Source organism: Triticum aestivum, chromosome 1B, assembly GCF_018294505.1.
Source record: "Triticum aestivum cultivar Chinese Spring chromosome 1B, IWGSC CS RefSeq v2.1, whole genome shotgun sequence".
Taxonomy (NCBI): Eukaryota; Viridiplantae; Streptophyta; class Magnoliopsida; order Poales; family Poaceae; genus Triticum; species Triticum aestivum.
The window spans coordinates 686,304,106-686,376,194 of NC_057795.1; the positions used below are offsets into that span (position 1 = coordinate 686,304,106).

The 72,089-nt window shown below is 44.8% G+C and overlaps 1 protein-coding gene across 1 annotated transcript; it reads left to right on the top strand.

The window, feature by feature from the left end:
* The first annotated feature begins 35,004 nt into the window (after positions 1 to 35,004).
* Positions 35,005 to 36,236, top strand: LOC123101085 (protein GOS9). The gene is made up of 3 exons (XM_044522716.1): positions 35,005 to 35,165; positions 35,330 to 35,560; positions 35,658 to 36,236. The coding sequence occupies exons 1-3, from the start codon at positions 35,163 to 35,165 to the stop codon at positions 35,883 to 35,885; spliced, it is 462 nt and encodes a 153-aa protein (XP_044378651.1). The 5' UTR covers positions 35,005 to 35,162; the 3' UTR covers positions 35,886 to 36,236.
* Positions 36,237 to 72,089: the final 35,853 nt, after the last annotated feature.

A 72,089-nucleotide genomic window follows, 5' to 3' on the forward strand; every position in this document is an offset into this window, starting at 1 on the left:
AGCTCAACATGTACATGGGGACATGAATTATATTTATAAATTTTTGTCTCGCTTCGGTGAAAGCACGAACCAAACTTGGCGGAGGCTTATATCCTTGATACTTAAATGCCCTACTCCTTGGCTTTCCAAAGAGATGATTGTTAAAAACTTCTATGCGCGACTTTCTCGATATGATAAAGAAACACTTGATATGTCTTTTGGAGGCTGCTTTAGTGAGAAGAATACTGGTGATAAATGTTGAGAACATCTCGTAACACTAAATATTTGGAGATCCCCAAAGTTAAGGAGTCAGTTATAAATTATAAATGTTAAGTCTTTTTCTGGAACTTTTAAATTTCACAAGCCTTGTTCTATGTATGGACTTGATTTTGATACAATTGTTACTCTGTGTAAATATTTTGCTGCTCATATTAATGTTCCTAAAGAAAAATTGGAGAAATATCATGATCATGTTAGTGATATTGAATGATCAGCAAACAGTCCTAAAATAGATCATGAGGAGCAAGGCATCTTCTTCTAGGGTCATCACATCGTTGTCTGATGCTCACAATGAGCGAACTAAGTGGTACGGTTGTATCTGCCTCGACCTGCCCACATACTTAGATGTAATTCTAGTGTGGCACATCACAACCACCCACTGCAAGATGACGCTTTCTTGAGCTGGCGATGCTGATTTTTTCAAACATGGATTAATGGGCTCCTTCTCGCCGTACTCTAGAAATTAATGCTAATCAAAACCATATCTTGTGGATGTGGATGACAAGATGAAAGGAAATAAGAAAGTGAATGAGCAGTTGTCTGTTAAGCTCCGGGAAAAGTATATCTCCACAAATAGTATTGTGCATATGTGCTAGTTTCAAAGGTTGACCCCTGCTCCCTGATAGCTTTTACATACCCAAGATGGTCTTACAAGGTATCGTGACATCCGGTCCTGATGATATTCTTGAAATCTATGACTCTTTATAGAGCAAGTATGACAAACTAATGGAAGAAGCAGAGAAGTCCATCCAAGATGCAACAATATCATGTAGAAGGATGATATTGTGCAACTATGTGCAAATTAAGCTGGCAACGAACTAATTGATCAAGAGAGTTAAGAAGAATGTTTGGATATCATGTCAGGTTTATGCGCAGATTTTGTAGTGCACATTGCCCCCACTTGGAACGCAGAGGCGCATAGGCAGTGCCTTGTGTCAGGAGCGGAATCATAACTTATATCTGGGCATGGTTGTGGCACTGTGGAATCAGAAATATCAAATAATGGCTAGTGTAAGATGTGTGTGTGGAAATGAAGCCCCTGGACCATCACTTTAGGTTAACAATGTTTGGATAATACTGTTTACCATGCAAAGAAAACTTGTGCAGTAGGAACAAAGGAGGAAAAAAAGAAGAGGACATACTGAGATCAGAGATATAGAAAGTTGATGCAGAGGAGAGGAATGGGTGTATTGAAATGGTAAGCGTAGATATAGTTGATCATTAGAATGGACAACGTGGCAATGTGGTGGTCAGGGGGATGAAGAATGGTGGGAACACATGTTACTTTAGTGAAGTGTTACAAAGTCTTCTTCCACCTGATAAGCTACGTGCAAGGATGTTAGGACCGGATACTCTAACAGGGAGCCTTGGTCACACTAGTAGAAAAGGGGGCAATGGTCCAGGCCGGTCCAGCCCATTAGTCCCGGTTCAATCCAGAACCGGGACCAATGGGGGCATTGGACCCGGTTCTTGAGCCCCGGGGGCCGGCCGGGCCACGTGGGCCATTGGTCCCGGTTCGTCTGGACCTTTTGGTCCCGGTTGGTGGGTCGAACCGGGACCAATGGGCCTCGCTCCTGGCCCACAACCATTGGTCCCGGTTGGTGGCACGAACCGGGACCAAAGGCAACCCTTTAGTCCCGGTTCACGCGACCAACCGGGACCAATGGTGGTGCCTATATATACCCCCCGCTCGCGAGCAGAGCACTCCCAGTGCTCTGTTTTTCGTGGCCGGCGAGGGGAGAGCTTTGTGGTGCTCTAGCTCACCTCCTATGCACACGAGGTGTTCGATGGAATGCCCGAGCCACACTACTTAAGCTTTCTCCCCTCCAAGCTCGACCGCCAAGCTCCATTTTCCTCAATATTTGTCTAGGTTTAGCGGTCCGTCACGCCCCGTCCCCGTCTTCACCGTCATCGATCACCCGCGCCGATCTCATCGCCGGCACCACCGTTGTGAGCCTCTTGTTCTTATCTTCTTTCTGAAAGGAAAAATATTCTTACTTGTATGTTTAGATAGATACTTGTATTATTTTCTTACTTTTATTATTGCATCTTATATAGTGCGATGGTTTTGGTATCCGCCCCCGTCGGCCCTCGTCCTGTCTATGATTCAGATGTGGTATATATTATCTTTTCATAACTATTGGTTCATTTATTGTTTATAACAATTATGATCGCATTTGTTTTCACATTGAAATGTTTTACATAGTTTCAGTGTATGATTTAATTAATTTAGATGCTCTGCAGAGCTTTATGTTGTTAGATGAGAACTATGTATGTACTTTGGTTTTAATGTGATGATGAACTTCTATTAATTTGGTCACTTCATTATATAATGCACGCAGATGAACCGGCAATGGATGTACGGTTCAAGACACACCTCCGAGTACATTAAGGGCGTACATGATTTTCTCGAAGTGGCCGAGGCAAACAAGCAGAATGGTTTTATGTGTTGTCCATGCCCTATATGTGGGAATACGAACTCTTACTCTGACCGGAAAATCCTCCACACCCACCTGCTTTACAAGGGTTTCATGCCACACTATAATGTTTGGACGAGGCACGGAGAAATAGGGGTTATGATGGAAGACGGCGAAGAAGAAGAGTACGATGACAACTATGTGCCCCCTGAATACGGTGATGCTCCTGAAGATCAAGAGGAACCAGACGATCTGCATGATGATGATGCAACGGGCGAAGCTGCTGAAGATCAAGAGGAACCAGACGATGTGCCCGATGATGATGATCTTCGCCGGGTCATTGTCGATGCAAGGACGCAATGCGAAAGTTAAAAGGAGAAGCTGAAGTTCGATCGCATGCTAGAGGACCAGAAAAAAGGGTTGTACCCCAATTGCGAAGATGGCAACACAAAGCTCGGTACCGTACTGGAATTGCTGCAGTGGAAGGCAGAGAATGCTGTGCCTGACAAAGGATTTGAGAAGCTACTGAAAATATTGAAGAAGAAGCTTCCAAAGGATAACGAATTGCCCGACAGTACATACGCAGCAAAGAAGGTCGTATGCCCTCTAGGATTGGAGGTGCAGAAGATACATGCATGCCCTAATGACTGCATCCTCTACCGCGGTGCGTACAAGGATCTGAACGCATGGCCGGTATGCGGTGCATTACGGTATAAGATCAGACGAGATGACCCTGGTGATGTTGACGGCGAGCCCCCCCCAGGAAGAGGGTTCCTGCGAAGGTGATGTGGTATGCTCCTATAATACCACGGTTGAAACGTCTGTTCAGAAACGGAGAGCATGCCAAGTTGATGCGATGGCACAGTGAGGACCATAAGAAAGACGGGAAGTTGAGAGCACCCGCTGACGGGTCGCAGTGGAGAAAAATCGAGAGAAAGTACTGGGATGAGTTTGCAAGTGAGCCAAGGAACGTATGGTTTGCTTTAAGCGCGGATGGCATTAATCCTTTCGGGGAGCAGAGCAGCAATCACAGCACCTGGCCCGTGACTCTATGTATGTATAACCTTCCTCCTTGGATGTGCATGAAGCGGAAGTTCATTATGATACAGTTGTGGAATGGAAACGGTGTACATACGTGGGATGAGCACAAACAGGAGGAATTTAACCTAAAGGCGTTGCTGTTCGTGACCATCAACGATTGGCCCGCTCTCAGTAACCTTTCAGGACAGACCAACAAGGGATACCACGCATGCACGCACTGTTTACTTGACACCGATAGTATATACCTGGCAAGCTGCAGGAAGAATGTGTACCTGGGCCATCGTCGATTTCTTCCGACCAACCATCAATGTCGAAAGAAAGGCAAGCATTTCAAAGGCGAGGAAGATAACCGGAAGAAGCCCGCCATGCGTACCGGTGATCACGTACTTGCTATGGTCAATGATTTACACGTAATCTTTGGAAAGGGTCCCGGCGGACTAGTTGTTCCGAGTAACGCTGGGGGACACACACCCATGTGGAAGAAGAAATCTATATTTTGGGACCTACCCTACCGGAAAGACCTAGAGGTCCGCTCTTCGATCGACGTGATACACGTGATGAAGAACCTTTGCGTGAACCTGCTAGGCTTCTTTGGCGTGTATGGGAAGACAAAAGATACAACTGAGGCACGGGAGGACCTGCAACGTTTGCACGAAAAAGACGGCATGCCTCCAAAGCAGTATGAAGGTCCTGCCAGCTATGCTCTTACCAAAGAGAGAAGGAAATCTTCTTTGAATGCCTGCTTAGTATGAAGGTCCCGACTGGCTTCTCGTCGAATATAAAAGGAATAATAAATATGGCAGAGAAAAAGTTTCAGAACCTAAAGTCTCATGACTGCCACGTGATTATGACGCAACTGCTTCCGGTTGCATTGAGGGGGCTTCTACCGGAAAACGTCCGATTAGCCATTGTGAAGCTATTTGCATTCCTCAATGCAATCTCTCAGAAGGTGATCGATCCAGAAATCATACCAAGGCTAAGGAGTGATGTGGTGCAATGTCTTGTCAGTTTCGAGCTGGTGTTCCCACCATCCTTCTTCAATATCATGACGCACGTCCTAGTTCATCTAGTTGACAAGATTGTCATTCTGGGCCCCGTATTTCTACACAATATGTACCCCTTTGAGAGGTTCATGGGAGTCCTAAAGAAATATGTCCGTAACCGCGCTAGGCCAGAAGGAAGCATCTCCATGGGCCATCAAACAGAGGATGTCATCGGGTTTTGTGTTGACTTCATTCCTGGCCTTAAGAAGATAGGTCTCCCTAAATCGCGGTATGAGGGGAGACTGACTGGAAAAGGCACGCTTGGAAGGGACTCAATAATATGCAGGGACGGATATTCTTGGTCTCAAGCACACTACACAGTTCTACAGAACTCTACCTTGGTGACCCTGTATGTTGATGAACACAAGAACAGTCTGCGCTCCAAACACCCGGAGCAGTGCGACGACTGGATTACATGTGAACACATCAGGACTTTCAGCAGTTGGTTGGAAGCACGTATCAGAGGTGACAACACTGTTTGTGATGAGTTGTACTTGTTATCCAGGGGACCATCTTCGACTGTTACGATTTGGAAATGATACGAGATAAATGGGAATACATTTTACACGATTGACCAAGATCAAAAGATCACCAACCAAAACAGCGGTGTCCTCTTTGATGCAACAACCGAGAGGGGAAAGGACACATATTATGGTTACATAGTGGACATATGGGAACTTGACTACGAACATGATTTTAAGGTCCCTTTGTTTAAGTGCAAATGGGTCAATCTGTCAGGAGGCGGGGTACATGTAGACCCACAGTACGGAATGACAACAGTGGATCTGAAAAATCTTGGGTACACTGACGAACCGTTCGTCCTAGCCAATGATGTGGCACATGTTATCATTGTGAAGGACATGTCTACCAGACCGAGAAAGAGAAAAGATAAGGAAGCGAATACATCATACGATGAGCCAAAGCGCCACATAGTTCTTTCAGGAAAAAGGGACATCGTGGGAGTGGAGGACAAGACAGACATGTCTGAAGATTATGAAAAGTTTCATGAAATTCCTCCCTTTAAAGTCAAGGCTGACCCCAGCATCCTGATGAACGATGAAGATTATCCATGGTTACGGCGCAATAAGCAAATGACACAAGCGAAGAAAAAGTGAAGACTTTCTCCCGCAACTATTATGATGATACCATGCCACTTTTGTAACTGACGAGTATGATACCATTGTCCGTTTTGTACATGCACATGCTATGTGTGGGTCAATTTATGATACCATGCCAATTTTGAACTTTTTCAGAGTTCATTTGAAATGCTTTAATGTCTTATGGTTCGGCCCTCGTAATAATAAAAAATAGCAACAATAAGTATTTTGTTGTAAGTAGAAACAAAATAAAATAAATAAAGCAAGAAAAAAACAAAAAAAGTATTTTCAAATTTGAAAAGTAATGGCACTAACAGAAAGTTTATAATTTTCCTAAAACTAAAAGCAAAAAGAATTAAAAAATAAAGCAAAAAATAAAAGAAAATAAATAGTGCAGAAAACAAAACAAAAAAACAACAATAAGTATTTTGTTGTAAGTAGAAATAAAATAAAATAAATAAAGCAAGAAAGAAAACAAAAAAAAGTGTTTTCAAATTTGAAAAGTAATGGCACTAACAGAAAGTTTATAATTTTCCTAAAACTAAAAGCAAAAAGAATTAAAAATAAAGCAAAAAACAAAAGAAAATAAATAATACAGAAAACAAAACAAAAAAACTGGAAAAAAAATAAAAATAGCAACAATAAGTAAAGAAAACAAAAAAACAAAAAAAATGCCACCTACTGGGCCCACACGGCCTGAATACGACTTGAATCCCTACTTTGGGCCAGGATTCAGGCCCGCAGTAGGCCCAGAAGGCCCATCAGGCAAAGCAGTAGCTAGTAGGCCCGTAAGCCTGCAATGGAGAGGAGCTCGAGAGGGGTGCGTCAGTGGGGCTTATAAACCACTGCGCGCCCCTCTCAACTAGCAAGGTGGGACTAAACTTTGGCCCCGATGCGGGCAGCACATGGGCCTTTGGTCCCGGTTGGTGGCACCAACCGGCACTAAAGGGGGGGGGGCATTGGTCCCGGTTGGTGCCACCAACCGGGACTAAAGGTTGCAGCTTCCCGCCCTTTGGTCCCGGTTGGTGGCACCAACCGGGACTAAATGGGGCATTAGTCCCGGTTGGTGCCACCAACCGGGACCAATGCTCCTTGTATATAAGTAGCACTTCGCAGTTTTGCAGAGTTCATCGCCACCAGTTGCCCCCCGACGACACCGAGCACATCGTCGCCGCCAGGCTGCCCCGACGCCGCCCGCCGCCCCCGCCGTCGCCGTCGCCGTCGCCCGCGCCCGTCGTCGTCGCCGGCCTCCCCGAGCCCGCGCCGTTCTCCTCGAGCCCGCGCCCGCCGTCGTCGCCGCCAGGCCCTGCCCCGTCGCCGTCGCCCGCCCCCGCGCGCCGCCACCGCTGTGAGCCGCCGCGCCGCTCCGGCTCTGTTTTTTTTTCATTTTTATTAGTTTAATTTTTTTGTTCAATATATATATATATATATATGTGTATGTATGTGGCTATATATATAATGTATATGCGTATGTATGTGGCTATGTGTATGTAAATGTTCAAAAATTGTTCAGAGCATGTTTTTGTTCATATATATATTTTTTGTTCATATGTGTATTAATGTTTTCATATATGCAAAAGATAGATTTTTAGAAAAGTTAGGTTTTTTTTCTGTTCATAGATTTTTTTGGTGATATTAATTATTGTAGAATATGCAAATGTTTGTATATTCATATGAACAATGCATTAGGCAAAACCTTTGTTTTTTTTCGAAATTTTCTATTTGAACATTTTTTTTTAAAACAAGCAATACTAAAAGAATGAGAGGAAAAAGGAAAATAAGAAGAGGAAGAAAGGAGAAAAAGAGGAGAGGAAGAAAAGGAGAAATAAATAAGAAGAGGAAAAAAGAAGTAAAAGAAGACTTCTATTTTTTCTTCTTCTCCTCTATTCCTTTCTTCTTCTCCTCTTTTTTTTCTTCTTCTTCTTCCTTCTTCCTTCTTTCTCTTTTCTTCCTTTTCGTTAATTATTTTCCTTTCTCAAGGGAGAAGAAGAAAAAGAAGAGGAGAAGAAGAAAGATAGGAATAGAGGAGAAAGAAGAAACTTCAACACGAGCTAGGGGGTGGTACCGATACCCCCTCCCCGATAACTCTCGAGGACACCCAAACCCTAGAGAGAAAACGATGTTGGTCTCCTACCCCCTCCCGCCGCGCCCCTACCCGACAAATTAACTCTCTCGAGGCCACCCAAATTTATCAAGTTAAAAGAGCGTTGTCGTCGAGGCCACCCCAAACCATTGAAGCGTTGTGTCGAGGCGACCCCAAACCCTAGAGAAGCAGTGTCGAGGCCACTAACATGATTCCTTATTGTGATTAGCTAGCTAGTTTTACGTTTGGCACTAATATATATATATATATATATATATATATATATATATATATCCATCTGTACCATGTTTGAATAATAATTGACATGTTGTAAATATTTGCAGAAACTATGGAGCACTCCGGAGACGAAGAAACAGAAGCGATGTTGGGGGACATAATTGCAAATGGAAGTGATGATGTTGCGTCATTTCTCCTCGACACCGATGGTCAGATGGATGAAGAAGAGGGCTGTGTTTATGATGGCTTCGACCCATTAATGCCGGTACAAGAGGAGGACTATGTTCATGATTGCTCCAGTGACACAATGGACGTACAAGACGAAGGAGACCGTGCTGACTGCTCCAGTCACTGAACCGAGTCCGGCCAGGTATATATATATATTAGTTAAGCCCGTACTGACTAGTTAATTGATGCATCCATTGTTTTTGTATATGTACACATATTAATTACTGTCGTCTTTCTTCCTTATAATTTCTAGCCCTCTGGATCGAGCACAACTTCGGTAAGGAGACGAGGCCCGAAGAAAAAGTTGAGCTCGGATGAAAAGTTTGAGATCATAGAAATCGCGCCCGACGGCGAACCGATTGAACCCATCCGGACAAGGAAGGCATTTTCTGCTCAGTGTGGGGTTCTTGTTAGGGACAAGATCCCGATCAGCATCCAGCAATGGTATAAGCCTGCTAAGGATGAAGACCCCGAGGTGTCTTATGTCAATGATATGCATAAAGAAGATCTTTAGACTGAGCTGAAGGCAAATTTCACCCTACCGCCAGAAGAAGATGTTTAGAAATTGCAGGTGCATGCTGCAAATAAATTAGAACATATCCATATCATGCATGTTCTTACATATTGTAGATATCTATCCATGCAGTTAGCAATTTATACATGGCAATATGGGAAGACAAATGAATATCTTCACAGGACGTTGAGAAAAGAAAAATTGTACGCTGAAATTTTGCATGGCTACTTAGTAAGCACGTCCGGTGTACCACCCAGCTTCTGATCCATTGGGCTCCCCTGGCCGACGGCAGCGTGCAGATCGACTCGTCGTTCTGCTATCGGACATTTGTTGATGATCATTTTCACAAAGTTTTAGATTTTTTTTAAATGTTTTGTTATGTTTTCTTGCGTGGTGCACCAAGAAGGGGTTCAGCCACTACTTTCCCATCGGACAAAAAAATCAGCTGAGTTGATCAAGAAAATCAATCAGGTGTGGTTGTAGTACATGCATATGTTTACCTACCACAGTTAGAATAAAGGGAGAGATAGAGTGGATTGCAAAAAGAAAAAGGAGAGATAGAGTGCTTAAGACATCTTGGACTCTCCAACACGTATAGAAATAGAACACCTTTTTCTATCATCATATATTAACCGCAAGATTATGAACTAATGACTAATATTAGCAGTTTTCTAGGATTAACATTGCTGGCCAACTACCAATACATAGCTATTCTATTGCTCTACCCATATAACCTGCCCTACGCTAGTTTTCACTCTCTCTAGAAAAGGAAACATTTAACCAAATAAACAGTTTTGCATAAATATTAAATTACATAGAGTACTCTGTTTGAAGTAAAAATAATCCATATAGTGTGTGTAGATAGATTGCCTTAGCAGTAGGAAAAATGATATATTTTCCAGTAGATAGAAGGGTGGATCTGTGAGATGGATAAAGGTATAACGTACAAAAACTGTCATTCAGATGTGCCGAACTGTGCTTTGTATGTCTTGCCATTTGTTCATTCATAGGAAAGGCAATTAAGCCCCCAGCAGGGTGTAGAAGAAACATGTAAAAGAGATCCTCAATGTCAATTTTTGAAAACAGCAATGCCGATATATACACGTGGAAATATATTGCCTCACCCATAGGTGTTTCATGAGAGCAAAGAGCACGGGGAAGCATCACAAAATACGTAAGTAATTTGGTATTTGTACCGGAAACAAAATAATTTGGCATGGCGCACAGCTGAACATATCATCTTCAGTACATTTTGTTCTGCTTTAATTAGATCTGACAAAAACTGTGGATAGCCTATATGATAGCATAACTAAAAATATACAAATATCCTAAAAGGTTCCTAGTATAACTCATCAAGTGACTTATCTATAAAGATTGGAACTCGATCACATATATACTTAAGCTCCTGGAGGAAATAACCGAAAATATTAGTGTATTTTCCTCTATGGGCTCTATTCTAAAAGCATGATATAAGTATGTTAGGTAAAACATGAGAAAGTGGAACAGATCATAGAGTAACACAATAAACATTAGCAGTACCACCTATTCCTGATTGTCCTCAATGTCTAATACGACTATTTTCTGTTGAAGCCATAACATCAATGGAAGAACTGAAATCTGAAAGTTGTGAGCATAACATGAACGATTTGAGCAGGGTATTATAGGAAAATTATAAGAGTAAATATATTGTCAGGCAGATAATTAAGGACACATAGCTACGTCACTGATATCATGCTTTTAGAATTGAGCCCGTCATGGCTAGTCTACTGCAGTTCATTCCTTAGCAACGTCACTGATGGCAGCAGGCACCCAATATAAATCGAACAGCCATCGGTACACCTCCTCCATTGCATCTACCATCATGGATAAATTCATCAACTGAAGACGCTAGATTGATGCGTGGCCAGAACTTGGAAGGTGGAGAGATACAGAGTATGTAGAGCAACGGGATCAATCTAACATGTGCAAACACTGTTGCAGGGATTGTGTGCTGCTGCAGGAGGAGATGCAGACCACCCCTGGTGGTCGTCCTCGTTCCTTACAGTGCTCTAGATGGGCATCTACAGGTTCAATGTTTTTAATCATGTGTTTTGGATAAATAAGATTTATTGGGAGTTCGTGATTATAACGGGAGGTAGAGTACATCAGAGATTTAAAGATAATGGAGTACTTGCCTGCAGTGTACGGATAGGAGTGACCGGGGACAAACTCTAATAATGTAGGGTGGCGCCATCTCTCTGCTCATAGTTCCTCTACTTGATCTGAAGCTTCACCAACAATGGTGGATGTCCGATCTGATTCCAACTTGTTTGATGTGCCTCCTTCTGCATTACATCTTCCAAGTTTAATTGGAGTTTTCTTAGGTCTTGAAGTTGAGGGGATTGAACGCCTTCTCCTCAGCCAACATGGATTGCATCTTCGTTGCGGTGTTGGGGTAGTGACGGTCCAACATGGATGAAGATTGAAAAGAGATTGGTTGGAACACTTTAGATGATTGTTGCTAACCGGATAAGGAGGAGCAGCGCTAGGGCTCTGTTTCTCTCGCGGGCAGGATTGGCGAAGGAAGAAGTTCGCAAAGAGATTTTCTTTCTCCTAAAAGAATTTCACGTGAGACAACAACCTAGTTTTTTTTTCTAAAAGAGCTATACGTGGGACATCAGCCTAGGACTCCTAATTGCACGTGGGATAGCAGCCAATTTTTTCCCTAAAAGTGCTATACGTGGGACATTAATTAGCCTAGGACTCCTAAGTTACCTCATCCTTTTTTTCCTTAAAAGTGATATACGTGGGATATTAGCCTAGGACTCCTAAGTTACCTCATCCAACGGCTCTAGATGATTAACTTAGAGATCATACGGACAATTTGTTTAGTTTTGAGGATTAACATGGAGCCTCGTATGGTGCCTCCGAATATATATATATATATATATATATATATATATATATATATATATATATATATATATATATATATATATATATATATATATATAATGCAATACGACAACTATTCCACCAATTCTCTCTCTTCCTTCTAACATGGGATCTGCCTAATCTCGATCCAAACACTAGCCGCCGCTTCCGCTACGTGCCGCCTCCGGGGCTCTCGGTCTCCATGCAACCGGGGGCTGCGGGACCCGTACCTAGGGTTCGTCCATTGATCGTGTTTGATCGGCTGCTTTATAGTCTTTTTTTCCTGATCCTTTGATTCGGATTTTTCTCTCTTTGCCATTGCATTGATCGGTGTTATTTTTTGGTTTTCCGATCGACAGATCAGTTTGCGTCGCCCACTGCCCAGTCGATTTTGTGCGCAGCTACTCCAACTTTGACGGCGACTACATGTCCAGGCGCGGCCGTGGCTCCCGAGGGAAGTCTGCGTCTATCCGCGCGTCCCTCTCCACTGAGATCGCCTGCATCACGGTGTCTGCCGCGCAGCTGCGACGACCGACCGCTCGTGCTAGGCCGTCCTCCTGCGTCGCGTGGCCTCTGGTTGTGCGTCCCGTGGACTGTGGCCGCAGGCGTGGATTGTAGGCCGCCTTCCAGCGTGATTTGCTGCTTGGTGATCTACATCTACCGATCCAAGTCACTGTGTATAGGGTGGCTTGTACGTCCAATGCATGCAGAGCTTTGCTGCTTGTACCTGCTGCAAATTTCATCATCGCGTATAAGCGCACAACCATCGATCAAGCAACAGGCTGCTGCTGTGTCGCCCGTCAGGCCGCAGCGCCGCTGCCCTGTGGTTCTTCCTGTGGCTGCACCGATCCGCGCCGCCGATGCGTTGCTCCTTCGGGCCGTAGCACCGCGGCACGTGGTACCCGCCGTCTCCCTCAGGCCGTTCATATGGTTGCACCAACCCGCGCGCTGCCGCTGCGTCGCTCCTTCTGGATGTAGTGCCGCGGCCCGCGGTCAACCGTCACCCTGAGGCCTTCTACTCCAGGCTGTCCCCGAGGCTGCACCGACCCTCGCGTTGCCGCTGTGTTGCCCCGTCGGGCCGTAGCGAGCGTGGCACGCGGTCTCTGCAACCGGCCTGAGGTCTTCCTCGCCGTCGCCCCGACCCACGCGCTGCCGCTGCATCACCCATTCGGGCCGTAGCGTCGCGGCGCGCGGTCCATACCGCCGTCCCCGCGCGTCGACCTCGATGTGGTATGAGTCGCGCCGCCTCCCTAGGCGCGGGAACGCCACCGTCCGCGCCGGTCCTCGTCACGCTGTCGAGTTCTTCCTCGCCTACTTCGAGCACTGTCACTTTGCTTCTGACCTAGCCGCCGCCGCCGCCACCGCCTCGTCAGGTCGCTGCCGCCGCTCTTCTTCCCGGTCCACGACGACTACCTCGACACCGGCTACCCCGACTCGACATCGACCATGGCGTCCCTCACACGGCTACCTCAACAACGGCTACACCACCCTACGCTCTCGGCTACATCGACATCGGCACAAAGGGCTATCGCCTTGCTTGACAAACCTCGTCGGTTTTCACTCCAGCCACGACTTTCGCGATGCGTTGACCGTTACGACCGTGGGGGTTGTCCGTCGTCTTACATTCGGATTTTTCTCCAGTCTCACCGTCTGCATCGCTACTGTTGTGACTGCGGGGGTATGTCGAGTATCATGATTATTAGGAGAGCTAGGATAGCATCGGATATTATTCTACCTTGCCTTGTACTCCAAAATGACCATGTACACCTATATATACGCCCACGAGGCTCAAGCAATACAACAACTATTCCATCAATCCTCTCTCTCCCTTCCGACAGTTCTCAATACACACCAACTACAACGTAGATGCATAGTAACTGTACATAGTCCGGCCATCACTTTTGCCAGGTTCAAATTCCAAAGCGCCACGGTGAAGGATTTGCATTAGCCTTCTTATACCGAGAAGCGATGGAACTCCACGGTCCAATTATAAACCAGTAGCCAACCAGTAGAAGTTGTTTCATCTCCGCATACACTGAACGAAAGGCTAAAGCCATGTTGGTACGATGGGGTACGCCCTCCCTTCGGTCATGCACGATCGGTCAACTCTTACGAGGCCATTAGAAATAAAATACTACCCCCTCCAATCCAAAATAAATGTCACAGTTTTGAACTAGTGCCACGCTTATTTAAGATAGGAGGGAGTAGCAAATAATGATGCTCCACATATAATGCAAGTCAACTATCATGTAGCTTTCCATACACTTGTGTTTGTGTGGGGAATAGAATTTTTATCACCGGATAACCTATCTGATTATCCACACTTGTCATGATCGATACACTAATTTGATTTGCCAATGCTAAATCCTTTCTCAATTTTAGTGTTTTTGATGGGTTGTATCCCCCAACCGGCGTATTTTAAATTACACCGCCCGGTTGTTGACCAATCACACCGTATTATAGAGACCTTGAAAGCCCGGCCCCCGTGTTGGCGGTCATCGTTTATGGTTCCTCCTGGCTCTTTCACTTCGTACAACCAATCGTCGTTGTTATATAATATAGCTTCTTGGAAATCCGCCTTCTGTGATTGAAATTCCAACCATTCATCAACCTTGGGTGAGAACTTGTACTTGTACTTGCGCTTGTTCTCACCCGCAATTTGCGTATCCGTTTTCATTGAGTACTTTAGAAAGTACACATTCATCTTGTCACAGTTTTGAACTAGTGCCACACTTATTTAGGATCAGAGGGAGTAGCAAATAATGATGCTCCACATATAATGCAGGTCAACTATCATGTAGCTTTCCATACACTTGTGTTTGTGTGGGAAATAGAATTTTAATCACCGGATAACCTATCCGATTATCCACAATTGTCATGATTGATACACTTATTTGATTTGCCAATGCTAATTCATTTCTCAATTTTAGTGTTTTCGATGGGTTGTATCCCCCAACCGGCGTATTTTTAAATTACACCGCCCGGTTGTTGACCAATCACACCGTGTTATAGAGTCCTTGAAAGCTCGGCCCCCGTGTTGACGGTCAACGTTTGTGCTTCCTCCTGACTCTTTCACTTCGTACAACAAATCGTCGTTGTTATATAATATAGATTCCTGGAAATCCGCCTTCCGTGATTGAAATTCCAACCATTCATCAACCTTGGGTGAGAACTTGTACGTGTACTTGCGCTTGTTCTCACCCGCAATCTGCATATCGTTTTCATTGAGTACTTTAGAAAGTACACACTCATCTTGTCATAGTTTTGAACTAGTGCCACACTTATTTAGGATCAGAGGGAGTAGCAAATAATGATGCTCCACATATAACGCAAGTCAACTATCATGTAGCTTTCTATACACTTGTGTTTGTGTGGGGAATAGAATTTTAATCACCGGATAACCTATCCGATTATCCACAATTGTCATGATCGATACACTTATTTGATTTGCCAATGCTAATTCCTTTCTCAATTTTAGTGTTTTCGATGGTTTGTATCCCCCCGCCGGCCTATTTTTAAATTACATCGATTGTTGGCCAATAACTGGTTGCCGTTTCCAAAGGGAAGTGGACCTGGCGAACGAATTGTTCTCCATGGGGGGTTCAGTCCAGCAAACAATTTCCTTCGCTAGAAAACCACCTCGAGGGCGAACCAGGCCCTAGACAATTGAGCCCATGAATTGTACAAAAAAGCCACAACAGGTAAATTTCGTGTTAAATTGTACAACAAAAGCACATGAATTTGGCATGGTACAATTAAAGACACACACACAAATATCAATGTATTTTAAGTTACCAAAAATTGCATAATTTAGACATCAGAAAAAAAAGTATGTGTGTGAATACAAAAAACCGAGAATAGAAATGCCATGGCATGGCAATTTGTTGGAAATTTTTGTTGATCACATGGCAACTTGTTGGAAAAAGAATAACTTATCACAAGGGTAAAAAATTGTAATAATTATATTTGGAAAACAATTATCTACAAAGTTTGGCATGGGGACATATAAAAAACGTTCCTAGAAATTGACATATTAATAGACTAGTTGGATAAAGTATAACAAAAATGTATCAATTAAACCTATAAAATCAATCTCAAGTATATATGTAAAATTATTACAAAATTTTGGCATCACCTTTGCTAAAAAGGGACATGTTAAGTGCCAGAAATTGGACTAAATGTAAATGAATAAACATTTCTTCAAAACATTGACAAATCCAGATTACCATGCAAAAAAGAAACATATATAGCGCGAAACAACTGATGAGCAACACAATGCAATGTTGCCTCAGCAATTCGTGGGCAATACATACACATATAATGGGAGCAGCCATATCATCATATGTTGGGCCCATCTGCAAGAAACATTCACTTGTCAAAAGGAGGTACCGATAACTAGTGACAAATCATCGTCACCAAAAACGATCTTGGGTTAAAAATCAGTCAATCCCAGGTGACAATTTTGGCTCTTGCTGAAAAACGACTTCCATGAAAAAGTTGATATGTCACCTAAGATACGAAGTTAGGTGGCGAGAAACTGGAACTATCAAGATTTATGTTTTGTGACAGCGCTTAGTGACAGTGCGGCACACATTCAATGATGAAAATCAATTTTGCATGACACAGGTAAACTGTCACTAAAAACCTTCTGTTTTGTAGTGATTTATGGGGATAATATGGAACAAATGAGCTCCAACATTGCATATACAATCGATCTGTCAACCTCCCAAAGCTTAAACCATGCTTGTCCTCGAGTAAGAAAGTTGACTACCTACTCTCATTGTTCCTAACTTTAAAGCTTACAATGAAAACAAAAGTCAGTGGATCTAGATCTTTTGGGCAAGCTTTGCAAAAGTTAGCTAGCATGGGAGTAATACCTCTAATGCTCTTTGATCCATTTCCGCGGAAGTCACAAAGGACGAAACATTTTTGTGGTGTCCAAATTCCATTGCCAAAGGGTTAGAGAGAATGTCAAAATTATGTTAGGAAGGATCCAATGTCTATCAATGACAACATAAACTATGAATTAACGATTACTTCGAAAAGACAACCCAAGGTATACCAGGTAAAATACCAAGATCGACTGCCTGTTTTAGTCAACCGCTCAACTACCTGTGTGTAGAGCTGAGTGATTACTTTCTTTGGTGATCCGGAAATGGACCGGGAAGGATTCTCGCATTTTCCCCCAGAGGAGACTCTGAGTTACTGAACTCATGGGAGGATGATGCCCTCTAAGCTAGGGTCTCTAACAAGCTTTTACTAAAGTACTCCCTCTGTTCCACATTAGTTGTCATTGGGGCGAGTCTAATTCGTGCGAGATAGTTGGGATTCCTTGTTTGGAGGTCCCCAGTTCCTCTAAAAGATCTAGATGGATTCAATTAAATGAGAAATTATGGCGGCCCACCCCCTGAAATTTAGGGGTGTATTAGGTTCCTTTTTTTTAAGAAAATAACATTGCGTGAAATTTAATGAGATGTCGGGCCCACCTGTTGAGTTCAGGGAGGGGGCGATTATGGAAATACATGTTGAGGCCCACTGGTTGAATTCACGGGAAGGGAAGGAATTATGGGATCGATCTGTACTTCCCTTTTTTTACAGCTAGCGGGGATAGCTCTGGAGGGATCGCGTGCTGCAACATGCGGTCATGAAAGAGTGATTTCATTGTTATTTATATGGAATTAGAAGAACGTTCGTGTGTTGCAACGAGGCCACATTAACTTTAAGAGTTCAATATTACGACATTGGCGACCTTTTTTACCATCAAATCCTCACACACACACTCTCCCTCCTTCTTCCTCACTCTCTCTCCCCCTCTCCCTCTCTCTAACAGACACATATCCATCTTATTGGGTACGGGACCATAATCCATCTATTTCACACACACACGCTAGTGCATAACAATATGGATTATGTGTATTATATTTGCCACCAGAACTGAGGGAATTAATTTCATGTAAATCGGCCAGCCACAGCTCCAAGAATACGCGGAGAAGGTGGCCCGGGTCATCGTCGGTGCCGTCCGGCGCGAGCCACGGGCCCGCTTCCAAGTGCACGTGCAATGCACGTCTTCACAAATATTATAACCAGATGTGAGAAATCACATACTAACACGATCTTGCAATCAATTTGTAATTAAAGAAGCCAAAAGTATTTTTTCTTAAACCAAAATTCCTTATGCCGGAGTTTAAACAAACCCCACAAAAACATGATCAATTTTTTTGCTCTACTTATCACCTAATTAAGCAAATGCATGACTTATGAAGCGGATAAGAAATCATGTTAACTTGGAACTAAAATTCCAACAAAAGAGTGAGGAACAAACCTTTTTATCATTGCTCTGAAGTCTGAACCTCCCCCTATTATTTTTTTCCACGGTAGGCTAGCACCAAGGGACAAGGACAACAACCGCCTTCCCATCCAACCTACTAATTCTGCTGGCGCTACTTTCATACTAAGCCCATGAGTATCGCTAGTGTGTTGCCACGTACGGAGAAACTACGAACTGAAATTTTCATCCAAATCATGAAAAATGTTAATGTTCCTCTCCTCTCCCATCCCTCGTGTGAACATACCCAATTCGTGGTTGGCTCGCTACATTCAGCGTAGCTCTGATGTGCACTGCCCTCGCTCTTGATTAGTTGACGCAGTGCCACACATCTACGCCAACAAGCTGGGGAAACAAATGCAAATGTTACACCGAGTCAAAATCAACCATCGCACAATCGTAACAATAGAAAAGATAATAACCAAAATTTAACAGAAGAACTACTGCTTGGCTCCCAGATCCATCTCGATAGCCCTTGATCTGGCTGCTGAGCTTCTCCTAGCCGCCTGAACATCACGTCATTACCAAACATGTAGTGGATGCCTAGTGGGACAAGGATTAAGAAATAACATGAGGTGAAAAATATGATGGTTGTCAATTCCATAAGACGATCCAAGTAATTTGACAAAACAGATCGGAAGCATCTTGTATAATCTCAAAAAAGCAACTAAAAGTATGAGAAATGAATTGATGAAATAACCCCTGCTCTCATTCATGCTCGCTTTTGTAATGGGAGGCAAGGAATGGGGATACCGAGAGAAGAAAGAATCACATGGACGGCAAGCCTCCACCACTGGCAAGTGGGGTTGCTTCACATCCAATCTCCACGGCCACCGCCTCCATGGGGACGAACTCCCATGTTCACAACCGGGCTCCCAATCGGCCGCTGCCTCGCCGACCTTGACGACGAAGTGGTACCTCCCTTCGATCCCATTCGCAACGGAGGAAACACCCATCCCAGCGGACGGGTCCGCGGTGAGATCCCTACTGGATTGTGGTCGTGCCTCCCCAAACCTCACCACGGGACACATGAGAGGGCGCCATTGCCATGGTCAGGCTTGGATGGGGAAAGGAGGCGACATAGCAGCAATGGCGCCTTCGCCGAGATTGGTGGCGACGGCGGCGGCGAGCGAGCGGGAGGACGGCGGCGGCAAGAGAGTAGGAGGGTGGTGGCGGCAGTCCATCGGCCGCCGTGACGTGAGAGGAGGATGGGGATGGGGCCACGATCTGGACGTATGGAGCGGTCGAGAGGAGGGGAAGCAGGCGGCTGGGTTTTTCCATCGTGCGGGGTTTGGGGGTAGGTCAAACGAGAGGGTTTTTTTGTGCGGGAGGCAGAGCAACAAGGGCGGATGTAGGGAGACGGGACGCGGTCGGTTGGCAGGAAAAGGAAAGGTACGCATTTTTTTTGGCAGTATTGATGATTGATGATAAGAAAGGGAAAATCACATCAATATAAGGAAATATCCCATCAATACTTGATTGATTGCGATTTATTTTTTATATGGTAACTAATCTGATCATCAATACTTGATTGATTGCGATTTATTTTTATATGGTAACTAATCTGATGGGTTTATGTGGGTGGTGAAGCGAAAAGGCAGGTGGGAGGGAGACGAAATAAAACCAGCGAAAATGGTGAGGCGAAATAAAACCAGCAAAAAATAACCGGTGTACTATTCACAAACTGCTCCATTAGGAGTAGAGACTACTTAATTAGTGACAACTAATATAAAACAGAGGGAGTACTGTTGCTTATTTAGTACAACTTTGTACTAACTGAACGACAACTAATATGGAACGAATCAGTACTTTGTATGGCTTTACTGTTGAGTACCTTCTATTCAGAGTTGCTATGATGTATATACTATGTGGTAGTTAACTGTATTGAACATTCGCATGTGGTTTGTTTAGATTATGATCCAATGGTAGTAATTGCTAAATTTGACTCGTGTAGCCAAAATGTTACATGATAGAATTTTGATCCTGTTTTGCTGCCATGGCGGTATAAGGAGGCCTCCGATTCATAGTTGGTGCCATAGAAGGAAATTAGGTACAAAATCTTGCCAAACATAATAAAAGATTTTTTTAGGCAAGAGTTACCAGCAGCGCACAACAACAACGTCGTATCACTAGTTCAATCCACTAGTAGCCATATGCCAGTAAAACAACACGCCACTGGTCACGATATTATTGGCAGCGTGCGAGTCACACGCTGCTATTAGTTTAGTCACTAGTGGCGTGCAACAACATGAACGCCACTAGGATGATACTTATTAGCGGCATGCTGGACAAACAATGTGGATATGTTCGTTACTATAACGTCGTTCTAGTTGCACGCCGCTGGTAATAACCTACTAGCGGCGTGACACCTGAACGGTGCTAGTAGGCACTTTTGCATGCTGCTAATTAGGGCTTCCTGTTTTAGTGTGTAGCGTACTAGTTTTTATTAGTGTTGGTCGGTCATATAAGTGAATAAAGATTAGTCTGCATGAGATTTAGTGTACAGAGTGGAAACACAGGTATTATTGATCTCGTGACGGACAGGGTAGCCATTGCGTTGATTCACATTTCTTGTGTGCTGTTCATATAATAAACTACGTAAAAAATCATATTGACGTTGCCCATCTACTACATGCTTGACCATCTGCATTTAAAGGGCATGGCTGTTCAGTGTTCACACCATCTACGGCTATTAACAATGGTTGTTCATGGTAGGGAATCACAATCATTTTGTAGTTTAGCTACTTGTAAGTCGCCTGAAAATAATAGTTGAACCAGTCGATTTCTCATGAAGTAAGAAAACGCTGCAGGGAAAGAAGGAGCAGCATCAGGGTCACCGAAGAAGCCCTCTAGGTCTATCCTATGATGGTTGCCGCGCTGAGATTGCCCCGCCACCAACGACGCTCCTCGTTCATCGGCAGGCAGAGGCGGTCATACTCCCCCGCTCCCGCGATGCGTCGGCAAAGCTGCCGCCGGCGACTCCGCCCTCAGTCGCGCATTACTTTTCTCCGTTTCTATGTAACGAAAACGTAAACGTGACCTTTCTAAACTCTGTTAGCAGCAAGCCATGCCCATGCGTGTGTGTGTTGTGTTGGGTGCGCGCGTGTGTGTGCATGCGACGCCCCGCTGTAGGGATAGGCCGTTGGCGACCTGGTCCGGGTGCGCGTAGAGATCGTGGAGGGCTCGGTGCGATGCGTCGGCGTGCGTGCGCGGCGAGATCGCGGGCTGAGCGAGCCGATCGGGCGTGCGGATGAGTAGGAGGCGAGGGGATCGTGCCCCAGCGCCGGCCTGGTATAAAGCCCAAGTGCAGGTTGTTGTAACGGCTGTGGTCTAGGACATGATCGAGTTCGTGCTCGAGGAAAGGATAAAGCGTATGTGCGCTGGGAAAATCCCCGTGTCCACCATTTTCTGAACTTCTCTGAATCTCTTCTTCCTCCTCTTGTTGATCGAGCCACGGCAAGTCACAGCGAGCAGAGTGAGAGGGAGAGGAGAGCTCCGGCAAGAGGCGGGCGGCTAGCGGGGAGAAGGGTGGCGGCTAGCGACGACCTGGGAAGGAGATCGCGAGTGGGGCGGCGGCAGGGAAGGAGATCGCGAGTGGGGGAGGCTACGGTGGCGGCTAGAACTCGGTGACGCGGGCGTAGCTTGTGAAGCGGCGGCGGCTTGGAAGCAACGGCGACGCACTAGGGTAGGAGGGATCGGACTAAGGCTGATACCATGTAGAGAATTATGCAGCTCACGATATATTCATCGGGTGCAATATGCACGTATATACAGGTACATAGGAGGGCCACGTCCTCAACTATACAAGGAAGGAGGAGGGCTTGTTGTACAAGAAATACACATGCAATATCTATATCTCAACAGTGTGTCTTCCAGCACTAGTAGAAAAGGGGGCAATGGTCCAGGCCAGGTCATCCCATTAGTCCCGGTTCAATCCAGAACCGGGACCCATGGGGGCATTGGACCCGGTTCATGAGCCCCGGGGGACGGCCGGGCCACGTGGGCCGTTGGTCCCGGTTCGTCTGGACCTTTTGGTCCCGGTTGGTGGGACGAACCGGGACCAATGTGCCTCGCTCCTGGCCCACTACCATTGGTCCTGGTTGGTGGCTTGAACCGGGACCAAAGGCTGCCCTTTAGTTCCGGTTCGTGCCACCAACCGGGACCAATTAATTACCTATATATACCCCTCGCCCGCGAGCAGAGCACTCCCACTGCTCTGTTTTCCTGGCCGGCGAGGAGAGAGCTTTGTGGTGCTCTAGCTCACCTCCTATGCACACGAGGTGTTCGATGGAATGCCCGAGCCACACTACTTAAGTTTTCTCCTCTCCAAGCTCGACCTTCAAGCTCCATTTTCCTCAATATTTGTCTAGGTTTAGCGGTCCGTCACGTCCCGTCCCCATCTTCACCACCATCGATCGCCCGCGCCGATCTCGTCGCCAGCACCACCATGGTGAGCCTCTTGTTCTTATCTTCTTTCTGAAAGGAAAAAATTTCTTCCTTGTATGTTTATATAGATACTTGTATAATTTTCTTAATTTTATTATTACATCTTATATAGTGCGATGGTTTTGGTATCCGCCCCCGTCGGCCCTCGTCCTGTCTATGATTCGGATGTGGTATATATTATCTTTTCATAACTATTGGTTCATTTATTGTTTATGACAATTATGCCGACCAACGTGACATAGATTTTATTTATCTAGGAGGTTGTTGAATGGAAATTCCAACTGACCCTATTGTCGATAGGTTAAATTTAGTTGAAGAAGAAAACAATTCCTTGAAGGAAAAAATAAGAAAAATTGAGGAGGAGAAGATGATATTGGAGTTGCATGTTGCGGATGTCGTCGATGATCACAAGATCAAGATGGATGCAATGCGCTTGAAGATTAGAAAGATTAGAAAATATGCCATTCATACCGAGGCTTGGTATCATTATGCCGTTGGATCAGTTGTTACATTGGTTGTGATTATGATCGCATTTGTTTTCGCATTGAAATGTTTTACATAGCTTCAATGTATGGTTTAATTAATTTAGATGCTCTGCAGAGCTTTATGTTGTTAGATGAGAACTATGTATGTACTTTGGTTTTAATGTGATTATGAACTTCTATTAATTTGGTCCCTTAATTATCTATTCATGATGTTCTGTAATGATTTTTAACACACTTAATTATATATAATGCACGCAGATGAACCGGCAATGGATGTACGGTTCAAGACACACCTCCGAGTACATTAAGGGCGTGCATGATTTTCTCGAAGTGGCTGAGGCAAACAAGCAGAATGGTTTTATGTGTTGTCCATGCCCTATATGTGGGAATACGAAGTCTTACTCTGACCGGAAAATCCTTCACACCCACCTGCTTTACAAGGGTTTCATGCCACACTATAATGTTTGGACGAGGCACGGAGAAATAGGGGTTATGATGGAAGACGGCGAAGAAGAAGAGTACGATGACAACTATGTGCCCCCTGAATACGGTGATGCTACTGAACATCAAGAGGAACCAGACGATGTGCACGATGATGCTGCAACGGGTGAAGCTGCTGAAGATCAAGAGGAACCAGACGATGTGCCCGATGATGATGATCTCCGCCAGGTCATTGTCGATGCAAGGACGCAATGCGAAAGTCAAAAGGAGAAGCTGAAGTTCGATCGCATGTTGGAGGACCACAAAAAAGGGTTGTACCCCAATTGCGAAGATGGCAACACAAAGCTCGGTACCGTACTAGAATTGCTGCTGTGGAAGACAGAGAATGTTGTGCCTGACAAAGGATTTGAGAAGCTACTGAAAATATTGAAGAAGAAGATTCCAAGGGATAACGAATTGCCTAATAGTACATACGCAGCAAAGAAGGTCGTATGCCCTCTAGGATTGGAGGTGCAGAAGATACATGCATGCCCTAATGACTGCATCCTCTACCGCGGTGCGTACAAGGATCTGAACGCATGCCCGGTATACGGTGCATTACGGTACAAGATTAGACGAGATGATCCTGGTGATGTTGACGACGAGCCCCCAGGAAGAGGGTTCCTGCGAAGGTGATGTGGTATGCTCCTATAATACCACGGTTGAAACGTCTGTTCAGAAACAGAGAGCATGCCAAGTTGATGCGATGGCACAGTGAGGACCGTAAGAAATACGGGAAGTTGAGAGCACCCGCTGACGGGTCGCAGTGGAGAAAAATCGAGAGAAAGTACTGGGATGAGTTTGCAAGTGACCCAAGGAACGTATGGTTTGCTTTAAGCGTGGATGGCATTAATCCTTTCGGGGAGCAGAGCAGCAATCACAGCACCTGGACCATGACTCTATGTATGTATAACCTTCCTCCTTGGATGTGCATGAAGCAGAAGTTCATTATGATGCCAGTTCTCATCCAAGGCCCTAAGCAACCCGGCAACGACATTGATGTGTACCTAAGGCCATTAGTTGAAGAACTTTTACAACTGTGGAATGGAAACGGTGTACGTACGTGGGATGAGCACAAACAGGAGGAATTTGACCTAAAGGCGTTGTTGTTCGTGACCATCAACGATTGGCCCGCTCTTAGTAACCTTTCAGGACAGGCAAACAAGGGATACCACGCATGCACGCACTGTTTACTTGACACCGATAGTATATACCTGGGAAGCTGCAAGAAGAATGTGTACCTGGGCCATCGTCGATTTCTTCTGACCAACCATCAATGTCGAAAGAAAGGCAAGCATTTCAAAGGCGAGGCAGATCACCGGAAGAAGCTTCTTGGGCGTGTATGGGAAGACAAAAGATACAGCTGAGGCATGGGAGGACCTGCAACGTTTGCACGAAAAAGACGGCATGCCTCCAAAGCAGTATGAAGGTCCTGCCAGCTATGCTCTTACTAAAGAAGAGAAGGAAATCTTCTTTGAATGCCTGCTTAGTATGAAGGTCCTGACTGGCTTCTGGTCAAATATAAAGCGAATAATAAATATGGCAGAGAAAAAGTTTCAGAACCTAAAGTCTCATGACTGCCACGTGATTATGACACAACTGCTTCCGGTTGCATTGAGGGGGCTTCTATCGGAAAACGTCCGATTAGCCATTGTGAAGCTATATATGTGCATTCCTCAATGCAATCTCTCAGAAGGTGATCGATCCAGAAATCATACCAAGGCTAAGGAGTGATGTGGTGCAATGTCTTGTCAGTTTTGAGCTGGTGTTCCCACCATCCTTCTTCAATATCATGACGCACGTCCTAGTTCATCTAGTTGACAAGATTGTCATTCTGGGCCCCGTATTTCCACACAATATGTACCCCTTTGAGAGGTTCATGGGAGTCCTAAAGAAATATGTCCGTAACCGCGCTAGGCCAGAAGGAAGCATCTCCATGGGCCATCAAACAGAGGATGTCATCGGGTTTTGTGTTAACTTCATTCCTAGCCTTAAGAAGATAGGTCTCCCTAAATCACGGTATGAGGGGAGACTGACTGGAAAAGGCACGCCTGGAAGGGACTCAATAATATGCAGGGACGGATATTCTTGGTCTCAAGCACACTACACAGTTCTACAAAACTCTACCTTGGTGACCCCGTATGTCGATGAACACAAGAACAGTCTGGGCTCCAAACACCCGGAGCAGTGCGACGACTAGATTACATGTGAACACATCAGGACTTTCAGCAGTTGGTTGGAAACACGTCTCAGAGGTGACAACACTGTTTGTGATGAGCTGTACTTGTTGTCCAGGGGACCATCTTCGACTGTTACGATTTGGAAAGGATACGAGATAAATGGGAATACATTTTACACGATTGACCAAGATCAAAAGAGCACCAACCAAAAAAGCGGTGTCCGCTTTGATGCAACAACCGAGAGGGGAAAGGACACATATTATGGTTATATAGTGGACATATGGGAACTTGACTACGGACATGATTTTAAGGTCCCTTTGTTTAAGTGCAAATGGGTCAATCTGTCAGGAGGCGGGGTACAGGTAGACCCACAGTACGGAATGACAACAGTGGATCTGAAAAATCTTGGGTTCACTGACGAACCATTCGTCCTAGCCAATGATGTGGCACAAGGTTATCTATGTGAAGGACATGTCTACCAGAACCGAGAAAAAAGAAAAGATAAGGAAGCGAATACATCATACGATGAGCCAAGAACACTCTCAACAGAAAGTTTATAATTTTTCTAAAACTAATGGCACTAACAGAAAGTTTATAATTTTGCTGACCTAAAAACAAAGAATTAAAAAATAAAGCAAAAAACAAAAAAAATGCAGAAAAACAAAACAGAAAAAACTGAAACAAAATAAAAATAGCAACAGTAAGTATTTTATTGTAAGTAGAAACAAACAAAATAAATAAAGCAACAAAGAAAAAAAACAAAAAAAGTGTTTTCAAATTTGAAAACTAATGGCACTAACAGAAAGTTTATAATTTTTCTAAAACTAAAAGCAAAAAAGAATTAAAAAATAAAGCAAAAAACAAAAGAAAATAAATAATGCAGAAAACAAAACAAAAAAACTGAAAAAATAATAAAAATAGCAACAATAAGTATTTTGTTGTAAGAAGAAATAAAATAAAATAAATAAAGCAAGAAAGAAAATAAAAAATAAAAAAAGTGTTTTCAAATTTGAAAACTAATGGCACTAACAGAAAGTTTATAATTTTTCTAAAACTAAAAGAAAAAAGAATTAAAAATAAAGCAAAAAACAAAAGAAAATAAATAATGCAAAAAACAAAACAAAAAACTGGAAAAAAAACTGCCACCTATTGGGCCACCACGGCCTGAATACGACTAGAAACCCAACCTGGGCAAGGATTCAGGCCCGCAGAAGGCCCAATAGGCCCACAGCAGCAAAGTGTGAGATTAGGCCCGAAAGCTTGCAGTTGAAAGGAGCTCGAGTGGGTGGGCGCAACAGCGCTTATAAACCACTCTCGAGCCCTCTCAACTAGTGAGGTGGGACTAAACTTTGGCCGCGACGCGTGCAGCACAGGGGCCTTTGGTCCCGGTTGGTGGCACCAACCAGGACTAAAGGGGGGCATTGGTACCGGTTGGTGCCACGAACCGGTACCAATGCCCCACCTTTAGTCCCGGTTGGTGCCACCAACCGGGACAAAGACCGGTACCGAATGCCCCCCTTTGTCCTGGTTGGTGCACCAACCGGGACCAAAGGAGTCCCGGTTGGTGGCAGCAACCGGGACTAAAGGGGGCATTGGTCCCGGTTCGTGCCATGAACCAGGACCAATGGCTTTTGCTATATAAGCAAAGACTTGTGAAAAATTCTCAGTTTTCATCGCCAGTTGCCCCCATCCCCCGACGATGCCGAGCTCATCGACGGCGTCAGGCTGCTCCACCTCGCCGTCGCCGCCGCCGCCGCCAAGGCCGTCGCCTCCCCTCGAGCCCGCACCGTCCAAGTCCCCGGCCTCCCCGAGCCCGCGTTGTCCTCGTCGTCGGCCTCCCCGAGCCCGCGCCGTCCTCATCGCCGGCCTCCCCGAGCCCGCCATCCTCGTCCCCGTCGCCGCGTGCCCCCCCCGAGCCCATCCTCCTTGTCCATGTCGCCGTGTGCCGCCCGAGACCGCCGTCCCCATCACCGTGTGCCGCCCCGAGCCCCTGCCCCATCCCGCCCCCACGCGCCGGCGCCCTCGCCGCCCCCACCGTCGCCATCGTCATAGCTAGCCGCCCCCGCTGTGAGCCGTTGCGCCGCCCCGGCTCTGTTTTTTTTCATTTTTATTAGTTTAATTTTTTTGTTCATATATATATATATAATGTATATGTGTATGTATGTGGCTATGTGTATGTAGATGTTCAAAATGTATAAAAAAATTGTTCAGAGCATGTTTTTGTTCATATATGTATTTTTGTTCATATGTGTATTAATGTTTTCATATATGCAAAAGATAGATTTTTAGAAAAGTTAGGATTTTTTCTGTTCATAGATTTTTTTGGTGATATTAATTATTGTAGAATATGCAAATGTTTGTATATTCATATGAACAATGCATTAGGCAAAACCTTTGTTTTTTTTTGAAATTTTCTATTTGAACATTTTTTTAAACAAAGCAATACTAAAAGAATGAGAGGAAAAAGGAAAATAAGAAGAGGAAGAAAGGAGAAGAAGAGGAGAGGAAGAAGAGGAGAAATAAATAAGAAGAGGAAAAACAAGAAAAAGAAGAGGAGAAGAAGAAAGGAATAGAGGAGAAGAAGAAAAAATAGAAATTCTATTTTTTCTTCTTCTCCTCTATTCCTTTCTTCTTCTCCTCTTTTTTTTCTTCTTTTTTTTCTTCTTCTTCTTCCTTCTTCCTTCTTCCTTCTTCCTCTTTTCTTCCTTTTCCTTATTTTCCCATGTATATGTATGTCGTGTCGTTGTCGATATAACCCCCTCGAGATAACTTCGACATGAGGGGCGGTCGATATATATACCCCCTCTCGACCGTGATAACTTATACCACGGCAGCACCCCCCTCGACCCTCTCGCTCGACCAAAACTCTCGAGGACACCCAAACCCTAGAGAGAAAACGATGTTGGTCTCCTACCCCCTCCCGCCGCGCCCCTACCCGACAAATTAACTCTCTCGAGGCCACCCAAATTTACCAAGTTAAAAGAGTGTTGTCGTCGAGGCCACCCCAAACCATTGAAGCGTTGTGTCGAGGCCACCCCAAACCCTAGAGAAGCAGCGTCGAGGCCACTAACATGATTCCTTATTGTGATTAGCTAGCTAGTTCTACGTTTGCCACTAATATATATCCATCTGTACCATGTTTGAATAATAATTGACATGTTGTAAATATTTGCAGAAACTATGGAGCACTCCCGAGACGAAGCAACAGAAGCGATGTTGGGGGACATAATCGCACAAGGAAGTGATGTCGTTGCGTCATTTCTCAACGACACCGATGGTCAAGAAGGACTGGGTGAAGAAGAGGGCTATGTTCATGATGGCTCCGGCCCATTAATGCCGGTACAAGAAGAGGGCTATGTTCATGATGGCTCCGGTGACCCAATGGAGGTACAAGAAGGAGACCGTGCTGACTGCTTCGGTGACCGAACCGAGTCCGGCCAGGTATATATATATATTAGTTAAGCCCGTGCTGACTAGTTAATTGATGCATTCATTGTTTTGGTATATGTACACATATTAATTAACTCTCGTCTTTCTTCCTTTTTCTAGCCCTCCGGATCGAGCACAACTTCGGTAAGGAGACGAGGCCCGAAGAAAAAGTTGAGCTCAGATGAAAGGTTTGAGATCGTAGAAATCGCGCCCGACGGCGAACCGATTGAACCCATCCGGACAAAGAACGCATTTTCTGCTCAGTGCGGGGTTCTTGTTAGGGACAAGATCCCGATCAGCATCCAGCAATGGTATAAGCCTAAGGAGGAAGACCCTGAGGTGTCTTATGTCAATGATATGCAGAAAGAAGATCTTTGGACTCAGCTGAAGGCAAATTTCACCCTACCGCCAGAGGAGGATCCGGAGAAGCCAGTTAAAGAGCAATTAATCAAGTCTTGTGCTCTTAAGAAGATGGCAACCCTATTCAGGAGGTGGAGGAAAGAGCTGAACAAGTTTGTCGACAAAGAAGAGACACCAGAATTCATCGGCAAATATGAGAAGATCAAAGATCACTGGCCCGCATTTGTGGCCCACAAGACATCGGAAAAGAGTAAGAAGATGTCGGCGACAAACAAGCAAAATGCTGCGAAGAAGTAGTTTCACCATCGCACGGGGTCAGGTGGCTACCTCAAAGCCCGGCCTAAGTGGTCCAAGGCTGAGAATGATCTGCTTGAAAAAGGGATCGAACCAGAGACAATGAACTGGCTAGACCGTTGCCGGACTTGGTTCTTCGGGGCTGGCGGAACCTTGGACCCTGTATCAGGGAAGTGCCATTGGACGGACGCGCAACTGAAAATACCAGTCAAGAGGCTTCGGCACTATATCAATGCAGCGCAGCGAGGGGCGTTCGTTCCAGACAGGGAGAAGGACGAGCTCACAATGGCCCTCGGGAATCCTGAGCAGCCTGGACGGACACGAGGCACGCCAGGCTCCATTCCGTGGAAGGTTGGTTTTCCGGACGCAGGGGGTTACAAAACCCACGAGAGGAGGAAGAAACTGGAGCAGGGCCAACTGCAGGCGCTGCACGAAAGGGTAATGGGGCTAGAGGAACGAGAAGAGTAACGAGAAGCAGCAGATCATAGCAAACGACTTGCCGAAGCTTGCCCCGAAGCTACCCCGCCATCTCAGCGGAGAAGCAGCGTGGCTTCCACCGAGCTGCTTCAGCTGGAGCATGTCTTGGAGGCTCCTGCCAGCTATCCCGTGGATGCTATCACGGAGTCTCAAAATTGCCACATTATGACGCGATGGATGAATTTGAAGGTCAAGGCGGCTGTTGGCTCTGTTTATCCTACTGAACACGGCGCAACTTTTCACTGCCGGCCGATTCCAGAAGGATATGCTAGGGTGATGGTGGATGAAATAACGGAGGGATTTGAGGACCTCCAGCCTGACCACCCTACCGGTGAAGGGGAGACTAGGCTGGGTTCTGCTCTGAAGACTCCATGCCTATGGCGGAAGGAGCTCATCAACCTCCCGAACTGGACGCCTCCGCCTCCTCCTCCTCCTCCGGCGAGTCAGGGCACTCCGCCTCCTCCACCGCCTCCTCCTCCGGCGAGTGACGATCAGGGCACTGGGCCTCCTTCTCCGGCGCGTGGCGGCACTCCGCCTCCTTCTCCGCCTGCGCCGGCGCGCCCGAGCAGCCAGCAGCCTCCTCCTTCTCCGCCTCGCCAACAAGGGTGGAAGAGACCCGCCGCCGCCCAGGCTGCTCCAGCGCATTGTAGTCCTTCTCCTCCGCCTCGTAAGCAAGCACGAAAGAAGACAGACGCCGCAGCTGCTCCGTCTGCTCCGGCGTCTAGCAGCACAGCAAGAGGCGAGAGGCAATACAGATACGGTCCACCTCTCAAGCCTCTAGAGAAGTTACCATACGAGAGGACCGAGGAGGAAAATGCAACGATCGTGCGGACCCACGTGAAGGTGTTCTTTGAAGGGGTGAAAGCAAAGAGACACCCACCTCTGGAGGAGAAGGTAGATCCGGTGAAAGCAAAGCGCACTCTCGATGCCCCGAGGAAACCGGAAAAGTCTCCGCGGAGAACCAACTATGAGCGCATTACTGAACAGACATATCTCCAAGCGGAGCGGTCGGGAAGTACTGTCAGACATCAAAGGTCAAGAGAACGAGCAGCTGCGAAAAAAATTGACCAGCTCAGCGAACAAGCAAACCAATCGTGCCCCCCCCCCCGCTCAATGTGTCTAGCGGCAACATCGTTGCTAATGCTCCGGGGATGGTGGACGGTTATGGCAATCTACAAGATTACCTGCCTGACGATCAACTTCCTGATTTCAGGGAGATGGACGAACACAGATACGAGTACGGGAAGCCTCTCGTCAAAGATGAAAAATCTGTAACAATGATGATGCGAAGATTTCATAATTGGTACATGAAAACCTGCAGAGAGTCTGGGGGGACGAATAGTTTGTATCTGAACATTAAAGAAGAGCACGACCTCGTTGGAACTGATATGTTGTGTGTTCCATTTGAGGAGTTCTTCGCGTTCTTCAATCAAAAGGCCATCGATAAATTAACGGTCTTTTGCTACTGCCTGTAAGTACTATTTCTATCATTAAGTCTCTATATATAGCTCGGCTCTTTCATTGCATGTATTTATAATTAATTATCCTCAATATATTATGCAGATTGAAGATCGTCGAGTGCAGAAAACAAGAAATTTATGATTTTGGGATCATTAACACAAATATCATAGATGAATTTCTGGTTAAAAAGCACGCCGAAGAGGCCGAGGCCAACTTGCTACAATCGTTGATCAAAAATCAAAACAAAGATACCATACTCTTTCCTTACAACTTCAAGTGAGTGTTACTGTCGTGTGCATATTCGGTTTCCCTTATTACTCGAGCGAGGTTATAGTAATGTAATTGATGAGTCATGCATGCAAGCGCAGCTTCCACTATGTTCTTCTAGAGATTAAGCTTGAGTGGGGACTAGTAACCGTCTTAGACTCGAGACGAAAAGATCCCGAAACCTATGCGGACATGACTCAATTTCTCAACAAGTAAGTTCAATCGATCATTATCGCACCATATCGGCAACTTTTTGTTCATTTCCTGATATCTCAAGTAATAATTATTATTTTTTGTCTTGCAGGGTTTGGAAACAGTTCACCGCAGAAGCTCCGGGACTGCCGAAGGAGCTGCGATATACATACCCGAAAGTAAGTACTACTGGCTAGCTAGTTGCGCGCATCTCCCGTTGATTCTATAGCTATACTTTCATAAATGGCATTTATAATGCTTCATTATCAGTTTGATTGACCTCTATTTCTCGTAAAGTGCTTGTGGCGGGAACAAGGGAATGATTTATGTGGATACTACATGTTCGAGTTCATCTACAACGTGACTTTAAAAAATAAGCGGGGCTACTCTAAAAGACAATATGAAGTGCGTAAGCAATAATATTCACAATTTTATTTTGTTACACCATCATTTCTGTTGAGTTTAATTCATATATATGTATTAATTAACTCCCTTCTTCAAATTAGACGTGGGAGATGCGGAATGAACTCCTAGAACCAGATCGCATTAAAGCAATTCAAGAGGAATTGGCGGGATTCTTTCTTGACCACGTCATCAATAATGCCGAAGAATACCATGTGGAAGTTGATTTCAATTGCTAGGGGATTGTAATTAAGAGATCTTACATATTGTATATGTATGTAGCCAATAGCGTCGGATAGATAATACGAAAACTTGTTGTTCGACCAATCTCTTGGAGAAGGAGAGGTCGATCGATCACTTCTCTCGGTATGCATGACGAACTTCTGTACTTAATGGTTCCTTTCATTTTCTTACTAGCTAGTGCGTCGAGGGCCTCTCCATGTATAGTACGTAGTGTCGACCAAGCACAGACATAAGAGAGGACACTTCTCTCTATTAATTAGCTAGCTGACACAATATCTGAAACACCTAAATTAATCCCCCAAAACCCCCAACCCCCCCCCTCCATTTCAAAAAAAAAACTAAAACCCCAGCCACTGGAATGGTGACGCGTGGATGCCTTTTGGTCCCGGTTGGTGCCACCAACCGGTACCAAAGGCCCCCCTGCCTGGGCTTAGCGCACCGGCCACGTGGAGGACCATCTTTCCCGGTTCGTGTTAGAACCGGGACTAAAGGGGGGAGGTATGAGTAACGACCCATTAGTCCCGGTTCATGAACCGGGACTAAAGGCCCTTACGAACCGGGACAAATGCCCCCTTTTCTACTAGTGCAGCAAGATGCATAGAGCTAAGGGCATTTCTTACCGAGCCCCTATAAAATAGAGAAGCATCAGACCAAGTAAGCCTTAGTGGAGTATTTATACTCTACTATACTCCATTAAGTTTTTGTCGGTTCTAGCCAACCCCCTAAACTTAGCATAGTAAAACATAAATTTGCATTAATTCAACCGAGTTTCAACTGAAATTTGCATACATTTAAACATAAGTTCAACAAACATAGTCTTGACAACAGAACATTAAACATAAATTCAAACTTAAACTCCACTAAACTTAAACTACACTAGACTACTCATCTTTATGGGTCATAGTGGAGGTCAGGCCAATCTTTCTTCGACAGGCCACAACCTTACACCTTGTCGCCGGAGATGACGATGACCTCCCGCCATTTTCAGCGAATATCGCCCGCTCTGCCTCCACGAGCTCGGGGTGCTGGCGGCGGAGGTCCTCACTGTACGCCTCCTCAGTGGACTATGCCTCGAGGCGCTCCCTCGCCTCTCGGTCCTCCCGAGCCATCGTCGCGCTTACCACACCCGGTGCTGGCGGGATGAGGTGGACCGACGCAATCCCAAACGGGAAGTTCAGCCTCATGGCAGTGTCGTGGAACCAGACTTGCTACTATTCATACTCCATCACCGCGGGCTCCGCCGTGTGGTACGACCCGGCCCACTTCCTCTTGTGGGTCTCCCGGTCGGTGACCTCCACCACCCATGTCCCCCACGCGCGCTGCCGGACACTGATATATGTCCTTTGCGGCGGCCGCGACGGTGGTTGCTGGGGGAAGTCGGCAAACCGGGCGGCGGCGGGCGAATCGGGTGAGCGGTGGCGGCTCAAAGATGCGCCGCTAGAGGATGAACCGGGGGAGTAGCGGCGGATCCGCGGAGGGGACCATTGGCCACCAGGCGCGTCCGGCCATTGGGAGGAGAGGGGGCGGCAGGGAACGGCGCAGGAGGCTCCGACGGATGGGCGAGGGGAAGGAGGGTAAGGAGAGGAGGGAGGGAAGATATTTTTACTCAATCGCCGAGTGGTGGAGTAAATACAGGGAGATTCGCCGCGGCTGAGTATAATTTTTACTCCACTAACGCCGACTGGGGATCGGTTAGGTCGCGGTTTGTTTTACTCCTCTAACTGGTTATTGGGATTGGTTAGAAATGCCCTAACCTACTCTGCTCACATTAGAAAACAAGAGCAGATAACCTGCTCTGCTCTGCATGCAACTTGTTTTTGTTGACATGCATTTCCATCGGCCGGCAGCTTGTTTTTCCTTTAACATCTAGTTGGTGTGTTCTCCATCCCATGCTATTAGTGATCATTCCACTTCTCATTTTGGTAGGCATGTTTGTGCAAAATTTGCTTAATATATGTACAAAATAAATTTGAGAAATGATCTCAGGGATAATATTTTGGTTGGCAGTTGGCTACATCCGGATATTTTTCTTTTATCCATTGATGACAACAAACCAGCAACTACCAGTTGCGCTGTGCTGAAGAAAGGTATAGAAAATAGGAATAGTGCAGCATGACAAACAAAATTGTTGCCATCTATCATCGTGGTAGTACCATACGACTTGTAGGTGCTGAAAAGTTTCGCTATAAATAGGCGGGCATTTTGGTTCAAGGACGGCCACAAAGCAAGCAAGCAGCTAGCATTCCTTGCAAAGACTAGAACAGAAAGAGATCTCCAAGCACGCGACGATATGGTAGGAGTATCAGCCTACTGCCTATCTAGCTTTCTACTTCCTTTGTTTTGTAGACTAATATATGATGTTTTAGATCACTAGTGAAGATCAATTACTTTATTATTGTATAGGTAACCTAACAAAAGATATACTCCTCCATCGATTAACCGCGTCCGTGCATGCAGTCAACGCCGGCGATGAAGATCGGCCCGTATGGCGGCCAAGGAGGTAATCACTGGGACATTAATGCTCTCAATCCGCCCAAAAGGCTTGTGAGCATCCAGATTTGGAGCACTGATTCCTCCTGCGAAGGGGCCGGCGGGGTCATCAACGGCATCTCGTTCAGCTATCTTGACATGGCAGGGCAACTAATCCCCTCGGGTCCATGGGGCTCCCAGACCGGTAAACCCCACGTGGTACGTACGTGCATGTGATATTGGAAAGAGTACGTATATATTTGTTTAATTTTTACTTATATATCTTGTGATCTACCTGCATACTTATTTTATGCAGATTAACATTGGTGAAGACGAGCGCCTGATCACTGTCTACGGCACCAGCGATGGCAAGTTTGTCACCTCGCTTAAATTTGTCACTGACCGGGCTTCTGATCCGTATGGGCCATACGGGGCACCGTCTACCATAAGTACTTTCAGCTTCCAGGGCGGCTCCATCCTCGCCTTCTTGGGCCGCTCCTCAGAGAAACTCAATGCCATCGGCGCCTACAAACTTGGGGTTTGATCCATCTATCCATCATGGCTAGCATACGTGTCTGCTGACTTCCGTATGTTTGGCTTCGGTGGATACATGTGTTCGACCTATATCTACTGCTTGTATTTGCAGCTAAATAAAATGGGGATCCCTCGCTGCTGCATCCTATGGATGGATGGATCCCTGCCGTCCGTGCGTGTGTGCGCGTGCTCGCTCTTTGTTTCCATATATATTGTATCGTCCTAGCCTGTGTAACTATAAGATGAATAAAAGTCTCAGAAACTAAGTACTCCCTCCATAAAGAAATATAAGAGTAGTGATCTAGACGCTCTTATATTTCTTCGCGGAGGGAGGTATTTTCCTGAGAATTTATACTTCTTACTTGCCATGCATGTCGGAAAATATTTACGCGCCTCCGTAAGTCAGGGTGGACATGGCCTGGGCTCAGCCCGTGCCGCCCGCAAGCTCGTCGTTCCTCTGGCCGAGCTAGTTCGAGCTCTGTGCTCCGGCGAGCCCCCCAAAACAGCTTGACTTGGCCTCTGCTTTAGCTATGCACTATTGGAAATCGGTTTTTCCCCGACTACCAGGTACACTCAGCAAAGACTTCGCCGAGTGTTACAGCCGGCAAACCGCACTCGACATGCACCCTTCCACCGAAGCGTTGCCGAGTGTTTTTTACAGACACTCGACAACCAGGCACTCGGGGAAAGATTTGAGCTCGATAATTAAAAACTTAAGGGCCCGCCCAAAACGTCGGTACTGGTCGATTTCCCGGGTGCAAGAATCCTCGAGCAGAATAAAAAAAAAGGGAAGCGCGCCCACACCGAGCAACCTATCTTCGTCAATGCCTGGCAGGCTGGGGAGGCCACTAGCCGCATTCTCAAGAATACGATGTGCACAATGTTGTTCGGGTCAGATCTCCACTGTCCACGAGAGCAAGCGTCGTCGACCATCACTCTGAGAACCTCGCACGGGAACTTCCTCCTCCGCCCTCTGGCTGTCCAGTCGGTGGTGGCGGCAGTGACGGCGTACCATATGTGGTGGTGGGACGGAACGTCAAGAGCGATCCGGACAAAGACGTGGATGGGTCCAGGCGAATGGAGGAGCGATACGTCCATTTTAAATCACTATTTCTTATTACAGTTTCCTCTTCATTATCAATATTTTGCATATTATTGCCCAATTCTAATGTATTTTCCCCTTCAAAACACACAGAGAGGAAAATTCTTAGGAAATTACCGGACAACATGAAAAGTGGGTGAAAACGTACCAAAAGGAAAATCAATTATTCAGAGCTTAAAAAATTCCAAGAAAATACCGGAAATTATTTTGAAATAAAAGAAGCGGCCATAATTTCCACCGCACAACAAACAATCATAGCAATGAGCAGTAACTAAATGCGAGAACGCCTTGATCCCTAAAACTAAAACAATCTTTTCACCGCGCAACAAACAATCATAGCAATGAACAGGAACTAAATGCGGGAACGCCTTGATCCCTACAACTAAGACAGTCAGCTTGTGCTTAGCATAGGTGAGGATTGGGCCACTTGGTGCACTATTGTTATTTTGTTTTTTCGTAATTACTCTTGCTTTCGAACAAACCATGAGACACTCTTTGTAGCTTTACAGTGAACTCTTACTAGTTTCCATCAACTGATTCCTCCTACTTCTCGTTGGGCTTGACATCCTTACTAAGCGAAAAGGCTATGATAGATCGCTTCACTTAAGTGTTATCAAGACTCTTTTTTTAACCATTTTCGGGAGCGTAGTGCTTTTGTAAGTGCAATTTGGTGAGATAAATATTTACTCAATTTGATTTTTTTTGCTAATTTAGTCCACTAAGGATTTGCTTGATGTTCATAACTTGTTAGCAGGCGGTGTCGCCCTGTGTCACCATGTGTCACCCTGAGTTAAATTTGCAGTTGTCTCACCCTTCTTCCGGATAGTCTCTGGCATGTCTCACAGCTATAGCACTCTGCCTCCTTCTGTATTTGTCATCCGCACTTTGCCATGTGCACTGAACACCACAGAATATACAGCCATGTACTCTCTCTGTTTTGACAATTCCAGACTTCCCGCCACTTTCTCAGATTCTTCATGGTCAACTCTTGTCCATCAACCGGCACCGATAGACCCAGTCACCAACTCGAATCTGGTACTCGTCAACACTGTTTCAGCACCCCCTGCACAATTTGCCTGACCACATGTCTGACCACCAGTGCCTTGGCCTGTCGCTGTGTCCCGTGCTTACCGCACGCCTCGCCGCTATCACCGCGTCGAGCCTCTGCTGTCCTGGTCGAGTCTCCCGGGTAGCTAGCCCCCACTGCCTCAACCCCCACTGCAGAGAACCACCGATCATCACCGACCAATGCCGACTATGACGTCTCCATCAGACCACTGGTACCCAGTCCGATCCACGTGTCTCTCGCTATCCCGCTGAAATAGGCTTCGACTTTCCGAATTCTTACGCCGTAGCCCCACCATCAGCACAAAGTGAAGTCTTCCGCCGGACTCCAGCTCCACCTTCAACATGACTCCATGGTGGTTGTACGTGCCACCCTCCCGCGCCATGTCGACTTCAAGCTCTCATGTGGGCACCGTCTTGAATCAACCCCGCGCCATAGTCTGTCGAAGCCACACAAGCCCTCGGGCCTGCACCAACGTGTTTCCACGCCCCAGAAGTCGGCCACCATCAGCATCACGCTCCTATGTCGTCGTCGCTGAAATCACCACCGTCTTCTTCTTTGACCGGCATCCCCGTCGATCCGTCAGACAGTCCAGTCCGACCCAGCCGAAGTTATCCGACTGCAACCATGCTCCACCCCGCGTCGTGTCCGCCCCGCACTTCTCCGTGCATTGCTTGACGCCCTTTGTTTGCATGATCCTGTCACAACATGCTCCAGACTCCTTCGAGCCTTATACGCACGTCGCCATCCTCACCACGCACATCCATCTTCATCAACTTGGCATTCCGCTACACAATCAAGCATTCCTTCGCACCAACAGATCACATCCTTGATGCAACACTTGAGAAAACATGTAGCCATCAGACCAAAAAATAACGGTGGATCCACCCGCCAACTCCTGTTGATCTTATATGAATATGCGACGCGGCGTCTCGACACACCTTCATGCTGCCATCACGTACAACCCATGTACAAAGCAAAGAAAGTCAAAACAACATCCCTTGTAGCCTTCTCCGTGTAAAGAATTGAAAAAAGTCCAAAACAAACCTTGAATTTGTCAGCTAAAGCTAAATCAAACCCTGAACTCTCAATCCCTGAAATCAGCACACCAAACTCCCTTATCCCGGTCTATTTTAAACCTTGAGTGGACTTAGCCGGTATTTGCTGAATTAGGCCAGCCCATTAACGTCGTCGCTCGCGTGCGCGCACTGCTCTGTTTTTTTCCTTTTTCTATTTTTTTTCTTTTCTCTTTTTTACTCATGTCTATTTTTTCTTCTTATCCAATGTACATTTTTAACGCACACATAAAATATTTTTTGATAAACTTTTGATACTTCCATATACATTATGTACATTTTTAAATTAAATTTTTTCATTTTTGTGAATACATGGTTATATTTTTTCCAAATGCATGTTTACATTTTCTCAATGACAATAAACATTTTATAGAACCAAACGAACACTCTTCTGCATGGTTCACCATTTTTAAATATGTAGACACTGTTTTCAAAAACATGCCAAGTATATTCTTTTAAATGTAAGACACAAATTTTTACAACACACACACTTTTTCTTTACATTGTACACACATTTTTGTTTGAAAATGTCACAAACACATTTTTTGAAACTCATGAACATTATTGAAATGCTACATTTTTTCAATTGTACGAAACATTTTTTGAATCACACAAATATTACTATAAATTATATAAACATTTGTTTGAATTGGTCCGTACATTTTCATAAAACCTGCGATATTTTTTAGATGTCACGAAATATTTTCTTACAATTTGTTCAGATTTCGAAATTTGTTCCTATTTTCTAAATTTTCAAAAAGCATTCACACATTAAAATTATGTTTATGTTTCAAAAAGTGTTTGCACTTAAATTTTTTGTACAACTTTCAGAAAAGAAAAGCTCGCTTCATGTCTAGTCGGCCAGCCCACACGAGTACGTAGCCAACGATCCGAAACATTTTCTAAACAAATTATTTACAAAATTATAAAAACATTATTTGTAAAATGTGACACAATTTTTGAAAATCCGAAACATTTTCATAGCATGTGAAAAACTGTTGAAACTCTGAACATTTTTTATAGTTGTTTTTAGAATCACAAGCAGCTTTTAAAAATGCGAATAGAATTTCAAAATTCCAGAAAAAATTCAAAACACAAAATGAATTAAATTTGTGCGATAAATAGAAAACTGGAATGTTTTTTAACTGCTGGAAAATTTAGAAATGCGCGAATATATTTTAAAGTTCATGATTTCTTGTTGTGTTATAGTGGGCCGGCCCAAATTCAGAGTAGCAGGTTATCCCGGCCGGGATTTTCTTATTCCCAGTGTGCCAAACAGGTCTAGGGTCCAAAATAGACCGAGATTACAAGTTCAGAGTGTTAATTTCCGGGATTCAAAGTTCAGGGTTTGATTTAGCTTTCGTATACAACTTCAAGGTTCGTTTTGAACTTTTATCTAAAGAATTCCATGTCCACCACACCTAGTTACTATAGATTTGGTTTACTATCTTTCCTGCTCATCAATGCACGCATCATGGTGTTCTCTGACGCCCTTTTTTCCAACAAAAAACTCGTGTCAATCTGCTGCACACAATTCCGGCATGCACGCACGAGCCAGCCGAACTAGGACCTGGATCCGGCTTGCCTGCTCCCTCTCCATGCTCCCATCCGTGCTCCCACTCCATCCTACGGTTGTCTTTTTTTCTTTTGTCTTTCTATTCTAATCATCTCCCCCCTGATTTTAAGAGGGTGGGGCCGCGCCTTATTTTGTTCCAATCAAATCAAGCCACGTAAGCGGGAGCACGGATGGGCACACACGGAGGGAGCAGGCAAGTCTCATCCCTAGGACCTCGCCACGTATTGCGCCCGAGCTGGCTCCTGGGACTTGCTCCCCTGGTCGTCGCTCCCTCATGGGCGGAGCCCCGCGTGGGCCAAGACCCGTGTTGCGCTGCTACGTGGCCCTGCCTGCACGCACTCCGCTCCTGGTTTTGATCGGAACCGATCCGATCTGACCTGCTACTAGCGCTATCCCGCGCCGCCGCCGAAAACTCCTGGTGCAAATCGATTGGCCTCCCGCTTCCAATTCCTTCGTGTACTCGCCGACTTCCGCCGCTTCGGAAAATTCCATCGATAGTCCTGGTTTGCCATCCACCACCAACGAGATTGCTCCCGATTGCCTGACACCATGGATCGAACTAATTTCTTTCGCAGCCTTCGGCGTCATCACCTCTAGATCAACAACCGCAGCCTCAAATCGAACCTTGCTCATGATACCACTTGTTAGAATAAATTCGAGGCGCTCCGTCGATCTACCGAGAACCAACAATCACACGAGGCAGGACACCAAGATTTGTTAACGAGGTTCACCGATATGGCTACATCCCCGGGGCATGACTACGGGCGCTCCTCCCCATGACACCATCACAATACCGCACACCGGCCACCCGGGCGCCGGCAAACGCCGCCGGCTCCCCCTGCGCGCCTGTACTATTATGTTGGCATATGTTACATCGTGTGTCTACCCCCGATATATATGAGAGGCCTAGGATACAGGTGTCCTATTAGGACACAACTCCTACCCTGTCTACACACAGTCCAAAACCAAGTCCAACTGTAACCTAACTTGTACAATAATATTCGACACAATTCTAACACCATGCATGTCCGAAAATATTTACGCGCCTCCGTAAGTCAGGGTGGACATGGCCTGGGCTCAGCCCGTGCCGCCCGCAAGCTTGCTGTTCCTCTGGCCGAGCTAGTTCGAGCTCTGTGCTCCGGCGAGCCCCCCAAAACAGCTTGACTTGGCCTCTGCTTTAGCTATGCACTATTGGAAATCGGTTTTTCCCTGACTACTAGGTACACTCAGCAAAGACTTCGCCGAGTGTTACAGCCGGCAAACCGCACTCGACATGCACCCTTCCACCGAAGCGTTGCCGAGTGTTTTTTACAGACACTCGACAACCAGGCACTCGGGGAAAGATTTGAGCTCGATAATTAAAAACTTAAGGGCCTGCCCAAAACGTCGGTACTGGTCGATTTCCCGGGTGCAACAATCCTCGAGCAGAATAAAAAAAAGGGAAGCGCGCCCACACCGAGCAGCCTATCTTCGTCAATGCCTGGCAGGGTGGGGAGGCCGCTAGCCGCATTCTCAAGAATACGATGTGCACAATGTTGTTCGGGTCAGATCTCCACTGTCCACGAGAGCAAGCGTCGTCGACCATCACTCTGAGAACCTCGCACGGGAACTTCCTCCTCCGCCCTCTGGCTGTCCAGTCGGTGGTGGCGGCAGTGAAGGCGTACCATATGTGGTGGTGGGACGGAACGTCAAGAGCGATCGGGACAAAGACGTGGATGGGTCCAGGCGAATGGAGGAGCGATACGTCCATTTTACATCACTATTTCTTATTACAGTTTCCTCTTCATTATCAATATTTTGCATATTATTGCCCAATTCTAATGTATTTTCCCCTTCAAAACACACAGAGAGGAAAATTCTTAGGAAATTACCGGACAACATGAAAAGTGGGTGAAAACATACCAAAAGGAAAATCAATTATTCAAAGCTTAAAAAATTCCAAGAAAATACCGGAAATTATTTTGAAATAAAAGAAGCGGCCATAATTTCCACCGCACAACAAACAATCATAGCAATGAGCAGTAACTAAATGCGAGAACGCCTTGATCCCTAAAACTAAAACAATCTTTTCACCGCGCAACAAACAATCATAGCAATGAACAGGAACTAAATGCGGGAACGCCTTGATCCCTAGAACTAAAACAGTCAGCTTGTGCTTAGCATAAGTGAGGATTGGGCCACTTGTTGCACTATTGTTATTTTGTTTTTTCGTAATTACTCTTGCTTTCGATCAAACCAAGAGACACTCTTTGTAGCTTTACAGTGAACTCTTACTAGTTTCCGTCAACTGATTCCTCCTACTTCTCGTTGGGCTTGACATCCTTACTAAGCGAAAAGGCTATGATAGATCGCTTCACTTAAGTGTTATCAAGACTCTTTTTTTAACCATTTTCGGGAGCGTAGTGCTTTTGTAAGTGCAATTTGGTGAGATAAATATTTACTCAGCTTGATTATTTTTTTGCTAATTTAGTCCACTAAGGATTTGCTTGATGTTCATAACTTGTTAGCAGGCGGTGTCGCCTATGCCACCCATGTGGTTTGGAGAAAACCTCCACCTTCTGGAACACCTTATAGGATCCCTATTGGATTTCTGGAACCATGTGAGGGCTAACCGTTATGGAGGTGATGGTCCGCTCTTGAGGACAATTTGCGCCATCTTCTTGAACTATGTGGTCTTTTTAAGCTTTCAGGTTTACAAGAGGATGGGGTTTTGAAGAAAATATTCCGATCTTTGGAGAGAAATGTTTGATTAGGTTATTGGATTATCCCTTTGCTATGAAATGGAATGGATTATATACTGAATTTATCTTCAAGTTTCATCCAGCTCAACATGTACATGGGGACATGAATTATATTTATAAATTTTTGTCTCGCTTCGGTGAAAGCACGAACCAAACTTGGTGGAGGCTTATATCCTTGATACTTAAATGCCCTACTCGTTGGCTTTCCAAAGAGATGATTGTTAAAAACTTCTACGCGCGACTTTCTCGATATGATAAAGAAACACTTGATATGTCTTTTGGAGGTTGCTTTAGTGAGAAGAATACTGGTGATAAATGTTGAGAACATCTCGTAACACTAAATATTTGGAGATCCCCAAAGTTAAGGAGTCAGTTATAAATTATAAATGTTAAGTCTTTTTCTGGAACTTTTAAATTTCACAAGCCTTGTTCTATGTATGGACTTGATTTTGATACAATTGTTACTCTGTGTAAATATTTTGCTGCTCATATTAATGTTCCTAAAGAAAAATTGGAGAAATATCATGATCATGTTAGTGATATTGAATGATCAGCAAACAGTCCTAAAATAGATCATGAGGAGCTAGGCATCTTCTTCTAGGGTCATCACATCGTTGTCTGATGCTCACAATGAGCGAACTAAGTGGTACGGTTGTATCTGCCTCGACCTGCCCACATACTTAGATGTAATTCTAGTGTGGCACATCACAACCACCCACTGCAAGATGACGCTTTCTTGAGCTGGCGATGCTGATTTTTTCAAACATGGATTAATGGGCTCCTTCTCGCCGTACTCTAGAAATTAATGCTAATCAAAACCATATCTTGTGGATGTGGATGACAAGATGAAAGGAAATAAGAAAGTGAATGAGCAGTTGTCTGTTAAGCTCTGGGAAAAGTATATCTCCACAAATAGTATTGTGCATATGTGCTGGTTTCAAAGGTTGACCCCTGCTCCCTGATAGCTTTTACATACCCAAGATGGTCTTACAAGGTATCGTGACATGCGGTCCTGATGATATTCTTGAAAGCTATGACTCTTTATAGAGCAAGTATGACAAACTAATGGAAGAAGCAGAGAAGTCCATCCAAGATGCAACGATATCATGTAGAAGGATGATATTGTGCAACTATGTGCAAATTAAGCTGGCAACGAACTAATTGATCAAGAGAATTAAGAAGAATGTTTGGATATCATGTCAGGTTTATGCGCAGATTTTGTAGTGCACATTGCCCCCACTTGGAACGCAGAGGCGCATAGGCAGTGCCTTGTGTCAGGAGCGGAATCATAACTTATATCTGGGCATGGTTGTGGCACTGTGGAATCAGAAATGTCAAATAATGGCTAGTGTAAGATGTGTGTGTGGACATGAAGCCCCTGGACCATCACTTTAGGTTAACAATGTTTGGATAATACTGTTTACCATGCAAAGAAAACTTGTGCAGTAGGAACAAAGGAGGAAAAAAGAAGAGAACATACTGAGATGAGAGATATAGAAAGTTGATGCAGAGGAGAGGAATGGGTGTTTTGAAATGGTAAGCGTAGATATAGTTGATCATTAGAATGGACAACGTGGCAATGTGGTGGTCAGGAGGATGAAGAATGGTGGGAACACATGTTACTTTAGTGAAGTGTTACAAAGACTTCTTCCACCTGATAAGCTACGTGCAAGGATGTTAGGACCGTATACTCTAACAGGGAGCCTTGGTCACACTAGTAGAAAAGGGGGCAATGGTCCAGGCCGGTCCAGCCCATTAGTCCCGGTTCAATCCAGAACCGGGACCAATGGGGGCATTGGACCCGGTTCTTGAGCCCCGGGGGCCGGCCGGGCCATGTGGGCCATTGGTCCCGGTTCGTCTGGACCTTTTGGTCCCGTTTGGTGGGTCGAACCAGGACCAATGGGCCTCGCTCCTGGCCCACAACCATTGGTCCCGGTTGGTGGCACGAACCGGGACCAAAGGCAACCCTTTAGTCCCGGTTCACGCGACCAACCGGGACCAATGGTGGTGCCTATATATACCCCCCGCTCGCGAGCAGAGCACTCCCAGTGCTCTGCTTTTCGTGGCCGGTGAGGGGAGAGCTTTGTGGTGCTCTAGCTCACCTCCTATGCACACGAGGTGTTCGATGGAATGCCCGAGCCACACTACTTAAGCTTTCTCCCCTCCAAGCTCGACCGCCAAGCTCCATTTTCCTTAATATTTGTCTAGGTTTAGCGGTCCGTCACGCCCCGTCCCCGTCTTCACCGTCGTCGATCACCCGCACCGATCTCATCGCCGGCACCACCGTGGTGAGCCTCTTGTTCTTATCTTCTTTCTGAAAGGAAAAATATTCTTACTTGTATGTTTAGATAGATACTTGTATTATTTTCTTACTTTTATTATTGCATCTTATATAGTGCGATGGTTTTGGTATCCGCCCCCGTCGGCCCTCGTCCTGTCTATGATTCGGATGTGGTATATATTATCTTTTCATAACTATTGGTTCATTTATTGTTTATGACAATTATGCCGACCAACGTGACATAGATTTTATTTATCCAGGAGGTTGTTGAACCAGAAATTCCAACCGACCCTATTGTCGAGAGGTTAAATTTAGTTGAAGAAGAAAACAATTTCTTGAAGGAAAAAATTAGAAAAATTGAGGAGGAGAAGATGATATTGGAGTTGCATGTTGCGGATGTCGTCGATCACAAGATCAAGATGGATGCAATGCGCTTGAAGATTAGAAAGATTAGAAAATATGGCATTCATACCGAGGCTTGGTATCATTATGCCGTTGGATCAGTTGTTACATTGGTTGCGATTATGATCGCATTTGTTTTCGCATTGAAATGTTTTACATAGTTTCAGTGTATGGTTTAATTAATTTAGATGCTCTGAAGAGCTTTATGTTGTTAGATGAGAATTATGTATGTACTTTGGTTTTAATGTGATGATGAACTTCTATTAATTTGGTCACTTCATTATATAATGCACGCAGATGAACCGGCAATGGATGTACGGTTCAAGACACACCTCCGAGTACATTAAGGGCGTGCATGATTTTCTCGAAGTGGCTGAGGCAAACAAGCATAATGGTTTTATGTGTTGTCCATGCCCTATATGTGGGAATACGAAGTCTTACTCTGACCGGACAATCCTCCACACCCACCTGCTTTACAAGGGTTTCATGCCACACTATAATGTTTGGACGAGGCACGGAGAAATAGGGGTTATGATCGAAGACGGCGAAGAAGAAGAGTACGATGACAACTATGTGCCCCCTGAATACGGTGATGCTCCTGCAGATCAAGAGGAACCAGACGATGTGCACGATGATGCTGCAACGGGCAAAGCTGCTGAAGATCAAGAGGAACCAGACGATGTGCCCGATGATGATGATCTCCGCCGGGTCATTGTCGATGCAAGGACGCAATGCGAAAGTTAAAAGGAGAAGCTGAAGTTCGATCGCATGCTAGAGGACCACAAAAAAGGGTTGTACCCCAATTGCGAAGATGGCAACACAAAGCTCGGTACCCTACTGGAATTGCTGCAGTGGAAGGCAGAGAATGCTGTGCCTGACAAAGGATTTGAGAAGCTACTGAAAATATTGAAGAAGAAGCTTCCAAAGGATAACAAATTGCCCGACAGTACATACGCAGCAAAGAAGGTCGTATGCCCTCTAGGATTGGAGGTGCAGAAGATACATGCATGCCCTAATGACTGCATCCTCTACCGTGGTGCGTACAAGGATCTGAACGCATGCCTGGTATGCGGTGCATTACGGTATAAGATCAGACGAGATGACCCTGGTGATGTTGACGGCGAGCCCCCCAGGAAGAGGGTTCCTGCGAAGGTGATGTGGTATGCTCCTATAATACCACGGTTGAAACGTCTGTTCAGAAACGGAGAGTATGCCAAGTTGATGCGATGGCACAGTGAGGACCGTAAGAAAGACGGGAAGTTGAGAGCACCCGCTGACGGGTCGCAGTGGAGAAAAATCGAGAGAAAGTACTGGGATGAGTTTGCAAGTGAGCCAAGGAACGTATGGTTTGCTTTAAGCGCGGATGGCATTAATCCTTTCGGGGAGCAGAGCAGCAATCACAGCACCTGGCCCGTGACTCTATGTATGTATAACCTTCCTCCTTGGATGTGCATGAAGCGGAAGTTCATTATGATGCCAGTTCTCATCCAAGGCCCTAAGCAACCCGGCAATGACATTGATGTGTACCTAAGGCCATTAGTTGAAGAAATTTTACAGCTGTGGAATGGAAACAGTGTACATACGTGGGATGAGCACAAACAGGAGGAATTTAACCTAAAGGCGTTGCTGTTCGTGACCATCAACGATTGGCCCGCTCTCAGTAACCTTTCAGGACATACCAACAAGGGATACCACACATGCACGCACTGTTTACTTGACACCGATAGTATATACCTGGCAAGCTGCAGGAAGAATGTGTACCTGGGCCATCGTCGATTTCTTCCGACCAACCATCAATGTCGAAAGAAAGTCAAGCATTTCAAAGGCAAGGCAGATCACCGGAAGAAGCCCGCCATGCGTACCGGTGATCACGTACTTGCTATGGTCAATGATTTACACGTAATCTTTGGAAAGGGTCCCGGCAGACTAGTTGTTCCGAGTGACGCTGGAGGACACACACCCATGTGGAAGAAGAAATCTATATTTTGGGACCTACCCTACTGGAAAGACCTAGAGGTCCGCTCTTCGATCGACGTGATGCACATGACGAAGAACCTTTGCGTGAACCTGCTAGGCTTCTTGGGCGTGTATGGGAAGACAAAAGGTACAGCTGAGGCACGGGAGGACCTGCAACGTTTGCACAAGAAAGACGACATGCCTCCAAAACAGTATGAAGGTCCTGCCAGCTATGCTCTTACCAAAGAGAGAAGGAAATCTTCTTTGAATGCCTGCTTAGTATGAAGGTCCCGACTGGCTTCTCATCGAATATAAAAGGAATAATAAATATGGCAGAGAAAAAGTTTCAGAACCTAAAGTCTCATGACTGCCACGTGATTATGACGCAACTGCTTCCGGTTGCATTGAGGGGGCTTCTACCGGAAAACGTCCGATTAGCCATTGTGAAGCTATGTGCATTCCTCAATGCAATCTCTAAGAAGGTGATCGATCCAGAAATCATACCAAGGCTAAGGAGTGATGTGGTGCAATGTCTTGTCAGTTTCGAGCTGGTGTTCCCACCATCCTTCTTCAATATCATGACGCACGTCCTAGTTCATCAAGTTGACGAGATTGTCATTTTGGGCCCCGTATTTCTACACAATATGTACCCCTTTGAGAGGTTCATGGGAGTCCTAAAGAAATATGTCCATAACCGTGCTAGGCCAGAAGGAAGCATCTCCATGGGCCATCAAACAGAGGATGTCATCGGGTTTTGTGTTGACTTCATTCCTGGCCTTAAGAAGATAGGTCTCCCTAAATCGCGGTATGAGGGGAGACTGACTGGAAAAGGCACGCTTGGAAGAGACTCAATAATATGCAGGGACGGATATTCTTGGTCTCAAGCACACTACACAGTTCTACAGAACTCTACCTTGGTGACCCTGTATGTTGATGAACACAAGAACAGTCTGCGCTCCAAACACCCGGAGTAGTGCGATGACTGGATTACATGTGAACACATCAGGACTTTCAGCAGTTGGTTGGAAGCACGTATCAGAGGTGACAACATTGTTTGTGATGAGCTGTACTTGTTATCCAGTGGACCATCTTCGACTGTTACGATTTGGAAAGGATACGAGATAAATGGGAATACATTTTACACGATTGACCAAGATCAAAAGATCACCAACAAAAACAGCGGTGTCCGCTTTGATGCAACAACCGAGAGGGGAAATGACACATATTATGGTTACATAGTGGACATATGGGAACTTGACTACGGACATGATTTTAAGGTCCCTTTGTTTAAGTGCAAATGGGTCAATCTGTCAGGAGGCGGGGTACATGTAGACCCACAGTACGGAATGACAACAGTGGATCTGAAAAATCTTGGGTACACTGACGAACCGTTCGTCCTAGCCAATGATGTGGCACAGGTTATCATTGTGAAGGACATGTCTACCAGACCGAGAAAGAGAAAAGATAAGGAACCGAATACATCATACGATGAGCCAAAGCGCCACATAGTTCTTTCAGGAAAAAGGGACATCGTGGGAGTGGAGGACAAGACAGACATGTCTGAAGATTATGAAAAGTTTCATGAAATTCCTCCCTTTAAAGTCAAGGCCGACCCAGCATCCTGATAATCGATGAAGATTATCCATGGTTACGACGCAATAAGCAAATGACACAAGCGAAGAAAAAGTGAAGACTTTCTCCCGCAACTATTATGATGATACCATGCCACTTTTGTAACTGACGAGTATGATACCATTGTCCGTTTTGTACATGCACATGCTATGTGTGGGTCAATTTATGATACCATGCCAACTTTCAACTTTTTCAGAGTTCATTTGAAATGCTTTAATGTCTTATGGTTCGGCCCTCGTAATAATTAAAAATAGCAACAATAAGTATTTTGTTGTAAGTAGAAATAAAATAAAATAAATAAAGCAAGAAAGAAAACAAAAAAAATAAAAAAAGTGTTTTCAAATTTGAAAAGTAATGGCACTAACAGAAAGTTTATAATTTTCCTAAAACTAAAAGCAAAAAGAATTAAAAAATAAAGCAAAAAACAAAAGAAAATAAATAGTGCAGAAAACAAAACAAAAAACAATAATAAGTATTTTGTTGTAAGTAGAAACAAAATAAAATAAATAAAGCAAGAAAGAAAAAAAAGTGTTTTCAAATTTGAAAAGTAATGGCACTAACAGAAAGTTTATAATTTTCCTAAAACTAAAAGCAAAAAGAATTAAAAATAAAGCAAAAAACAAAAGAAAATAAATAATGCAGAAAACAAAACAAAAAAACTGGAAAAAAATAAAAATAGCAACAATAAGTAAAGAAAACAAAAAAACAAAAAAATGCCACCTACTGGGCCCACACGGCCTGAATACGACTTGAATCCCTACTTTGGGCCAGGATTCAGGCCCGCAGTAGGCCCAGAAGGCCCATCAGGCAAAGTAGTAGCTAGTAGGCCCGTAAGCCTGCAATGGAGAGGAGCTCGAGAGGGGTGCGGCAGTGGGGCTTATAAACCACTGCGCGCCCCTCTCAACTAGCGAGGTGGGACTAAACTTTGGCCCCGATGCGGGCAACACAGGGGCCTTTGGTTCCGGTTGGTGGCACCAACCGGGACTAAAGGGGGGGCATTGGTCCCGGTTGGTGCCACCAACCGGGACTAAAGGCCGCAGCTTCCCGCCCTTTGGGATGCCAAAAAGAGGACTTTGGTCCCGGTTGGTGGCACCAACCGGGACTAAATGGGGCATTAGTCCCGGTTGGTGCCACCAACCGGGACCAATGCTCCTTGTATATAAGTAGCACTTCGCAGTTTTGCAGAGTTCATCGCCACCAGTTGCCGCCCGACGACGCCGAGCACATCGTCGCCGCCAGGCTTCCCCGACTCCGCCCGCCGCCCCCCGCCATCGCCGTCGCCGTCGCCCGCGCCCGTCGTCGTCGCCGGCCTCCCCGAGCCCGCGCCCGCCGTCATCGCCGCCAGGCTCTGCCCCGTCGCCGTCGCCCACCCCCGCGCGCCGCGCCCCGAGCCCCTGCCCCATCGCCGTTGCCCGCCCCCGCGCGCCGCCACCGCTGTGAGCCGCCGCGCCGGTCCGGCTCTGTTTTTTTTCATTTTTATTAGTTTAATATTTTTGTTCAATGTATATATATATGTGTATGTATGTGGCTATATATATAATGTATATGTGTATGTATGTGGCTATGTGTATGTAGATGTTCAAAAATTGTTCAGAGCATGTTTTTGTTCATATGTGTATTAATGTTTTCATATATGCAAAAGATAGATTTTTAGAAAAGTTAGGTTTTTTTTCTGTTCATAGATTTTTTTGGTGATATTAATTATTGTAGAATATGCAAATGTTTGTATATTCATATGAACAATGCATTAGGCAAAACCTTTGTTTTTTTCGAAATTTTCTATTTGAACATTTTTTTAAAACAAGCAATACTAAAAGAATGAGAGGAAAAAGGAAAATAAGAAGAGGAAGAAAGGAGAAAAAGAGGAGAGGAAGAAGAGGAGAAATAAATAAGAAGAGGAAAAAAGAAGAAAAAGAAGAGGAGAAGAAGAAAGGAATAGAGGAGAAAGAAGAAAAAATAGAAGAAAAAAATTCTATTTTTTCTTCTTCTCCTCTATTCCTTTCTTCTTCTCCTCTTTTTTTCTTCTTTTTTTTCTTCTTCTTCTTCCTTCTTCCTTCTTTCTCTTTTCTTCCTTTTCCTTAATTATTTTCCTTTCTCGAGGAAGAAGAAGAAAAAGAAGAGGAGAAGAAGAAAGAAAGGAATAGAGGAGAAAGAAGAAACTTCAACACGAGCTAGGGGGTGGTACCGATACCCCCTCCCCGATAACTCTCGAGGACACCCAAACCCTAGAGAGAAAACGATGTTGGTCTCCTACCCCCTCCCGCCGCGCCCCTACCCGACAAATTAACTCTCTCGAGGCCACCCAAATTTATCAAGTTAAAAGAGCGTTGTCGTCGAGGCCACCCCAAACCCTTGAAGCGTTCTGTCGAGGCGACCCCAAACCCTAGAGAAGCAGCGTCGAGGCCACTAACATGATTCCTTATTGTGATTAGCTAGCTAGTTCTATGTTTGCCACTAATATATATATATATATATATATATATATATATATATATCCATCTGTACCATGTTTGAATAATAATTGACATGTTGTAAATATTTGCAGAAACTATGGAGCACTCCCGAGACGAAGAAAGAAAGCGATGTTGGGGGACATAATCGCAAATGGAAGTGATGATGTTGCGTCATTTCTCCTCGACGCCGATGGTCAGCTGGAAGGACTGGATGAAGAAGAGGGCTATGTTTATGATGGCTTCGACCCATTAATGCCAGTACAAGAGGAGGACTATGTTCATGATGGCTCCGGTGACACAATGGAGGTATAAGAAGGAGACCGTGCTGACTGCTCCGGTCACCGAACCGAGTCCGGCCAGGTATATATATATATTAGTTAAGCCCGTGCTGACTAGTTAATTGATGCATCCATTGTTTTGTTATATGTACACATATTAATTACTGTCGTCTTTCTTCCTTATAATTTCTAGCCCTCCGGATCGAGCACAACTTCGGTAAGGAGACGAGGCCCGAAGAAAAAGTTGAGCTCAGATGAAAAGTTTGAGATCATAGAAATCGCGCCCGACGGCGAACTGATTGAACCCATCCGGACAAGGAAGGCATTTTCTGCTCAGTGCGGGGTTCTTGTTAGGGACAAGATCCCGATCAGCATCCAGCAATGGTATAAGCCTGCTAAGGATGAAGACCCTGAGGTGTCTTATGTCAATGATATGCAGAAAGAAGATCTTTGGACTGAGCTGAAGGCAAATTTCACCCTACCGCCAGAGGAGGATCCGGAGAAGCCAGTTAAAGAGCAATTAATCAAGTCTTGTGCTCTTAAGAAGATGGCAAGCCTAATGAGGAGGTGGAGGAAAGAGCTGAACCAGTTTGTCGAGAAAAAAAAGACACCAGAATTCATCGGCAAATATGAGAAGATCAAAGATCACTGGCCCGCATTTGTGGCCCACAAGACATCGGAAAAGAGTAAGAAGATGTCGGAGACAAACAAGAAAAATGCTGCGAAGAAGAAGCTTCACCATCGCACGGGGTCAGGTGGCTACCTCAAAGCCCGGCCTAAGTGGTCCAAGGCTGAGCATGATCTGCTTGAAAAAGGGATCGAACCAGAGACAATGCGCTGGCCAGACCATTGCCGGACTTGGTTCTTCGGGGCTGGTGGAACCTTGGACCCTGTAACAGGGAAGTGTCACTGGACGGACGAGCAACTACAAACACCAGTCAAGAACCTTCGACACTATATCGATGCAGCGCAGTGAGGGACGTTCCTTCCAAACAGGGAGAAGGACGAGCTCACAATGGCCCTTGGGAATCCCGAGCACCCTGGATGGACACGAGGCACGCCAGGCTCCATTCCGTGGAAGGTTGGTTTTCCGGACGCAAGGGGTTACAAAACCCATGAGAGGAGGAAGAAACTGGAGCAGGACCAAATGCAGGCGCTGCACGAAAGGGTAATGGGGCTAGAGGAACGAGAAGAGGTACGAGAAGCAGCATATCGCAACAAACGACCTACCGAAGCTTCCCCCGAAGCTACCCCGCCATCTCAGCGGAGAAGCAGCGTGGCTTCCACCGAGCTGCTTCAGCCGGAGCATGTCTTGACGGCTCCTGCCAGCTATCCCGTGGATGGTATCACGGAGTCTCAAAATTGCCACATTATGGCGCGATGGATGAATTTGAAGGTCAAGGCGGCTGTTGGCCAAGTTTATCCTAGTGGACCCGGCACAACTTATCACTGCCAGCCGATTCCAGAAGGATTTGCTAAGGTGATGGTGGATGAAATAACGGAGGGATTTGAGGACCTCGTGCTTGAGCATCCTACCGGTGAAGGGGAGACTAGGCTGGGTTCTGCTCTGAAGACTCCATGCCTATGGCAGAAGGAGCTCATCAACCTTCTGAACTGGACGCCTCCGCCTCCTCCTCCTCCTCCGGCGAGTCAGGGCACTCCGCCTCCTCCACCGCCTCCTCCTCCGGCGAGTGACGATCAGGGCACGCGTGGCGGCACTCCGCCTCCTCCACCGCCTCCTCCTCCGGCGAGTGACGATCAGGGCACGCGTGGCGGCACTCCGCCTCCTTCTTCGGCGCGTGGCGGCACTCCGCCTCCTCCTTCTCCGCCTCGCCAGCAAGGGCGGAAGAGACCCGCCGCCGCCCCGGCTGCTCCGGCGCGTCGTAGTCCTTCTCCTCCGCCTCGTAAGCAAGCACGAAAGAAGACAGACGCCCCAGCCGCTCCGTCTGCTCCGGCGTCTAGCAGCACAAGAAGAGAGAGGCAATACAGATACGGTCCACCTCTAAAGCCTCTAGAGAAGTTACCGTACGAGAGGACCAAGGAGGAAAACAATACGATCGTGCAGGCCCACGTGAAGGAGTTCTTTGAAGGGGTGAAAGCAAAGAGACATGCACCTCCGGAGGAGAAGGTAGATCCGGTGAAAGCAAAGCGCACTCTCGATGCCCTAAGGAAACCACCAAAGTCTCCGCCGAGAACCAACTATGAGCGCATTACTGAACAGACATATCTCCAAGCCAAGCGGTCGGGAACTACTGTCAGTGATAAAAGGTCAAAAGAACAACGAGCAAAGGGGAAAAAATTGCCCAGCTCGGCGAACAAGCACAGCAATCGTGCCCCCCGCTCAATGTGTCTAATCCTCCGGGGACGGTGGCCGGTTATGGCAATCTTGAAGATTACCTGCCTGACGATGCACTTCCTGATTTCATGGAGGTGGACGTATTCAGATACGAGTACGGGAAGCCTCTCGTCAAAGATGAAAAATCTCTGACAACAATGATGCGAAGATTCCATAGTTGGTACATGAAAACCTGCAGAGAGTCTGAGGGGACGAACAGTTTGTATCTGAACATTAAAGAGGAGCACGACCTCGTTTCAAATGATCTGTTGTGTGTTCCATTTGAGGAGTTCTTCGAGTTCTTCAATCAAAAGGCCCTCGATAAATTAATGGTCTTTTGCTACTGCCTGTAAGTACTATTTCTGTCATTAAGTCTCTATATATAGCTCGGCTCTTTCATTGCATGTATTTATAATTAATTATCCTCAATATATTATGCAGATTGAAGATCGTCGAGTGCAAAAAACAAGAAATTTATGATATTGGGTTCATTAACACAAATATCATAGATGTATTTCTGGTTGAAAAGAACGTCGAAGAGGCCGAGGACAACTTGCTACAATCGTTGATCAAAAATCAAAACAAAGATACCATACTCTTTCCTTACAACGGCCCGTGAGTGTTACTGTCGTGTGCATATTCGGTTTCCCTTATTACTCGAGCGAGGTTATATAATGTAATTGATGAGTTATGCATGCGTGCGCAGGTACCACTATATTCTTCTGGAGATTAAGCTTGAGCGTGGACTAGTAACCGTCTTAGACTCGAGACGGAAAGATCCCAGCACCTATGCGGACATGACTGAAATGCTCAGCAAGTAACTTCAATCGATCATTATCGCACCATATCGGCAACTTTTTGTTCATTTCCTGATATCTCAAGTAATAATAATTATTTTCTTTGTCTTGCAGGGTTTGGAAACAGTTCACCGCACAAGCTCCGGGACTGCCGAAGGAGCTGCGATATAGATACCCGAAAGTAAGTACTACTGGCTAGCTAGTTGCACGCATCTCCCGTTGATTCTATAGCTATACTTTCATCAATGCCATTTATAATGCTTCATTATCAGTTTGATTGACCTCTATTTCTCGTAAAGTGCTTGTGGCAGGAGGAAGGGAATGATTTCTGTGGATACTACGTGTGCGAGTTCATCCACAACGCGACTTTGAAAAACAAGCGGGGCTACTCTAGAAGACAATATGAAGTGCGTAAGCAATAATATTCACAATTTCATTTTATTACACCATCATTTCTGTTGAGTTTCATTCATATATATGTATTAATTAACCCCCTTCTTCAAATTAGACGTGGCAGATGCGGGATGAACTCCTAGAACCAGATCGCATGAAAGCAATTCAAGAGGAATTGGCGGGATTCTTTCTTGAACACGTCATCAGTAAAGCCGGAGAATACCATGTGGAAGTTGATTTCAAATGCTAGGGGTTTGTAATTAAGAGATCTTATACATATTGTACATGTATGTAGCCAGTAAAAAACTTGTTGTTCGACCAATCTCTCGGAGAAGGAGAGGTCGATCGATCTTCTCTCGGTATGCATGACGAACTTCTGTACTGAATGGTTCTCTCGATCACTTATGTATATATACTACGTAGCGTCGACCAAGCACGGACATAAGAGAGGACACTTCTCTCTATTAATTAGCTAGCTAACACAATATACGAAACACCTAAATTAACCCCCCAAAACCCCCAACCCCCCTCCTTTCAAAAAAAAAAAACCCCAGCCACTGGAATGCAGACGCGTGGATGCCTTTTGGTCCTGGTTGGAGTCACCAACCGGGACCAAAGGCCCCCTGGCTGGGCTCGGCGAACCGGACCACGTGCAGGCACATTGGTCCCGGTTCGTGTTTGAACCGGGACTAATGGGTGGAGGTATTAGTAACGACCCGTTAGTCCCGGTTCCCTTACGAACCGGGTCTAATGGGTGGTTTTCTACTAGTGTCAGGAACTACATAATTTGTTTGAGATGACAACCAGTACCAATGACACAAAGACGTGCTGGTGCCAGAGCAGCTCATCGCATATATGCGCTTAAGAAATTTGGATTTAGACCTGGCATGCTGGAAGATAGTAAGAACATGCTTGGTTCCTTGCGAGGTGGGTTGAATAATGAAGAACCTACAATGGTTGAGTCACTCTTCCGTAGCTAGGTGGTTAGACATGTCTTGAGCAAAGAGTCTGAGCACACATAGTTACCACTACGAGTACCTTGATTTCAATTTGGCAATACCACCAAAGAAACCTTCATCAGCCAAGTACTGCTTGGATTTAGATTCCACTGGAGTGATCGAGGATTTCCACTGTATGGACTGCTCAGCAGCCGCTGGAAATGCAATGCCGTCTCGAGAAATTTGGGTCCCCGGTGTGAAATGCAAAATGTGGCCTTAAATTTTATTTATTTAACCGAAAGAGGTACTATCTTCAAAGAATTTGATGAGTGACATCTGAAGGAACTAGACTGTCGATTTCACAATGATGAGATAGAAGATTAATATAATTGTCCATTCCTTTGAGACCATCCAGCAAAAGTTTCATTATTCAATATAGTGATCGCCAAGATGTACTGCAATATGGTGTTTCCTAAGATGAACGTATATACTTCAGAAGAATAAAAAAATAGTCTAAATTAGATAGGGGCTTGACTTACACGCATCTACTACTCAACGGATCAATGCACGTGCTAGTTAAGGGCATCTCCAAAGCTAACCCACAAATGTCTCCGGTCTATATCCGTTTTTATGTTAGGACGTGATCCACGGACATGATGCGTGAGGGGGCCATCCAATGATAATCAGAAAGTATCGGTCGGGAGGAGAAAAAGTAGGTGAAGACCATGCATATGGTGGGATATTTGTGATGTAGTGTGCAGTTGAGAGGAGAGGGATGAGAGGAGGGCCATGAATGTGTGGTTGGGAGGAGAGAGAGAAGAGGGGATCATGCATGTGATTGGGCAAGTGCATGTCTGGACTCGGACAAAGCCCCAGGTTTGTCCCTTGGATACCAGAATCAGTACGACCGAACTGCTAAACGGACATATAAAGGTCATAGTTGGATAACAAAAATCGTGGGGACATATAGTGAAGGTTTGAGGATCCGCTTTGAAGATGTCCTAATCATAGTTATGGTAATAAGACTTCTAGTACGGAAGGATGAGCCTCTGGGCTGTCTAGTCTCTAAACTTGTGAACAATGCAATTTCTTTCTAAGTCAATGAAGCTAACCATGATAATCTTTCTAAAAGAACACATCAATATTTATCAATATGATTCTAAGATAGTACTATAATACAAAAGCCCTAATAGTATATGAAACTTGGGCCACGTCACCATGTGCACAGATATGCAGCATCTCGGTGGATATACCTTTTTCTTTTTGCTGCATGAGGCATGGCACGACTTGACACTTAGAGAGTTGACTGCACGAGCTTCAACGTTAAAAAAGTTTATCCCGAACTCGATCAACCAGTAGCAACATTATTGGTGCAGACTGTAGACCGACGTATTACTTCATGCCTAGCGGCAGGGCGACACTTAGCGACGTATTGCTGTGACCGACCGGGCAAGTCAGCATCGAGGAACCACGTACTAGTATTTTTTGTCCCACTTGTTCACTTGGCCGGCTGTTCTACCTAGCCCCTATCGGTGTCTACGGTTTAATTGTCACTTTGCTCAGTATTGTTCTTGTTGTGTATCGTGATTATTAGGAACTAGTCATCAACCCGTGCATCTGCACGGGCTAGAAGTAAACATAGTTATACTTCGTAGAAGTTCAGTATAACATTTTTCTTGCATTTTTGCATTCTTGGGTGACTGGAAAATATGAATAGAAAAGTAAGCGTTCTGCAAATTCTTAATATCAGGTAATAGTTTTCAATTTTTCATCCTATATAGCAAATATGAATAATATTCCATCAATCCTTCATAATTAGGTGATAACTTGCATGCAACCAATTTGAAGTATGTTGTGTCCGTTTAAGTGCCACGTGATCAAGGTAAACCACCAACAACTAATTATCTTATATATATGGTAAATGCTTTAACCATCAAGTAATTTTCAAAACTGTTCTCTAGTTTTAACCAACAGAGCACGATCGGATGAAGAATCAACCATATACATATTTTCAGAAGTACCTTGCTTACAAAAGAGAACTATTACTACAATAACAATAAGTCAGCATCTCCAACAAAAATGTTCAGCATTGCATTATTGACATTAAAACATACATCCAAGGATCATTATTAAATTCATTTAACAATGGACACTACATATAAAAGATTGTATTGCATAACTACAGTGTCCCTTTTTTTGCGGGGTTGCAATGTCAGATTAACTAAATATAAGAAATCTGTAATCTAGAAGCAATATAAATCAACATTATATCTGAAGCTTTGACATGTAGTACTTCTCCCCCTTTTCCCAGGTACAGATGACACGAAAACTCATCTGTTCCCAAGTATATTCAAAGGAAACAATTATACATCTTAATAAATAAGAACACATGAACTGCGGGTGATAGATTATAGTATCTTTAGATATGTACATAGTTCAGGTATTCTTATAGCTCAAGCACTTCACGTACCTCACATGACTGAAAAAGCCTGTCGCCCCGCTTTATATACAAAGCACCACACCAAACAACATTTAGTTTGACCTAAAAGAAATGTGGGTTGACCTAAAAGAGACAGAAAAACAACAACATGTAGATTGTAGAACATACACTAATGTTTCTAATACAAAAGAATAATCATATTGGTCAGTTACATAATAGCCTACACATCCGTGTTTTGATGCACAATTTTTTTGGTTTCGCTGGGAAAAATAGAATCAAGAAATAGTTGTTCCATGATGAAAAAAGGATTAAGCACAGGATTTCCAATTGATGTTTCTGGTGAAACTTAACAATATCTAAAACTTAAGTCCTGAATGTGCGATTCAGTTGGTCGAATTTTATATGGTAGTTAGTTATCCTTTTTGCTGAAGCTGAACAAAAGTTCTAGGAATGAACTAATATACTAACGGAGATTCCATATCAAGTACACAGGTCATGGAAAATTTTATTCTGTACTTTTGTTTGTATAGGCCAGTCTATTTCTCCACCATTTGGAATGTAAAATCCATTTGACATCGCCTTGTAAGATCTCCTTGCTACATCATGTAATCTAGTCGCATAATTTGTTTGTTTAAAAAAATTTGACCATTGGATGAACATTATAGTATATTTGCTTGACATGCCGCACACATCAGTGCATAAAACTTACTTCAACTCTTGTTCGCTTCCTGTTGTTTGTATGATGAGAAAGCAAGAAGCCCCAAAAGCAACAGAATTCTGTTCTAATATGTCATGATGAGCATTAGAAAGCATCCGGGAAGAAATTGCAGGTGCATGCTGCAAATAAATTAGAACATATCCATATCATGCATGTTCTTACATATTGTAGATATCTATCCATGCAGTTAGCAATTTATACATGGGAATATGGGAAGACAAATGAATATCTTCACAGGACATTGAGAAAAGAAAAATTGTACGCTGAAATTTTGCATGGCTACTTAGTAAGCACGTCCGGTGTACCACCCAGCTTCTGATCCATTGGGCTCCCCTGGCCGACGGCAGCGTGCAGATCGACTCGTCGTTCTGCTATCGGACATTTGTTGATGATCATTTTCACAAAGTTTTAGATTTTTTGTAAAATGTTTTGTTATGTTTTCTTGCGTGGTGCACCAAGGAGGGGTTCAGCCACTACTTTCCCATCGGACAAAAAAATCAGCTGAGTTGATCAAGAAAATCAATCAGGTGTGGTTGTAGTACATGCATATGTTTACCTACCACAGTTAGAATAAAGGGAGAGATAGAGTGGATTGCAAAAAGAAAAAGGAGAGATAGAGTGCTTAAGACATCTTGGACTCTCCAACACGTATACAAATAGAACACCTTTTTCTATCATCATATATTAACCGCAAGATTATGAACTAATGACTAATATTAGCAGTTTTCTAGGATTAACATTGCTGGCCAACTACCAATACATAGCTATTCTATTGCTCTACCCATATAACCTGCCCTACGCTAGTTTTCACTCTCTCTAGAAAAGGAAACATTTAACCAAATAAACAGTTTTGCATAAATATTAAAATTACATAGAGTACTCTGTTTGAAGTAAAAATAATCCATATAGTGTGTGTAGATAGATTGCCTTAGCAGTAGGAAAAATGATATATTTTTCAGTAGATAGAAGGGTGGATCTGTGAGATGGATAAAGGTATAACGTACAAAAACTGTCATTCAGATGTGCCGAACTGTGCTTTGTATGTCTTGCCATTTGTTCATTCATAGGAAAGGCAATTAAGCCCCCGGCAGGGTGTAGAAGAAACATGTAAAAGAGATCCTCAATGTCAATTTTTGCAAACAGCAATGCCGATATATACACGTGGAAATATATTGCCTCACCCATAGGTGTTTCATGAGAGCAAAGAGCACGGGGAAGCATCACAAAATACGTAAGTAATTTGGTATTTGTACCGGAAACAAAATAATTTGGCATGGCGCACAGCTGAACATATCATCTTCAGTACATTTTGTTCTGCTTTAATTAGATCTGACAAAAACTGTGGATAGCCTATATGATAGCATAACTAAAAATATACAAATATCCTAAAAGGTTCCTAGTATAACTCATCAAGTGACTTATCTATAAAGATTGGAACTCGATCACATATATACTTAAGCTCCTGGAGGAAATAACTGAAAATATTAGTGTATTTTCTTCTATGGGCTCTATTCTAAAAGCATGATATAAGTATGTTAGGTAAAACATGAGAAAGTGGAACAGATCATAGAGTAACACAATAAACATTAGCAGTACCACCTATTCCTGATTGTCCTCAATGTCTAATACGACTATTTTCTGTTGAAGCCATAACATCAATGGAAGAACTGAAATCTGAAAATTGTGAGCATAACATGAACGATTTGAGCAGGGTATTATAGGAAAATTAGAAGAGTAAATATATTGTCTGGCAGATAATTAAGGACACATAGCTACGTCACTGATATCATGCTTTTAGAATTGAGCCCGTCATGGCTAGTCTACTGCAGTTCATTCCTTAGCAATGTCACTGATGGCAGCAGGCACCCAATATAAATCGAACAGCCATCGGTACACCTCCTCCATTGCATCTACCATCATGGATAAATTCATCAACTGAAGACGCTAGATTGATGCGTGGCCAAAACTTGGAGGGTGGAGAGATACAAAGTATGTAGAGCAACGGGATCAATCTAACATGTGCAAACACTGTTGCAGGGATTGTGTGCTGCTGCAGGAGGAGATGCAGACCACCCCTGGTGGTCGTCCTCATTCCTTACAGTGCTCTAGATGGGCATCTACAGGTTCAATGTTTTTAATCATGTGTTTTGGATAAATAAGATTTATTGGGAGTTCGTGATTATAACGGGAGGTAGAGTACATCAGAGATTTAAAGATAATGGAGTACTTGCCTGCAGTGTACGGATAGGAGTGACCGGGGACAAACTCTAATAATGTAGGGTGGCGCCATCTCTCTGCTCATAGTTCCTCTACTTGATCTGAAGCTTCACCAACAATGGTGGATGTCCGATCTGATTCCAACTTGTTTGATGTGCCTCCTTCTGCATTACATCTTCCAAGTTTAATTGGAGTTTGCTTAGGTCTTGAAGTTGAGGGGATTGAACGCCTTCTCCTCAGCCAACATGGATTGCATCTTCGTTGGGGTGTTGGGGTAGTGACGGTCCAACATGGATGAAGATTGCAAAGAGATTGGTTGGAACACTTTAGATGATGGTTGCTAACCGGATAAGGAGGAGCAGCGCTAGGGCTCTGTTTCTCTCGCCGGCAGGATTGGCGAAGGAAGAAGTTCGCAAAGATATTTTCTTTCTCCTAAAAGAATTTCACGTGAGACAACAACCTAGTTTTTCTTTTCTAAAAGAGCTATACGTGGGACATCAGCCTAGGACTCCTAATTGCACGTGGGATAGCAGCCAATTTTCCCCCTAAAAGTGCTATACGTGGGACATTAATTAGCCTAGGACTCCTAAGTTACCTCATCCTTTTTTTCCTTAAAAGTGATATACGTGGGATATTAGCCTAGGACTCCTAAGTTACCTCATCCAACGGCTCTAGATGATTAACATAGAGATCATACGGACAATTTTTTTAGTTTTGAGGATTAACATGGAGCCTCGTATGGTGCCTCCGATATATATATATATATATATATATATATATATATATATATATATATATATATATATATATAGAGGCTCAAGCAATACGACAACTATTCCACCAATTCTCTCTCTTCCTTCTAACATGGGATCAGCCTAATCTCAATCCAAACACTAGCCGCCGCTTCCGCTACGTGCCGCCTCCGGGGCTGTCGGTCTCCATGCAACCGGGGGCTGCGGGACCCGTACCTAGGGTTCGTCCACTGATCGTGTTTGATCGGCTGTTCTAGAATCTTTTTTTCCTGATCCTTTGATTCGGATTTTTCTCTCTTCGCCATTGCATTGATCGGTGTTATTTTTTGGTTTTCCGATCGACAGATCAGTTTGCGTCGCCCACTGCCCAGTCGATTTTGTGCGCAGCTACTCCAACTTTGACGGCGACTACATGTCCAGGCGTGGATTGTAGGCCGCCTTCCAGCGTGATTTGCTGCTTGGTGATCTACATCTAACGATTGTATAGGGTGGCTTGTACGTCCAATGCATGCAGAGCTTTGCTGCTTGTACCTGCTGCAAATTTCATCATGGCGTATAAGCGCACAACCATCGATCGAGCAACAGGCTGCTGCTGTGTCGCCCGTCAGGCCGCAGCGCCGCTGCCCTGTGGTTCTTCCTGTGGCTGCACCGATCCGCGCCGCCGATGCGTTGCTCCTTCGGGCCGTAGCACCGCAGCACGTGGTACCCGCCGTCTCCCTGAGGCCGTTCATATGGTTGCACCAGCCCGCACGCTGCCGCTGCGTCGCTCCTTCTGGATGTAGTGCCGCGGCCCGCGGTCAACCGTCACCCTGAGGCCTTCTGCTCCAGGCTGTCCCCGAGGCTGCACCGACCCTCGCGTTGCCGCTGTGTTGCCCCGTCGGGCCGTAGCGAGCGTGGCACGCGGTCTCTGCAACCGGCCTGAGGTCTTCCTCGCCGTCGCCCCGACCCACGCGCTGCCGCTGCATCACCCATTCGGGCCGTAGCGTCGCGGCGCGCGGTCCATACGGCCGTCCCCACGCGTCGACCTCGATGTGGTATGAGTCGCGACGCCTCCCTAGGCGCGGGAACGCCACCGTCCGCTCCGGTCCTCGTCATGCTGTCGAGTTCTTCCTCGCCTACTTCGAGCACTGTCACTTTGCTTCTGACCTAGCCGCCGCCGCCGCCACCGCCTCGTCAGGTCGCTGCCGCCGCTCTTCTTCCCGGTCCACGACGACTACCTCGACACCGGCTACTCCGACTCGACATCGACCATGGCATCCCTCACACGGCTACCTCAACAACGGCTACACCACCCTACGCTCTCGGCTACATCGACATCGGCACAAAGGGCTATCGCCTTACTTGACAAACCTCGTCGGTTTTCACTCTAGCCACGACGTTCGCGATGCGTTGACCGTTACGACCGTGGGGGTTGTCCGTCGTCTTACATTCGGATTTTTCTCCAGTCTCACCGTCTGCATCGCTACTGTTGTGACTGCGGGGGTATGTCGAGTATCGTGATTATTAGGAGAGCTAGGATAGCATCGGATATTATTCTACCTTGCCTTGTACTCCAAAATGACCATGTACACCTATATATACGCCCACGAGGCTCAAGCAATACAACAACTATTCCATCAATCCTCTCTCTCCCTTCCGACAGTTCTCAATACACACCAACTACAACGTAGATGCATAGTAACTGTACATAGTCCGGCCATCACTTTTGCCAGGTTCAAATTCCAAAGCGCCACGGTGAAGGATTTGCATTAGCCTTCTTATACCGAGAAGCGATGGAACTCCACGGTCCAATTATAAACCAGTAGCCAACCAGTAGAAGTTGTTTCATCTCCGCATACACTGAACGAAAGGCTAAAGCCATGTTGGTACGATGGGGTACGCCCTCCCTTCGGGCATGCACGATCGGTCAACTCTTACGAGGCCATTAGAAATAAAATACTACCCCCTCCAATCCAAAATAAATGTCACAGTTTTGAACTAGTGCCACGCTTATTTAAGATAGGAGGGAGTAGCAAATAATGATGCTCCACATATAATGCAAGTCAACTATCATGTAGCTTTCCATACACTTGTGTTTGTGTGGGGAATAGATTTTTTATCACCGGATAACCTATCTGATTATCCACACTTGTCATGATCGATACACTAATTTGATTTGCCAATGCTAAATCCTTTCTCAATTTTAGTGTTTTTGATGGGTTGTATCCCCCAACTGGCGTATTTTAAATTACACCGCCCGGTTGTTGACCAATCACACCGTATTATAGAGACCTTGAAAGCCCGGCCCCCGTGTTGGCGGTCATCGTTTGTGGTTCCTCCTGGCTCTTTCACTTCGTACAACCAATCGTCGTTGTTATATAATATAGCTTATTGGAAATCCGCTTTCCGTGATGGAAATTCCAACCATTCATCAACCTTGGATGAGAACTTGTACTTGTACTTGCGCTTGTTCTCACCCGCAATTTGCCTATCCGTTTTCATTGAGTACTTTAGAAAGTACACATTCATCTTGTCACAGTTTTGAACTAGTGCCACACTTATTTAGGATCAGAGGGAGTAGCAAATAATGATGCTCCACATATAATGCAGGTCAACTATCATGTAGCTTTCCATATACTTGTGTTTGTGTGGGAAATAGGATTTTAATCACCGGATAACCTATCCGATTATCCACAATTGTCATGATTGATACACTTATTTGATTTGCCAATGCTAATTCATTTCTCAATTTTAGTGTTTTCGATGGGTTGTATCCCCCAACCGGCGTATTTTTAAATTACACCGCCCGGTTGTTGACCAATCACACCGTGTTATAGAGTCCTTGAAAGCTCGGCCCCCGTGTTGACGGTCAACGTTTGTGCTTCCTCCTGACTCTTTCACTTCGTACAACCAATCGTCGTTGTTATATAATATAGATTCCTGGAAATCCGCCTTCCGTGATTAAAATTCCAACCATTCGTCAACCTTGGGTGAGAACTTGTACGTGTACTTGCGCTTGTTCTCACCCGCAATCTGCATATCGTTTTCATTGAGTACTTTAGAAAGTACACACTCATCTTGTCATAGTTTTGAACTAGTGCCACACTTATTTAGGATCAGAGGGAGTAGCAAATAATGATGCTCCACATATAACGCAAGTCAACTATCATGTAGCTTTCTATACACTTGTGTTTGTGTGGGGAATAGAATTTTAATCACCGGATAACCTATCCGATTATCCACAATTGTCATGATCAATACACTTATTTGATTTGCCAATGCTAATTCCTTTCTCAATTTTAGTGTTTTCGATGGTTTGTATCCCCCTGCCGGCCTATTTTTAAATTACATCGATTGTTGGCCAATAACTGGTTGCCATTTCCAAAGGGAAGTGGACCAGGTGAACGAATTGTTCTCCATGGGGGGTTCTGTCCAGCAAAAAATTTCCTTCGCTAGAAAACCACCTCGAGGGCGAACCAGGCCCTAGACAATTGAGCCCATGAATTGTACAAAAAAGCCACAACAGGTAAATTTCGTGTTAAATTGTACAACAAAAGCACATGAATTTGGCATGGTACAATTAAAGACACACACACAAATATCAATGTATTTTAAGTTACGAAAAATTGCATAATTTAGACATCAGAAAAAAAAGTATGTGTGTGAATACAAAAAACCGAGAATAGAAATGCCATGGCATGGCAATTTGTTGGAAATTTTTGTTGATCACATGGCAACTTGTTGGAAAAAGAATAACTTATCACAAGGGTAAAAAATTGTAATAATTATATTTGGAAAACAATTATCTACAAAGTTTGGCATGGGGACATATAAAAAAGTTCCTAGAAATTGACATATTAATAGACTAGTTGGATAAAGTATAACAAAAATGTATCAATTAAACCTATAAAATCAATCTCAAGTATATATGTAAAATTATTACAAAATTTTGGCATCACCTTTGCTAAAAAGGGACATGTTAAGTGCCAGAAATTGGACTAAATGTAAATGAATAAACATTTCTTCAAAACATTGACAAATCCAGATTACCATGCAAAAAAGAAACATATATAGCGCGAAACAACTGATGAGCAACACAATGCAATGTTGCCTCAGCAATTCGTGGGCAATACATACACATATAATGGGAGCAGCCATATCATCATATGTTGGGCCCATCTGCAAGAAACATTCACTTGTCAAAAGGAGGTACCGATAACTAGTGACAAATCATCGTCACCAAAAACGATCTTGGGTTAAAAATCAGTCAATCCCAGGTGACAATTTTGGCTCTTGCTGAAAAACGACTTCCATGAAAAAGTTGATATGTCACCTAAGATACGAAGTTAGGTGGCGAGAAACTGGAACTATCAAGATTTATGTTTTGTGACAGCGCTTAGTGACAGTGCGGCACACATTCAATGATGAAAATCAATTTTGCATGACACGGGTAAATTGTCACTAAAAACCTTCTGTTTTGTAGTGATTTATGGGGATAATATGGAACAAATGAGCTCCAACATTGCATATACAATCGATCTGTCAACCTCCCAAAGCTTAAACCATGCTTGTCCTCGAGTAAGAAAGTTGACTACCTACTATCATTGTTCCTAACTTTAAAGCTTACAATGAAAACAAAAGTCAGTGGATCTAGATCTTTTGGGCAAGCTTTGCAAAAGTTAGCTAGCATGGGAGTAATACCTCTAATGCTCTTTGATCCATTTCCGCGGAAGTCACAAAGGACGAAATATTTTTGTGGTGTCCAAATTCCATTGCCAAAGGGTTAGAGAGAATGTCAAAATTATGATAGGAAGGATCCAATGTCTATCAATGACAACATAAACTATGAATTAACGATTACTTCGAAAAGACAACCCAAGGTATACCAGGTAAAATACCAAGATCGACTGCCTGTTTTAGTCAACCGCTCAACTACCTGTGTGTAGAGCTGAGTGATTACTTTCTTTGGTGATCCGGAAATGGACCGGGAAGGATTCTCGCATTTTCCCCCCATAGGAGACTCTGAGTTACTGAACTCATGGGAGGATGATGCCCTCTAAGCTAGGGTCTCTAACGAGCTTTTACTAAAGTACTCCCTCTGTTCCACACTAGTTGTCATTGGGGCGAGTCTAATTCGTGCGAGATAGTTGGGATTCCTTGTTTGGAGGTCCCCAGTTCCTCTAAAAGATCTAGATGGATTCAATTAAATGAGAAATTATGGCGGCCCACCCCCTGAAATTTAGGGGTGTATTAGGTTCCCTTTTTTTTAAGAAAATAACATTGCGTGAAATTTAATGAGATGTCGGGCCTACCTGTTGAGTTCAGGGAGGGGGCGATTATGGAAATACATGTTGAGGCCCACTGGTTGAATTCACGGGAAGGGAAGGAATTATGGGATCGATCTGTACTTCCCTTTTTTTACAGCTAGCGGGGATAGCTCTGGAGGGATCGCGTGCTGCAACACGCGGTCATGAAAGAGTGATTTCGTTGTTATTTATATGGAATTAGAAGAACGCTCGTGCGTTGCAACGAGGCCACATTAACTTTAAGAATTCAATATTACGACATTGGCGGCCTTTTTTACCATCAAATCCTCACACACACACTCTCCCTCCTTCTTCCTCACTCTCTCTCCCCCTCTCCCTCTCTCTAACAGACACATATCCATCTTATTGGGTACGGGACCATAATCCATCTATTTCACACACACACGCTAGTGCATAACAATATGGATTATGTGTATTATATTTGCCACCAGAACTGAGGGAATTAATTTCATGTAAATCGGCCAGCCCAGCTCCAAGAATACGCGGAGGAGGTGGCCCGGGTCATCGTCGATGCTGTCCGGCGCGGGCCACGGGCCCGCTTCCAAGTGCACGTGCAATGCACATCTTCACAAATATTATAACCAGATGTGAGAAATCACATACTAACACGATGTTGCAATCAATTTGTAATTAAAGAAGCCAAAAGTCTTTTTTCTTAAACCAGAATTCCTTATGCCGGAGTTTAAACAAACCCCACAAAAACATGATCGATTTTTTGCTCTACTTATCACCTAATTAAGCAAATGCATGAATTATGAAGCGGATAAGAAATCATGTTAACTTGGAACTAAAATTCCAACAAAAGAGTGAGGAACAAACCTTTTTATCATTGCTCTGAAGTCTGAACCTCCCCCTATCATTTTTTTCCACGGTAGGCTAGCACCAAGGGACAAGGACAACAACCGCCTTCCCATCCAACCTACTAATTCTGCTGGCGCTACTTTCATCCTAAGCCCATGAGTACCGCTAGTGTGTTGCCACGTACGGAGAAACTACGAACTGAAATTTTCATCCAAATCATGAAAAATGTTAATGTTCCTCTCCTCTCCCATCCCTCGTGTGAACATACCCAATTCGTGGTTGGCTCGCTACATTCAGCATAGCTCTGATGTGCACTGCCCTCGCTCTTGATTAGTTGATGCAGTGCCACGCATCTACGCCAACAAGCTGGGGAAACAAATGCAAATGTTACACCGAGTCAAAATCAACCATCGCACAATCGTAACAAGAGAAAAGATAATAACCAAAATTTAACAGAAGAACTACTGCTTGGCTCCCAGATCCATCTCGATAGCCCTTGATCTGGCTGCTGAGCTTCTCCTAGCCGCCTCAACATCACGTCATTACCAAACATGTAGTGGATGCCTAGTGGGACAAGGATTAAGAAATAACATGAGGTGAAAAATACGATGGCTGTCAATTCCATAAGACGATCCAAGTAATTTGACAAAACGGATCGGAAGCATCTTGTATAATCTCAAAAAAGCAACTAAAAGTATGAGAAATGAATTGATGAAAATAACCCCTGCTCTCATTCATGCTCGCTTTTGTAATGAGGGGCAAGGAATGGGGATACCGGGAGAAGAAAGAATCACATGGATGGCAAGCCTCCACCAACGGCAAGTGGGGTTGCTTCACATCCAATCTCCACGGCCACCGCCTCCATGGGGACGAACTCCCATGTTCACAACCGGGCTCCCAATCGGCCGCTGCCTCGCCGACCTTGACGACGAAGTGGTCCCTCCCTTCGATCCCATTCGCAACGGAGGCAACACCCATCCTAGCGAACGGGTCCGCGGTGAGATCCCTACTGGATTGTGGTCGTGCCTCCCCAAACCTCACCGCGGGACACATGAGAGGGCGCCATTGCCATGGTCAGGCTTGGATGGGGAAAGGAGGCGACATAGCAGCAATGGCGCCTTCGCCGGGATTGGTGGCGACGGCGGCGGCGAGCGAGCGGGAGGACGGCGGCGGCAAGAGAGTAGGAGGGTGGTGGCGGCAGTCCATCGGCTGCCATGACGTGAGAGGAGGATGGGGATGGGGCCGCGATCTGGACGTATGGAGCGGTCGAGAGGAGGGGAAGCAGGCGGCTGGGTTTTTCCATCGTGCGGGGTTTGGGGGAGGTCAAACGAGAGGTTTTTTTTCGTGCGGGAGGCAGAGCAACAAGGGCGGATGTAGGGAGACGGGACGCGGTCGGTTGGCAGGAAAAGGAAAGGTACGCATTTTTTTAGGCAGTAGAGATGATTGATGATAAGAAAGGGAAAATCACATCAATATAAGGAAATATCCCATCAATACTTGATTGATTGCGATTTAATTTTTATATGGTAACTAATCTGATCATCAATACTTGATTGATTGCGATTTATTTTTTATATGGTAACTAATCTGATGGGTTTATGTGGGTGGTGAAATGAAAAGGCAGGTGGGAGGGAGACGAAATAAAACCAGCGAAATAAAACCAACGAAAATGGTGAGGCGAAATAAAACCAGCAAAAAATAACCGGTGTACTATTCACCAACTGCTCCATTAGGAGTAGAGACTACTTAATTAGTGACAACTAATATAAAACAGAGGGAGTACTGTTGCTTATTTAGTACAACTTTGTACTAACTGAACGACAACTAATATGGAACGAATCAGTACTTTGTATGGCCGTACTGTTGAGTACCTTCTATTCAGAGTTGCTATGATGTATATACTATGTGGTAGTTAACTGTATTGAACATTCGCATATGGTTTGTTTAGATTATGATCCGATGGTAGTAATTGCTAAATTTGACTCGTGTAGCCAAAATGTTACATGATAGAATTTTGATCCTGTTTTGCTGCCATGGCGGTATAAGGAGGCCTCCGATTCATAGTTGGTGCCATAGAAGGAAATTAGGTACAAAGTCTTGCCAAACATAATAAACGATTTTTTTAGGCAAGAGTTACCAGCAGCGCACAACAACAACGTCGTATCACTAGTTCAATCCACTAGTAGCCATATGCCAGTAAAACAACACGCCACTGGTTACGATATTATTGGCAGCGTGTGAGTCACACGCTGCTATTAGTTTAGTCACTAGTGGCGTGCAACAACATGAACGCCACTAGGATGATACTTATTAGCGGCATGCTGGACAAACAATGTGGATATGTTCGTTACTATAACGTCGTTCTAGTTGCACGCCGCTGGTAATAACCTACTAGCGGCGTGACACCTGAACGGTGCTAGTAGGCACTTTTGCATGCTGCTAATTAGGGCTTCCTGTTTTAGTGTGTAGCGTACTAGTTTTTATTAGTGTTGGTCGGTCATATAAGTGAATAAAGATTAGTCTGCATGAGATTTAGTGTACAGAGTGGAAACACAGGTATTATTGATCTCGTGACGGACAGGGTAGCCATTGCGTTGATTCACATTTCTTGTGTGCTGTTCATATAATAAAGTACGTAAAAAATCATATTGACGTTGCCCATCTACTACATGCTTGACCATCTGCATTTAAAGGCCATGGCTGTTCAGTGTTCACACCATCTACGGCTATTAACAATGGTTGTTCATGGTAGGGAATCACAATCATTTTGTAGTTTAGCTACTTGTAAGTCACCTGAAAATAATAGTTGAACCAGTCGATTTCTCATGAAGTAAGAAAACGCTGCAGGGAAATAAGGAGCAGCATCAGGGTCACCGAAGAAGCCCTCTAGGTCTATCCTATGATGGTTGCCGCGCTGAGATTGCCCCGCCACCAACGACGCTCCTCGTTCATCG

What these genes read in the sequence shown, in the direction of transcription:
- LOC123101085 (XM_044522716.1), top strand. An exon ending in AGACCGGTAAACCCCACGTG is followed by an intron (nt 35,561 to 35,657) that starts GTACGTACGTGC and finishes TATTTTATGCAG; the next exon opens with ATTAACATTGGTGAAGACGA.